The sequence below is a fragment of the Gorilla gorilla genome, chromosome X, assembly GCF_029281585.2.
Source record: "Gorilla gorilla gorilla isolate KB3781 chromosome X, NHGRI_mGorGor1-v2.1_pri, whole genome shotgun sequence".
Taxonomy (NCBI): Eukaryota; Metazoa; Chordata; class Mammalia; order Primates; family Hominidae; genus Gorilla; species Gorilla gorilla.
In genome coordinates this window covers 161,062,559-161,123,506 of record NC_073247.2, presented here as the reverse complement: position 1 = coordinate 161,123,506, position 60,948 = coordinate 161,062,559, and the positions used below count along the sequence as shown (strand labels likewise).

At 43.7% G+C, this 60,948-nt stretch overlaps 1 protein-coding gene across 3 annotated transcripts; it reads left to right on the top strand.

Moving 5' to 3' along the window:
- Nucleotides 1-1,066: 1,066 nt before the first annotated feature.
- IDS (iduronate 2-sulfatase) lies at nucleotides 1,067-27,819 on the top strand. Of its 3 annotated transcripts, XM_031005854.3 has the most exons (9): nucleotides 1,067-1,393; nucleotides 2,114-2,250; nucleotides 2,918-3,095; nucleotides 5,373-5,461; nucleotides 8,103-8,303; nucleotides 9,893-10,063; nucleotides 16,149-16,275; nucleotides 19,480-19,653; nucleotides 23,363-27,819. In XM_031005854.3, the coding sequence occupies exons 1-9, from the start codon at nucleotides 1,291-1,293 to the stop codon at nucleotides 23,833-23,835; spliced, it is 1,653 nt and encodes a 550-aa protein (XP_030861714.1). In that variant the 5' UTR covers nucleotides 1,067-1,290; the 3' UTR covers nucleotides 23,836-27,819. The 3 variants fall into 3 exon arrangements, with proteins under 3 accessions (XP_030861714.1, XP_030861715.1, XP_030861716.1); XM_031005855.3 differs by lacking the exon at nucleotides 19,480-19,653 and having other exon boundaries at nucleotides 1,082-1,393; XM_031005856.3 differs by lacking the exons at nucleotides 19,480-19,653; nucleotides 23,363-27,819 and adding an exon at nucleotides 19,265-19,447 and having other exon boundaries at nucleotides 1,082-1,393.
- Nucleotides 27,820-60,948: the final 33,129 nt, after the last annotated feature.

Here is a 60,948-nt window from a genome sequence, read left to right as displayed (position 1 = left end):
CCCCACAGGGAGCTCTGAAGCTGAAATGGCCTTTCAGAGATGTCCCAAGTTGGGGTAAGGGGCTGGACCTTTATACCTTCAAGTTGAATCATTGATGTGGGCTTCCTGAGAACAGGGGTGACCTTGGCTGAGGTACCTATCTTTTTCTAAGACAATTTCTGATGAGGGCTAACGACAGCTAACAGCTCTCAAGCCAGCTAGGGAAATAAAATTTTTGGTGTTGAAGGGAGATCTGAGCAGTGCACCACAGCACCATCACAGCTGTATTTGTACCTTCCCATTGTCCATTGTTGTTTAGTCATAATTAAGTCATCTGGGCTTTGTTATAGATTGATTCTCAAAGTTGAAAATCAAACTGTGTTTGCAGTATTAGGACGGTATAATAGTATTCAGTACAGTACAGTGTAGGGCTAGGATTCCATCTCCCCACAATTGCTGCTCTCTCTGCTTGGCGCACCCTTCTTGCAGACCTCAATGCGGCTTGCTCCCTCACTTGCTTCAAAATTTTGTTCAAATGCCACTTCACTAGTGAGGCCCTGCCTGGCCACCCCATAGAAAATAACAAGCATGCCCCGCACCCACGCTTTATTTTTCTCCAGACCGGGTATGCCCACCGACACTCTCTCTATATTTTTTTATTGTTTTAAGCTCCACCAAAGCAGGGACATAGAGCCCCAGTGCCACCAACAGCGCCTGGTATACATATTTGCGATACTTAATAAGAATTAGTTGAAGAAATGAATAGGAAAGGGAGTCCCTTTAGATGGAGGAAGGGACTTTCTCAAAAGGCCTCATGGAAGGAGAATGGCATTGAGGCTGGCTTACAAGAAGTGTGTCTTATAAAAAGAAGGAAGGGCAAGGCTTCCAGGTGAAAGGCATAGCACAAGCAAAGGCAAAAAGACGGGTAACTGCTAGTTGTTAAGGGCAGTGGCTGAATCGCTATACCCCTAGCAGTTCTACACCTAGGGGCCTGCGGGCCGCTGGGTCTGCGAAGCTTGCAAGGCACCTGGCCCGCCCCCGCTCTGCGCCTGTCTCTCGGCCACGCCTATTGCCGCAGGATGACGCGCACCTCTAGAACCCGCCCCCGAGGGGAGGGACGCAGGGAAGAGTCGCACAGACGCACTCGCGCTGCGGCCAGCGCCCGGGCCTGCGGGCCCGGGCGGCGGTTGTGTTGCGCAGTGTTCATGGGTTCCCGACGAGGAGGTCTCTGTGGCTGCGGCGGCGGCTGCTAACTGCGCCACCTGCTGCAGCCTGTCCCCGCCGCTCCGGAGCGGCCGCGTCGAAGCCGAAATGCCGCCACCCCGGACCGGCCGAGGCCTTCTCTGGCTGGGTCTGGTTCTGAGCTCCGTCTGCGTCGCCCTCGGATCCGAAACGCAGGCCAACTCGACCACAGGTGCCGCCCACGCCCTCCCTGCCATCTCCTCTCCCTTCCTCCCTCCCTTCCTTCCTCCTTCCTTGTTTATATCCATTCTTTTTACCCTTCCTCTCTCCTACCATTCCTTCTTTCATCCATCCATCATTCGTTCCCTCCCTCCATTTTTCACTCCTTCCTACCGTCCCTTCATCCCTCCGTTCCCTCTTTCCATCTATTCATCCATCCTCCTCCTATCCCTCCGTGCTTCCCTTCCTCTTTCCCCCCATCTTTCCCATCTCTATCCATCCATCTTTCCCCCTCCTTTCCTCCCTCCATTGGTCCATCTGTTCCTTTTACCTTCTATCCATTCATATTTCTTCTCCCCTCCTCTCCATCCTTTCTTCCCTTCAGCTATTCATCTTTTCCTCCTTATCTTCCTCCATCCAACCATCTGTCCTTTCCTGCATACATCATTCTCTTTTTTTCCTAAATTCATCTTTCCTTTTCACCATCTTTCATTCACTATCTCGCTTCCTCACCCAGGTTGGAGGCCATGACCAAAGCCTAACCCTGCCACCCAGGACTCAGGCTTCCTCCTCGAGTCCCACTCCCACCCTTGCTGAGGCACAGCGCCCTCCCTGGCTAGGCTGTTAAGGTGCAGGGTCCAGCCTTGGGCCTCTTAGTAACCTAGCACCTACCATGAGGGAGGGTTCAGTGTCAGTGCAGGTTACCTCACCAAAGCCCCTCCCTCCTGTGTAGATGCTCTGAACGTTCTTCTCATCATCGTGGATGACCTGCGCCCCTCCCTGGGCTGTTATGGGGATAAGCTGGTGAGGTCCCCAAATATTGACCAACTGGCATCCCACAGCCTCCTCTTCCAGAATGCCTTTGCGCAGGTATGTCTGGGAACCTCTAGCTGTGGGTGTGTGCTGCTTCGTGCACTGAGGGTTGGGGGCGGGGAGCTTCAGCTATTGTCAGATGGCACAGATTGCGCGGGACATCTTGTTAGAGGGAAGCATAGTCTGGAAAACGGTAGTGGAGAAAATCTGGTTTTCCACTCACGGGAAAGCTTGACCTTCAAGGGTGGCCTTCTCCTTGGGTGCAAGGTGCGCCCTGGCCCTGATGAGTTCATGGCAGCCCTGGCCAGCTTTCTCCCAGAACGGGCGCTTGCCTGGTGCTCAGAAGGAAGGGGTGCTGCAGAAGGGCACCCACAGGTCTGCAGACTGGGCCTCAGGTGAGAGCTAGCCAGGGTGGCTCTGCTCCCTGAACCCCCTCATGGCTCTGCCCCCAGCAACACTGGCCGCTCTGTGTGCTTGGGGAGGCCATTGCGTAGGAGGAGATAAGCATCTGCTGGTTTCAGGAGCTGATTGCTTCCCTTTTCTCTCCCGGAAGCAGTCTGTTGCCTAGGTGACACCCAAATCCCAGTGTCTGGTTTGAGCTCTGCATGACTCAGCTACCAAGCTGTTTGCTAGGGGCCTCAGGAGGGCGGTTGCTTGTTTACCTAAGAGATGGCAGCCATGTTTTGCTGTGGCGATGCTTACCTCTGCTTCTGCTCCCTAACAGCAAGCAGTGTGCGCCCCGAGCCGCGTTTCTTTCCTCACTGGCAGGAGACCTGACACCACCCGCCTGTACGACTTCAATTCCTACTGGAGGGTGCACGCTGGAAACTTCTCCACCATCCCCCAGTACTTCAAGGAGAATGGCTATGTGACCATGTCGGTGGGAAAAGTCTTTCACCCTGGTACTGCTCCATGTCCAGAGTCTGGGTTCTCTTGGTTTGTGGTGTCTGAATCCAGCATTCCCATCCCGGGGATGGGGCTGTCTTTGCAGAGCCCTCTTCTGGCTGGGCGAGTCCCTCGCTAGTCAGTGCTTCCTTTCTAAAAAACCGACTTGTCAACCCAGCCACATGTTTTCACCCAAAGTGAAAAAGGGTAGAAAGAGCTTTGCTTCCTTTCAGAAACCACTGAGGGTGTGCTGTTGGGTCCTTCAGCTCCTCGGGTGGTAGGGAGGACACAGGCTGGGGAGGTGGCAGTGTTGGGTGGAGTCCAGCTCAGGGCCCCACCCTCTCCCCTGCAGGGTACCTGTCAGTAAACCTAGGGGTGGGGTGAGGACACCTGAGGGCCTCCCGTGTGGCCACCATTGCTGTTGCTGACTTATTGCCCAGTGAGGGGGCTGTGCTTAGGTGGGGGCTGCTATCCACTGGAAATTAAGTCAGAAAGATGAGTGTAATCTGGTACCCAGGATCTATAGGGTCCCAGAGACGGACGTTCCTTACCTCAAATGCTACCTGATAAACTGGCTCTCTTTAATGCCAATATGGGGATAGTGAAAAGCAAACAAACTTTAAAACTTTTTATTTATAGAAGTAATGCATGAGTATTTGAGAAAAAAAAATGGAGAAAAAAGTATTGGAAGACAAGAGCACCATAGGGACAATAATGCTTATCATTTGGGAATGACGAATGTTTTCAGTCTCTTTCCCTTTGCTCAGTGGTTACACCGGCAGGCTTGGCAGCCTTCTGCAGGAACTCAGCTGGCCAGCCCAGGTTGAGAGTGACATTCAGCTCTACTAAGTCAGGCCAGTTTCAGAGGTGAACCTGTCAGGAATCATACTGCACAGCCAAAAGTCCAGTGTCAGGAGAACTTTCTGCAGTTTGGTGTTCTCATTACCATACCCCTTGCCCAAATGCAGCTGGAGGGAAGTGATGATTTTGGAGAGAGGAGGAAACACAGCAGAGGGAGGAGATTGTGCTTTGGGAGGGGAAACCAGGCAAGGACTGAGTGATGTTGCTTGACCTCCTCCCTCCTGATGATTCGATTTTGGCATCAGGCTCTAAGCACCATGTCCTTCTCAGAGAATAAACCTTTCCCTGCAGCCCTTGTGGGAACACATTTTTCAGCTGAGTCTTTGTTCTCAAGACCTTTTTCTGTTAGCATTGGGCCTGCTTGAAGATGACAGTAGCCACCACTGTGTGCCAGGTATGTACCGTTTACCATGCTGGCCACTCCTTTAATCCTCCCAACAGCAAGCAAGGTGGGTTTTTATCATCATCATCATTTCCCAAGGAAGACATGGAGGCTCATGGGAGTCAAGTAGCTTGCCAGAGGTTGCAAGGATGCTAAGAGGCAGCATCAGGATTTGGACCTGTGGTTGTTGGCTTCCTGTGTGCTCTTTCCACACAGTGCTTGCTGTCTTCATAGGCCCTCCACCCGCTGCCCTCTTTCTCTCCATTCCTGTCTCTTCTGGTACTCCCTATGGGAGTCCCACTGTGTGACTGCTGCTGATGCTTTCTCGCGAGGTTCTGCCTGTGATCCCCTCCACTCCCAGCTAACCACTATAGGCAGCACTTCCCTTCAGATCCCTCACAGGCCTCACTCGCTCCTAGAAGTCCTCCCTGCCAGTCCTCACCTGACTCACAATAACCTCTGTGCTTGGAGGATCCCCCACTTGGCACTTCGATGCTTTTGAAAGCTGGCAGTGCTTCCTTGGTTTCCAGTACTGTTATATTGTCTTCACAAATAAACTATAAACTACTAAGCTTAAGGGTGGGTTTCTGCTTCATGAATGAGCACTTGAACTTGGAATTCTAAAACAAGGTTTTGAGTCCTGGCTCCCTCATCTAATATCTGGTTAGCATAGGCAAGTCACATACCTTCCCTGAGCCTCCCTCTCCTGCCCCCATCGGCTCCCTGGTGGTGCTGATGCCTCTGCTGCCTCCTTCATAGGGTGAGAGATAGGCTTCAGCATGGGCTCTAAGGAGCTGACTGATCTTGTCCTTGTGGGTCCCTTCCACAGAGCCTAGCACAAATCATCAGGGCTTAGGGACCAGGAAGTCAGATGCTTAGTTCTCAAATAGAAACTAGAGAGTTTGGCTTTAGAGGGGACTTTTGTAGATGAGGAAACTGAGCCCCAAAGAAGGGAGGTTCCACTTGCCCATTTGTTTACAGAGTTTTAATTATGGGGAGTGGGGTGTTGAAAGACTCATCATGTTTTAACAACCTTTTTTTTTTTTCCAAGGGATATCTTCTAACCATACCGATGATTCTCCATATAGCTGGTCTTTTCCACCTTATCATCCTTCCTCTGAGAAGTATGAAAACACTAAGGTAAGGCTGTGAAAGGGACATTTCTGAAGAGGAACCACTTTTTCCTTTGTCACATAAGCTACTGGGTATACTGCATGTTCTGTGAAGCTGGTTATATACCACGAAGTTGTGGGTTTCATCTGTGATAATGTTTTGACAGAAGTAAGTGTTGGGATCTTCAGCATTAGGCCCGACAGGAGCAGTGGCTTCATTCTAGAAGCTGGTGGGTGCTACTTGTTCTAAAACCTTGGGCTCTAACGTATCAGACTCATTGAATAGCTCCCCAGTGCTCACGCTGGATGAGACTGAGAGTTGTAGGAGATGCTGAGACATGGGAGGGAGAAAAGAGGCTGAGCTCCAGGAGCCTCAGCCCAGAATGGGAGAAAGGCATGCCGTGTATCTGTCTCTGACCTAATGTGTATGTTCAGTAGCTGAGACCTCTGATAGGGGTTTTGAATTTTTAGAGCATTATGAAAAAAAGTAACCTACAAAGAAAATCTTGGTTTAGAGGAATCCCAAATGTATAAATGAAACTAAAACCCACATTTAAGAAACTCAGAAAACCAGCTGGGGAACTGAGACATGAAATGTACCTCTGAGGTTTTAGTAAACATCATGTTGGGAAGGGTGAGGATTTGGAAGTGAGGTGGAAGGTATTGTTGTAAATTCTTGACAGCTTTCCATTTCAGAATACAGTGAAAACTGAGCTCTGGCCTTTGGCTTGTGGCTTGAATAGGGAAGATCCCATCTTAATTCCCTGAAGCCATCTTGCTTCTTTTTAGTGGCCTCACTTAGGAATGCCAGGTCCCTGCCCTAACTGCCCCCTACCCATTTCTTCTCAAAGTGGTGGGTCTGACAATACTAAATCTCCCTCGAGTGCTGCAAATCGTGTATATATAGATGATGAACAAGTGGTCTGAGGCGGGTGCTGGGCTGTCCTGCCCAAGGGTGGGGTGAGCAAGGCAGGGCTGTGAAAAGGCAACACTCTTTGAGATGGAACAGCAGCTGACACAGCCCCTCGGTCTTTGTGGTATACAAATCATGGTCAAAACTAACTTTGGTCTCACGGCCAGCATGTCTACTTTAGGAAGCAAAGCAGGAGGTTTCATTCTGTGCCTAGTGTAGCTGAAGATCTGGAAATTCCATGGACTGTCACCTTATCAAGTTGATTGGGACCCTGTCACTTACAAGCCTTAGCCTGTCTTTGAAATTTGAAACGGGTTTTTTTTTCTTTTTAATTTTTTAATTAAAATAGAGTTCATATACCATAAAACTCTCCCTTTTGAAGTATATAATTTAATGGTTTTTAGTATACTCACGGAGTTATGCAGCCATCACCCAAATCGATCTTAGACCATTTTTATCGCTCTCAAAAGAAACCCTGTACCCATTACCAGTCGTTCCTCATTTTGTCTCAGCACCCAGCGTGGGACAACAACTGAACTATTTTTGGTCTCCATGGATTTGCCTATTTTGTCCATTTGGTATAAATAGAGTCATACACTATGTAGCCATTTGTTTCTGGCTTCTTTCACTTAGAATAATGTTTTTGAGGTTCAGCCACATAACAGTATAAATTGGTACTTCATTCCTTTTTTTTTTTTTTTTTTTTTGAGATGGAGTTTCACTCTTGTCACCCAGGCTGGAGTGCAATGGCGCAATCTCAGCTCACTGCAGCCTCCACCTCCCAGGTGCAAGCGATGATTCTCCTGCCTCAGCCTTCCGAGTAGCTGGGATTACAGGTGCCCACCACCACACCCAGCTAATGTTTGTATTTTTAGTAGAGACGGGGTTTCACCATGTTGGCCAGGCTGGTCTCAAACTCCTCACCTCAGGCAATCCACTCACCTCCCAGAGTGCTGGGATTAGAGGTGTGAGCCACCGCACCCAGCCTTTCATTCCTTTTTATGGCTGCATAATTGTCTATTGTACCACATTTTGTTTATCAGTTCATCACTTGATGGATATTTGGGTTGTTTCTACTTTTGACTATTAGGAATAATGCTGCCTTCGACATTTTTGTACAAGTGTTTTTATGGGCATATGTTTTTTATTTTTTTGGGTATAATAACTATGTTTAACTGTTTGAGGAATTGCCAGACTGGCTTTCAAAGTGGCTGCACTATTTTACATTCCCACCAGCAATGTGAGAGGGTTCTAATTTTTCTGCATCCTCGTCAACACTTGTTATTTTCCATCTTAAAAAATTATAACCATCCTATTGGGTGTGAAGTGGTTTTGATTTGCATTTCCCTAATGACTAATGATGTTAGCCACATTTCCATGTTCAGTTGGCCATTTGTATATCATCTTTGGAGAAATGTCTATCCAAATCCTTTGCCCATTTTTAATTGGCTTTTTTTATTGTTGAATTAGAGATGGATTTTTTTTTATAATTAGTCTATCGGGGTTTCTTTTAATTAGTTATGATCTGGAGAAAGAGTATTATTAGCAAGAAACCAAGTGCTAGTGGATTTCTGGCCCCTGCCTGGAAAACAAGAAACGCTTTTCTGTCTTAGTTCTACTTCTGATGTCTCTGTTCAGTCTGAGTGACTAACACGTGAAGGGCTGATTATGTGAACATTAAATCTGTGTGTGTAGCCTTCATGGCTTCCATTTCTTGCACTTAAAAAGCTGATGTTATATTATTTTGTTTTGAAAGACATGTCGAGGGCCAGATGGAGAACTCCATGCCAACCTGCTTTGCCCCGTGGATGTGCTGGATGTTCCCGAGGGCACCTTGCCTGACAAACAGAGCACTGAGCAAGCCATACAGTTGTTGGAAAAGATGAAAACGTCAGCCAGTCCTTTCTTCCTGGCCGTTGGGTATCATAAGCCACACATCCCCTTCAGATACCCCAAGGTGAAGAGCTGGTTGAGGGCTGATCCAGCACAGCTGCCACAGCTGTGTTGTTTGTTGAGGGAGGGATTTGCACAGGGAAGGTGGCTACATCCTGCCATCGCCAGGCACCATGGTTGCCTGATGGGCACTAGTGTCCTCAGTGGAGTAAAGATGGGATTTAGAGGTCAAGGCCAAGAACATGTAAGAATCTTGTAAGAAATGCTTGGCTTTCCGCTTCACTCCACTGGAGGGTTTGGTTTCCTTTCCTTGAACTTATTGAGCAGATGTTGGGTTGGATGGCGAGATCACCACAGAGAAGTGAATCAGAGCTGGCTGCCAAAGCCTGTAATAAGGGATGGCCCTTCCAAAACAGCCCCAGGGAATGTGAAACTCTCTTTAAAAACTGCCTGTTCCCCCTGAGCCTGTCAGGTTAGATCATCTAAACACAAAGCACTGCATTGCTTCTTGGAACCTCAAATCCTGTACTTGCTTGTATATCATTTAGAGCATGTAGTCTTTTCTGTTTTAGAATCCTTTTCCATTTTTCCCTATCATGTTTTATGAGGGCCTGAGCATCCCATCCTTTTGACTTTGCAGAGAATGCCCCTCACATGTAATGAGAGTAGAGACCAGCAGTATGCTCTTTGATGTTGCAGGTATCTTGCTTTGATTGGCCCAGGGGATCTTGCTTTCCTAGTAGGAGCTGTCAGCCCCCTTGATAGCAGAAGGCTGTGAGGTTCACCTCTCCTGCCTCTTTGCAGAAAACAGTTAACAAAGCTGGCCTGGCTGTGATTCTTTGAAAGGCCTGCTTGTAAGTCTAGCCCTTGGCTGGCATCTGGGAACTTTGATTTCCGAAGTGTTCCCACTATTTCCAGAATTGGCTTACTATGCTTAAACCATTTAGACAAACATTATGGTTGATGATAAACCCCTGGGTTTTTTTTTTTTTTCTGGGAGCATGGAATTTTGATATGTTCCAGACAGATAGTACCTACCTGACCAGCCCCAAATAAAAACTGGATAATGAGGCTTTAATGAGCTTCCCTAGTTAGCAGCATTTCACATGTATTGTCACACAACTCGTTGCTGGGAGAAGTAAGTATCCTATGTGACTTCCCTGGAAGAGGACTTGAAGCTTGTGCCTAGTTTCCTCTAGACTTTGCCTCATGTGCCTTTTTTCTTTGCTGAGTGTGTTTCACTGTAATAAGTCATAGCTGTGAGTGAGACTAAATGCTGAATCCTATGAGTTCCCCTAGTGAATTGCTGAACCTGAGGGTGGTTTTGGGAACCCAACACCTCACCACACTTTTCTAGCCAGGCAGGAGGTGGGGACAGGAACAGAAGGGCGTCTGTTTGTATGAAGGAAGAGAGTTGTTGCTGCTCAGTTTGTAGGAAACAGAAGTCGTATGATTTCATTGCCATTGGCATCTCATGAGAGTAACTTAAGGCTGGACTTCCAGGTCAGGGCCGAGCACGTGGGGAATGCTAGTGAGCCACCACTCAAATGCATCCCAGGCTTAGAGAAAAGGCAGTATAGACAGTAATAGAGCCACAAGCTTGTGCTTTTGCTAAAAGAGTGACAACTTTGTGGCTTTGTGTTTTTCCCCAAGGAATTTCAGAAGTTGTATCCCTTGGAGAACATCACCCTGGCCCCCGATCCCGAGGTCCCTGATGGCCTACCCCCTGTGGCCTACAACCCCTGGATGGACATCAGGCAACGGGAAGACGTCCAAGCCTTAAACATCAGTGTGCCGTATGGCCCAATTCCTGTGGACTTTCAGGTATCAAGGACATAGTTTGGGGATGTATTGGACACTGATGACATAGTGTCGTAGGTGAAACCACTCTTCTCAGTAGACACAACTCCACCTATAATGTCTTATTAAGAGCTTTCTTTGTGTGAGTTATCGGGCGAAGTGCTGGGGTGGAGGTGTCCTATAGGTATTTAGGACACAGGCAGTGTTGCCTGGATCAGGACTCTCCCAACCAGTGTCTTACTTTCTAAAGAAGGGAATGTCCAGAGAGTTGGTGACTTGTTATGTGTGGACACAGAGGTGGGGAACCAGCCTGGGTGACCGTTCCTAACCCAGGGGATACTGTTCAGGTGACAGCTCATTAATTGTAGAGTGACGGGCAACTCCCGAGCAGCCCAGAATGCTTGGTTTGCTGGTACTTGCAGGTTCCCGCTGTGGGAAAGCCCATCCTGGCTAGCTGTCACTCTCAGGGGGGTGGCTTGGTGAGCAGGCCCTTGGTGCAGAGGGAACTGGGACACCATCATGGCCAGTGCCACCCAGCTGTGATGTCCGGCATTCCTTTGCCATGATTTAGGGGCGGAGCAACCACACAATTAGAATCCTCACACTGACTCATCAGTCACCCTTTCTCCCTGGAGAGCAGAATACACATTGACTAATGCTTTTTCTGGAATATTCCACACAGAACCCTGCCCTTCTCTTACCACATGAATGCTGTGGCAGGCAAGCTATAGCGGATGGAAGATGGCAGTGTTTTCAAAGTGCGCATCCTGGACTACCTGCCTTAGAATTTCTGGGAGGGCTTGTTGGAAATGCAAAGTCTTGGCCCACTCAGATTTACACAGTTGGAAGCTGGAGGTGGAACTTGACCTGACAACTGACATTTCTTAAAAAAAAAAAAAAGAAAAAAAGCACACCAGGTGATTCTGATTCATCAGAAGTTTGAGAGCCTCTGCTGTAGAGTATTGTTTAAAGCAAACACAGAACAAAACCACTGCATACAGATATCCCTTGCTATCCAAACTTACTTGGCCCCTGAGTTTGCACAACAAGAGTTTGGTTGGTGAGAGGTGTACATTCCTCAAATCTATTTGATTCCTGTTTCACTGAGAGTTTGGAAAGCAATGCATCCATCTGTTTGTTTTCTAATTTTGTGTTTCTGGGCTCCTGATGGTGAAGTGGCTTGAACTGGCTCTGAGGCTGCACCTGGATGCTTTATTAGTGATGGTCACTTAAAATGACCCTTCAAAATGGACTGTGTGCCAGGAAGGGCGCTGATTCATGTGTGGTATCACCTTTAGTCCTCATGGGGACTTAGTGAGGTACCTGCTCTCTGTTGTCTAGGTGAGGAAACTCAAGGCATGAGAGGTGTGCTGACTTGTCTGACAGCACAAAATTAGTGCTGGGTGGAGCCGATTCATCCCCAGGGACTGTAAGTCCAAAGCCCCATGGTTGGATCTGTTGGTTCCCAGCAGTGTGGGTTCAAATTCATGTTCTACCTCATACCAGCTGCCAAACCTCTGTCAAGTCATGTTACCTCCCTGAGCCTCCCTGAGTTTTCTTCTCTATAAAACTGAAACAAGGTAGGTAAAGTTTTTCCATGATAACACCTACTTTAGAGATTTTCAGCAAGAACCAAAGAGAGCATGTAGAAGTATCTAGGACCGTGTCGGCTGCACAGAGCTATCTCCTTCAAGTTCTCTTAGTCCCCTCCTTACACACAGTGGACAGCATGACTCAGAGGGCCTCCCTGATGCATGCATGTGCTGGTCTCAGCCCTGTGTTCCCCTTGAACTCTGGCCTGCTCACTGTCCTCTTGTAGCTTTGGATGTCCGCATCCAAGCCCATCTCACTGCACCCTTGAGACTCAGCTCTGGGATCTCTTCAGCTCCAGCCCTCTAACACAGCTCTACATGAGCCAGTGACCTCAGGGGCCACACTCAGGAGTTTGTTGCCTGCTCCTTCCGAGTCACCACACTGACCACAACCTCTTCTCCTAGCACTTCCCTTGCTCTACCTCACGGGGATTGCTAGAGTATGGATTTCTATCTCCCCCTTGTGTCCAGGTCGTGTTGGCTTTGTTGCTTCCCTAAATAGCTAAGGCCTGGTGGCAGGTGACTTACTGTTCTTCCCAGCCGCTCAGCTCACCATACTTGTCCATTTATCCTTGCCCCTCCTGCAGTACCTTTATCGTCAGACACTCCAGCCATACCCTCTGCTCTGTAGTCCAAGTCCTGAAAGCTGCTGGAAAAAATCCATGCCACGAAGCACGGAGGCCCTCAGATGCCCTGCCTCCAGCCCCAGCAGCCCAGGCAAGCTCTCTGCTCAGCTCACCTCACTTGTCCTCTGCAGCTGCTCCGTTTGCATGACCTCTTCTCTACTCCCTTTCACTGCTCCCCTCCAGGCCTTTGCCACCCCTGTGCCCCATTTCTCAGTGGATAGCACCTTTCCTCTTGTAGAAATGGAAGCTGGTGGACAGCCAGAGGTAGGGGATCGGACAGGGTGGATGTGGGTACGAATCCTGGCTGTGCCCCTTATCAGCTGTGTGACTCTGGGCAAGTTAACCTTTCTGAGTCTTGGAGTCCTTAATGTGCCGTTCAGAGGATCAGATGCCACCTAGTGTGTACTTGCTGAATGGGCTCTATTAATAATCTCTGTCACTGAGACCTGGAATTTTGTGTGTGCATGTTCTGGGCTCGAGGCCTCTTCCCTCAACTCCCCACCACTGTCCCTGCTTCCCACGTCTGCAAGCAGAATGAGCAAGATCTTCCTTCTCACCTACCTTCCCTGCAGCCTCTCCATCCACTCTCATCCCTCCCAGCTGCAAAAGTGCCAGCCCCCTTGCCCCTGCCTGTTTCTGCTTTCCACTCCTTCACCTGACCTCCAAGGCAGAGCTAGTGCACACTGGGCTGTTCTGGCTGTGTCTGTGGCCTCATTGTCCATTTGTTCTTCACCATCCTCTACACAGGCTTCCACTTCCCCAATCCACTAAACTCTCACCTCAGCACTGACCTTGGTGGCCAATAAAATCTATCTGTGTAGGTCCTGACCTTCCTTGAGCTCTGTGTCACTTCCTCACTGTTGGCCAGCTCCACCCCTTCTGGGACTATTGGCCTCCCAGTCCTTTCTGTGTCTGCCACTTAGGTGCCACTTCCCAGGCCCCCCACTATATCCTTTCCACTTCTTCTTCCCCTGCTCGGCTCAGTTGAGCCTTGGCAGATGACTCCAGAACTACCCCTTCAGTCCAGGTCTCTCTCTTGATTTTCAGATATGTGTGTTGACCTGCCTGTGAGAGCCATTCCTAGGCAGATGACCCTGGAGACCTCAGCTCCATAGGCTTCCGCGTGGTCAGGCCACCACCCCTGCCCTGCCTTTTCTCCTTCCTCCTCCTCCTCTTGCGCCCCCTGCCCCCAAATGCCAGCGAATTATGCCACCAGCTGAATGTGAAACCTGGAGTCACCCTTGGGTTCCTCAACACCTCCTCCTCCTCTGCTCCCTGCCCCCATGTCTGCTTGATGCCCCTGAATTCCTCTCACATCCACACAGTCCTCTGGATCCTTCAGCACATTGTTCTGGACCACCTCAGTGGGCCTTGCTTTGTTTTGTTCATTCAGCAAGTGTGGTGAGCACCTCTTATGTACCCAGCAGTGGCCTAGTACCATTTTGTCTAAAGCCTCTGGAATCTGCGTCTGTGTCCTGTTGCAACAGGACTCTTAATAACTTGAAGCCCAGATCATGTCAATTTCTTGCCTTGAAAGACCTCAGTGACGCCATTGGCCTAGAACTCGGAGTCTCCACTCCCTGGATAGACCCACCAGGTCCATATTATCTGGCCCGGACCTAACTTTCTAGTCACCCCTCTGCCCTCCCATTTGATTCTCCAGTCACATGGGCCTTTCATTGGCCCCAAATGCAACCTGCTCTGTCACAACTCCACACTGTTCCGTGCCCTGCAGCCCCTGCTTGGAGCATCTGAGCCCCATTTGTCTGACTGCAGGCACTTCTTGTCAAATTCTAACTCCTCTGTGAAGCCTTCCCTGAATCTCCCAGGCAGATTTGAGGGCTTATTCCCCTGTGTCACCCCTGGGCCTCTGTGGGGGATCGGTCAGAGTGGTGGGAAAAACTATAGGGAAAGGATGCAAACCTTCTGAAAGGTCAGAAGGTTCTGCAGAGCCCCAGGGGAGAATAGCTGTTCTATAACCCTGAGGCAGAGGGCAAGGAGTAGGTACAAGGGAGTGTGGGAGAATTTATCTTAAACAGGCTTGTTTACTTATGTTGACCAGGAACTGACCTTTGATCGTCTGTGCTTGTGAGGTTCCCTGAAAGGGGAACAATAAATGTTAATTACCTGCAGGTTGGCTCTAGGTTTTTGGCATTATGCCTGCACTGAATAAAAGCCAGCAGCTCCAGCTTCTCGGGGCTGCTCTCTGGCCACTAGAGCCAGGCAGTCACCTAGCTGCTCTTATGCTGCATACCTGTGTCTGAGTACTCATTTCATCCATAGGCCAGGGTCTGCAAGACAGACCCAGCAGGCCTCACTGATAATTAAGCATTTTCTTGTCTCCATGATTGTGTCCTCACTGGATGGGGTGGCTCATCAAGGGTGAGGACCTTGTCTGCTTATTGCCTTACGTCCAGGGGCTAGCATAGGAAGGAGGGAATACCTTTGTGTAGGACATAGCCATCCTGACAGGAGTCTTTCGTCCCCAGGAGGACCAAAGTTCCACAGGTTTCAGACTGAAGACTTCATCTACCAGAAAGTATAAGTAGGCCAGGGTTCAGCATAATCCTGCTGGAAGGCTAGATGTATATCTTTTCTCTTGACTGCAAGTGAGAACGGGTGAGTCTCATGATTGTCCTCACCCTGGCAGTGATGAGAAGAAGCTGGTGGGTCCAGCTGATAAGTCAGGGACTGGTCTGAGAAGTCACGGCTCTCTTCTCACCCCTCTTTGGGGTGGAAGATTAATTTTTGTCCTTAGCATTTGTGAACCAGGTTGAGAATGAGAGTCAGCCCAGGAGGGGCCGGTGGCTCATTTACTTCAGGGCATGATCTGGCTGTTCCCAAAGTGCCTCTTGGGTTCAGGGACTGTGAAGGACGTGCTGCTCTCTGGTATCTCCTTTGCTCTTCTCCTGCCTGCTGACAGTTTGTTAGAAATGAGCTCCACGTAACGGCCATAGTCCATGAAGATATGCAGTTGTAATCTGCTGTTGGGTTAGAAAGTGATCAGAGGGAAAGGCTCAGTCAGGGTTGCTGTTATATGTTAAATTATGAATTTTTTTTCCCCTGAAAAGGGCTGTTGACATCCTAACCCCCCAGTACTGCTGAATGTAACCATATTTGGAAATAGGTTTATTGCAGATGTAATTAGTTAAGATCAAGTCATACTGGAGTAAGGTGGGCTCCTAATCCAATATGATCGGTGTCCTTTAAGAAGAGGGGAGAGAGACACGGGAAGAACACATGAAGATGGAGACACAGTGATACAGCTGCAAGCTGAGGAATGCCAGGGACTGACAGCCACCACCACCAGCTAGGGAGAGGCAAGATTCTTCTACTTAGAGCCTTCAGGGAGAGAATGGCCCTCCCAGCACCTTGATCTTGGGCTTCTAGCCTCCAGAGCTAGGAGACAATACATTTCTGTTGTTTTAAGCCACCCAGTTTGTGATATTTTGTTATGGCAGCCACAGGAAATTAACAGAGCTGAATTGTATTTTTGTGGCCCTTGTCAGAGCATGTGTGGGCCTGTGTTTCAAGGGACTGAAGGATCAGTTTCTGTGTACATGTTCATTTCTTGGAACCCATCAGCATATGTGAGGGAGACAGAAAGGAGCAGTAGGTGACACATTCATCCACTGTGATCTGTGCCCTAAAGTGAAATCTGATTTGCTTAGAAATGTATCTTATTTGTAGACCTACAGATTTTGCTGTGACTCTGTGGGTGAAGTGATGCTGATGGTAGGGAAAGGAGTGTTACATTTTGGCTGAGAAAATCATTAAGGGCATCAACTAAGGGGTAGGGATTGGGAGAGATGCACAGGCAAGCATTATCTCTGTATGCCATGGCAATTTAAATTGCAGTCACTCTCATTTTTATTTTTTTTTAATTTGCAGCGGAAAATCCGCCAGAGCTACTTTGCCTCTGTGTCATATTTGGATACACAGGTCGGCCGCCTCTTGAGTGCTTTGGACGATCTTCAGCTGGCCAACAGCACCATCATTGCATTTACCTCGGATCATGGTAAGCATTTTGAAATTCCCTGGTGAGTCAAAACATCTGAACTTTCCTGTGAAACATGCTTTGCAAAATTGCCATTGACATAAACATGGGTGTGTTCTCTTTTGTGAACCAGTGGTTCACAAACAAAGTGGGATCCTGGGGCATTTTTATGATCAGCTTGTTAGTCCTGAGACCTCTATCTTAGATGCTTGACGCATAGGTGTGGGTGGGTGGGGGAGGGTCTTGTAGCAACTTTTTTTTTTTTCTTGATGAATGCAGCAGGAACCCTCCATTTGTGTGGCAGAGCTCTTGTAACCCCCATTTTTAACCTGGAGGGTTGGAGGACTTTTAGTTTGGGTGGAGAGGATCCAGAACAATCCTGGCAGAGCCCAGCAAGCTCTTCACGCCTGGCTCCAGCCCTCCCACCCCTATCCCCGCTGTCTTCTCTGCCGAGAGCCTGGGCTTTTCAAGTCTTTATCTCCTCCTAAGGCTGTTTCCTACTTTTCCAAAAATGAAACTATCTTTTTAAAAGCATTTTTAAAATTCTTCAACATTCCAAGAGCAGGGAATAAAACAGCAGCTCCCCCCGTTTCCCACTCACATAGTCTTGTTCCTCTCATCCTCACCCACTCCCCCATCTCTGAATTGTTTCGAAGCAAATCCCAGATGGTTCCATTTTCCGATCACTGTCTCTGAAAAATATTGCCTCTTTTGAAGTATAACCATAATACTGTTATACTTAGAGAAAGGAAAATAATTTTCATATCATCAAATATGAAATAGGATAATAGTAAATCATAACATGTGCTTATCATGAAAAGAAAAAAGGATACAGAGCATATAATTCAGGGCCAGAACATCCTGCCCTTTTCTCCCACCTGCTCAGGGCTAACAGATGCCAACAGATTAGGGATCCATCTGCCAGCCATCAGTTGTGCACATATGCACACAGGGATATATGTTATACATGTGTATGTTTGTAACATGTATGTCACAAGATGTGATTGCTTGTTCTGTGTGTACTGTTAACGTTCCCTGGTTTTGTACACTTAATGTCATAGGCAATCTCTGTCATTTCTCAGAAGCCTACCTTTTCCCTTAGAAATGTCTGTAATATTTTATTATATATGGAGGTGCCATAATTTTTCACATATTCCTGATTATCTGCCATCTGCTTCTGAGCCCTCAGTGCCCAGTTTCCTCCACGAACACACTCTGTTGTGAGGCAGTTGCCGTAGATTACAAATAGCCCATCTCAGAGTCCCCTCCTGGGACATCCTCCATCAGAACCGCCTGGGAGCCAGTAAAACATGCTGGTTTCTGCAACTGGTCTCAGGAGCTCGCAGTTCCGGGTGTGGGAAAGTGCACTTTAACAGGTGTCTCAGGTGATCTGGCCACCTCTCCCTGAGCTCATCATTCCCTGGGCCTCCTGTGTTGCCACGTCCTCATCTTGGGCCTCTGGGGCAGGAGCCAGAAACCTCCTGAGCTGCCTGTCAAGGTCATCGGGCTTGTTCCTCCTGATCTGGAGATGGATCCTTGGGGCCCACACAGGCATGCGTTCTCCTTAGCCAGACTTCCCCGTATTTGCTCCTGGCTGCAGCAGCACAGGCTGAGGCCCGGCACCAGATGTTCAATACGATCTTGCAGTCAGGCGGTCCACAGCTATTTCTGTAGCATGTGCCATGTGTCAGACCCTGTGCCAGGCCTGGGGTCCACCTCTGCCTGGTGCAGGGCAGCTCCCAATGGCTCTCAGAGGCCAAAGGCTGTGTGCCGGTATTCAGAATGCCACAGAGCGCCTGGCTGCTGTACCTTCAGAGCCTCCTCAGGCACCCCAGTCAGAGTTCCGGGAGTGGATTCCTGAGGTCGCACTGCCGGGATCCCTCACTTTGCCATCCTGCAGGCTTCTCGATCCTCGACCTTTTAGATTCCCGCCACACTGAATCTAAAAGGGACCATGTGACCTCTGAGCTGGTGGCCTAGTAGCCTGCCGATAACCTACCCATTCATCAGCCCTCGTGGGTCAAGGCTGCCTCGTCCTCCCCGAGAGAGTGGAGAGGTCAAGCAGTGCGGATGCCCCTCAGGCCCCGGGGCTTACTGACTGGGGCGGGTGTCAGGGGGAACTCCCTCTCTTTCTGAGCTCCACTGAGCTATCTCAAAGTCCCCACCATACTCCCCAGTACTGACAGCCAGAGGGAGGAACGGCTCACCAGAATCATTGGGATTCTCTGATGGGCATCAAGTCTTTGATTATTGATGGGTGGGTAAGAGGGTCCTCTCAACTTGGGGTCTTCTTAGGAAAGCACTGTCAACTCAGAACAGGTTTCAGCCCTGTTCTGGAGACCACAGGCCCTGGAAGGCTGGGACACCATTTGCAGCCCCAGCGTCATCTATTAGACGGAGCCAGCAAGGTCTCATGCTGTGCGGTATATTTCAACACTTTCTCAAATTTACCCGTGGCAGCTTTTGGTGTGTTTGGTTATTTTTATAACACTACTCACTGTACAATTTCTGTCATGCACATTTTTTGTATCAAAAAGGGTGCTGTAACTTTAAAAGACTGGGTATTTCCAACTTGGAATATTCAAACCATGTTTTGCAAGGGATGTTTTAAATCAACATGAAGGGTTGTTTTTAATTGAGGTTAAGGATCTGAAATGAGAGGTTTTGGTTTACCCTATCTATGGTATGTCTTAAAAATCAACGAAGATGTCCTTGTCTTTTTTGAATTTGATGATTGTGCTGCAGTTCCACAGCTCAGTGTTAGGTGGCACATACCCCAAACTGAAAACCTGACCTCATAGGGCATGAGTCAAAAGATAGGTAGGCACAGGACAGGGCAGTGGTGACACTACAGCTTTCAGGGTTCCCAGCCTGTCAAGAATGAGCATGTCTTAGCAGGGGAGGAACGCATGTGTGGGAACCACCACAGAGTCCTACGTTAGGTATATGTTGCTAGTAGTTTGTTAAGATATTTGAGTTTGGGGATTTAATTATTTTTTCTTTTTTAAAGGTTTCCTCATGAGGACAAATACCTGATTTTGAATAAAGCAGCATTCAGTTGAAATAACCCTTTCTGTGGTAATTCCAAGTGAATATTTTTCTTCTAGGTGATGAGTTTCTACTTCCTCTGGTTTTTACAACAGGAAATGAAATGGTATCTAAAATAAACAAGCTGTGGTATGATGATTATTCATTTTCTGTCATTCTGTGCTTTTTATGAACTAGGGTGGGCTCTAGGTGAACATGGAGAATGGGCCAAATACAGCAATTTTGATGTTGCTACCCATGTTCCCCTGATGTTCTATGTTCCTGGAAGGACGGCCTCACTTCCGGAGGCAGGCGAGAAGCTTTTCCCTTACCTCGACCCTTTTGATTCCGCCTCACAGTTGATGGAGCCAGGTATAAAATATGCTGACATGATATTGCTTGATAGTAAGATCACCTTTAGTTTATATGTGAACCACTTTATTGAATCATAGGTTTTGGGGGTTACACAGACCCCCCCCTTCCTGCCTTGTGTTGGAATTTCTTCTCAACATTTTGTGGTCAGCACACGCTTTCTGAGCATCTCCCATACTCTGGGCAGGGAAAGAGTGACAGAACCAGAATTGACAAGTATGGCCCCTGTCCACAAGGAGCCTTGTGGGATGACGATGGACAAAGGAACAGGTGCATCCCCAAGATGGGGAGGGCTGTGGTACAGTCTACAAGAGCCTGCTCCAGAGCTTAGAGTAAGGGGCTGCCCCCGTAACAGACGAGGAGAATCCTTTCCCTCGATGCGCACTTTTGGTAGGGACTCAGCCTTCTTTGTGGGGGGCACATTTTCCATTTTGACAGCTCATCAATCTAGTGAACCACTAGATCTGTAAAATCTACCAGGTGATTCTACTCTGCCCTCCCCAGCAGTGAAGGGCAAGTTTACTTTGACTTCCATGTGCCAGTCCTTCAAAGCTTTGAAAACAGCACTGATGCCCCCGACCCTGTCCATCCACCAATATCTTCTCTTCTCTAGGCTGAAATCCCCAGCCCTTCAACCATTCGTCACAAGGTAGTGTTTAGACCCGTGGTTGTCCTGGTCTCTGTCTTCCAAAAAGTTTCAGTTTGAGAAAGCACTTCCAGAATACCAGTTGGACCAGATACCCCTCCTGGATGTGTGGGCAACCTGTGTGGGTTCTTGTGAGTTCTATCCTGACTTGATCTGCCCAGTGCATTTCAGAGACAGGTTATACACTGTCTCTGAAATGACGTATGACGTTTGCTCTTTTTGGAGTGCCTCTTCTATGAACTATGCTAAACCAGATTGCCCCCTTTCTGGACTTAAGCATTTAATCCATCCTTAACATCTAAATCTTGTACTGTATATTGATTCCTGTTTAAATTTGTCTTGGTTCTGGACCGTCATTCGGGCCTTTCTGGATCTTTCTGAGCTTGCTTTATACTACCCAATTTTATTTTTTGCACATTTGATTTTTGTGCACTGCATGTCCTGTCTTCTTTCATGTCATTGATAGAAAGGTTAAACAGTTTCAAGGCATGATTTTAGCCCTTTGTTTGCTGGGAAAGATCTTCTGATTGGTTGAGAATCTTTTCTGAAACTTTTGTTGGGAAGTGTTCAGCAATTTAGAAATTGATGTAACTGCACTGCCTTTCAGTTTATTTCCAAATTTTATCTCTAGCTGTGTCTTTTCCCTGAACTTCAGACTTTTGTTTCCAATAGTCTTTCCCACTTAGCCAGCCTAACATATCCAAAGCTGGACTTCACATCTTTCATCTTCAGCTTTTCCTTCAACACTCTTCTTGTCCTCAAGAAATGAGAATAGTCACTCATGCCAAAAAATCATGGAATAATCTCAACCCCTGTTCTTCTCTTACTCCATATGCAATATTCAGTCTATGAGAAAGCCTGTCACACTCCATTCAGACTCTGTGTACCACTTCCCACCACTTCGCCTGCCACTGTCTTGGACCGGACTGCCACTATCTTGTGCTGAAGTACTGCAACAGCTTGCTAAATGGTCTCCTTGCTTGTGCCCTGGATCCCTTGGAGGTTTTCCTCCTCAGAGCAGCCACAGTGATTCCATTAAAACCCAAGTCAAGTCATGTCACAGCCCGGCACAGGAGCCTCTTATGTACCCTTCTTGATCTGAGTAAAAGTCGTCACAGTGGCCTTACATGTTCTGGCCCCATTATCTCCCTGACCTCATCTTTTTATAAGTATCCAGGCCAGTTGTCCTATACAGTGTCCCACAGCCTGGATTTATCTGATTGCTTCCACATGACTACATTCAGGGCAACACTTTTGACACGTGTGCTACATGGGCTGTTGTATTCTCCCATTGTGTCACATGGTGGGGGCACTTCATGGCCAGCGTTACTAGTATTGTAAGTTTGAACACTCGGTTAAAAGAGCTAGCTAGCATCAGCCAGATCTTGCCATTGTAAAGGTACCTTTTTCAACTTTCTTTACTTGTTTTCTTTTTATTTTACTTAAAAATTAAGTGTCTAGAAAATGAAATCAAGCATGATAAAGCACTGTCTTAAAGATCCAGAAGGGCCAGAATGATAGTGCAAATCCAATTTCAATTTTAACAGGAATCAATATAAAGTACAGTATTTAGACTTTAAATATGGATGAACCACAATGAAATACTACTTCATACCCACTAGGATGGCTATTAATAAAAAACAACAACAACAAAAGCTGTGAAAGGCTGGGCGTGGTGGCTCACGCCAGTAATCCCAGCACTTTGGGAGGCCAAGGTGGGCGGATCACGAGGTCAGGAGATCAAGACCATCCTGGCCAACAAGGAGAAACCCCATCTCTACTAAAAATACAAAAATTAGCTGGGCGTGGCGGTGCATGCCTGTAATCCCAGCTACTCAGGAGGCTGAGGCAGGAGAATCACTTGAACCTGGGAGACGGAGGTTGCAGTGAGCTGAGCCGAGATTGCGCCACTGAACTCCATCCTGGAGACAGGGCTAGACCCCGTCTAAAAAAAAAGAATGAAACAAGTGTTAAGAGTGTTAGTGATTATATGGAAGAATTGGAACACTTGTGCATTGCTGGTAAGAATGTAAAATGGTGCAGCCACTGTGGAAAATAATTTGGTGGATCCTCAGAGTTAAACATAGAATTACTCTATGGCCCAGAAGTTCCACTCCTAGGTATATATCCACAGAGCTGAAAACAGGTATTCAATCAAAGGTTGTACATTAATGTTCATAGCAGCACTATTCACAGTAACCAGAAAGTGGAAGCAATTCAGATGTCTATTGACAGAAGAATAGACAAAATGTGGTCCGTCCATGCAATGGAATATTATTCAGTCTTAAAAAGGAAGGAAACTGACACATGCTACATCATGGATGAACCTTGAGGACATTATGCTAAGTGAAAAAAGTCAGTCACAAAAGGACAAATACTGTATGATCCCACTCCTATGAGGTATCTAGAGTAGTCCAGTTCATAGACATAGAAGGTAGAATGGTGGTCTCCAGTTGCTGGGTGAAGACGGAGAAAGGGGAGTTGTTACTTAATGGGGACAGAGTTTCAGTTGTGTAAATTAAGAGGAGTTCTGGAGATAGATGGTGGTAATGATGGCACAACAGTGTAAGTGTACTTAATTCCACTGAACTGTATACTAAAAAGTGGTTACAATGGTAAATGTTAGTGTGTGTATTTGACCGTAATAAAATGCAAAGATAACTCTAATGCAGACATCCAGAAGGGAGTAATGTGTGGGGTGATCCTGTGGGACTCAGAATATCCTGTTCCTCAACAGACTCTTTTACCTAGTGGTTGTAGCCTTAATTGATGATCCTTGTCTGAGTCAGTTATTAAATCGGTGGTTCCAAAATTCAGGTTGTTTTAAAAAGCGCCAACAGCCTCGTGGGGCCCTAATTTTGCATCCTGCTATTTGATTGGATGAGTAATTAATGCAGGGTGAGGTGCCGAGGTGGTGTTTCTAAACGTCTGTTGCTAAAGATAAATGTTGTAAATTAAAAAAAGAAAACATATGGAGCCCAGACAGGTTCCTTTACTGCTCCTGCCTGGCCATGGCAGGCTTTTATAATGTAACCCATTCTGCTCTGTCGCTTCCTGTTTCAGGCAGGCAATCCATGGACCTTGTGGAACTTGTGTCTCTTTTTCCCACGCTGGCTGGACTTGCAGGACTGCAGGTTCCACCTCGCTGCCCCGTTCCTTCATTTCACGTTGAGCTGTGCAGAGAAGGCAAGAACCTTCTGAAGCATTTTCGATTCCGTGACTTGGAAGAGGATCCGTACCTCCCTGGTAATCCCCGTGAACTGATTGCCTATAGCCAGTATCCCCGGCCTGCAGACATCCCTCAGTGGAATTCTGACAAGCCGAGTTTAAAAGATATAAAGATCATGGGCTATTCCATACGCACCATAGACTATAGGTATACTGTGTGGGTTGGCTTCAATCCTGATGAATTTCTAGCTAACTTTTCTGACATCCATGCAGGGGAACTGTATTTTGTGGATTCTGACCCATTGCAGGATCACAATATGTATAATGATTCCCAAGGTGGAGATCTTTTCCAGTTGTTGATGCCTTGAGTTTTGCCAACCATGGATGGCAAATGTGATGTGCTCCCTTCCAGCTGGTGAGAGGAGGAGTTAGAGCTGGTCGTTTTGTGATTACCCATAATATTGGAAGCAGCCTGAGGGCTAGTTAATCCAAACATGCATCAACAATTTGGCCTGAGAATATGTAACAGCCAAACCTTTTCGTTTAGTCTTTATTAATTTATAATTGGTAATTGGACCAGTTTTTTTTTTTAAATTTCCCTCTTTTTAAAACAGTTACGGCTTATTTACTGAATAAATACAAAGCAAACAAACTCAAGTTATGTCATACCTTTGGATACGAAGACCATACATAATAACCAAACATAACATTACACACAAAGAATACTTTCATTATTTGTGGAATTTAGTGCATTTCAAAAAGTAATCATATATCAAACTAGGCACCACACTAAGTTCCTGATTATTTTGTTTATAATTTAATAATATATCTTATGAGCCCTATATATTCAAAATATTATGTTAACATGTAATCCATGTTTCTTTTTCAAATCTAAAGTTAAAAAAAATAGCAGAAGCCAGTGTCTTAAAGTCTGTCTTTCGTTTCTAAGGCCATGGGATTTCAAAATCTCAAGATAAAATATGTATGAAGTAATTAATGTAGAATTTTTACATCAAATAATAAATAATGCTTAATAAACTAGAGATATGAGATGTGTAGGAAATTTGGTTAAACTTTTTTCAGATACTTTCTGGCCCAAATAATAATTTGTTAGCAAATAATATGACCCTTGAACTCAATGGCCATCTATTAAAAGACTGTTGTTCACACTGGAAAACATTTAAAGATGTGACTATATCCATGGGTGGATTGAATCACTCAAAATATATTAGTATCCTTCTTTAGGGATGGTTGGTTGCAGACATGTGTTTATTCAGGAGGCAGAAAATATTCCATTTTAATTGCTTATTAAAGAAAACGTTAAATTCTAAATTATTTTGAGGACTGTGAAGACTTTTCATTAGTGTAATATTAGGTCATTGTCAATCTCCCAGAATGTAGTTCTATATTCTCTAAATATGAAAGTATCCAGAAAGGCCAGTGGTAGTAAAAAGCTTAGTGTATATAATCTCAAAAGGGATGGAATATTGACAACTCATATTTATAACATGTTGAATCTTCTCAGTTATCAGTAGTCATCAGAAGTGTCAATAGCTTTCTGAATAAATATTAAATATCTACTGTCCTGTGGTGAAGGAGTAATTTTTAGTAATTTTCTCTTTACAAAGTCTCCAGTGTTTCCAGGTAAATATTTGTGAAACAAAATACAGCAAACTACATTAAGTTACTTCAGTGTATTGTTGCCAAAAATGACAAGATATTATATTAAAATCAGTAAATTTTAGACAGATTTTTAAAATTAATTAGCCTACAATAGAGGTTATATGGTAACACAGTGATCTTCTAAGCAGTTAAGTGACTGACTGTTCTGGCAACAACGACTTCTCCGTGACTGAAGGGCCCTGTTCATTTCCTGATCCTGAAGCTCGTCTCTCTTTTGAGCCTCCGCTTGCTTTGGTCGATGGTTTCCCTCAGCTTTTTCTTTGCTGTTCTTCATCCTCGTTGTTGCTGTCATCATGTTCACTGTGGCTTTTACAATACAGCCTGTAAATTCCTTATGACATAGTTCAGTGCATTTGGCTTTATCGCCTGATCCACAGTTCTTTACCTTTACTTGGCTTAGAGAAACCGTATCTTTGTTGCTTCATATAACCTTTCCCCAGCCCCACTAAGCTGGACATAACTTATTAGTGGTCCTCCCGTCACTTTATTTGTAGAAATCTCTCTTTCACTTGAGCAGGGGTTCTTTCATGTGGTTTAGCTGACAGCAGAACTAGTGATTCTAGACATTTTGCATGGCCCTCATTCAGTGGCTCACAAACATGAGGGAGCATCAGAACTACTTGAGGGGCTTGTTAAAACCCAGTGCATTAGAAGTCGGATGCGGTGGCTCACACCTGTAATCCCAGCACTTTGGGAGGCCGAGGCAGGCAGATCACTTGAGGTTAGGAGTTCAAGACCAGCCTGGCCAACATGGTGAAACCCCGTCTCTACTAAAAATACAAAAGTTAGCCAGGTGTGGTGGTGCATGCCTGTAATCCCAGCTTCTCGGGAGGCCAAGGCACAAGAATCGCTTGAACCAGGAGACGGAGGTTTCAGTGAACGAAGATCGTGCCATTGTATTCCAGCCTCGGTGACACAGCAAGACTGTGATTTTCTTTGGAGACTCCTAGATTTTCTGTGGTTTTGAACTGAATTTGTTGGATGTTGGCAAGTGCCTCTTATGAGCTGTTTCTTTATCCTGCATTTGCCCCACAAAGACTTATCTGGAGGTGAGCAAAGTATGTTTGGTAGTGAGGTCACAAAGGCAATCAGCCCTTTCCTCCCCACTCCCATTGCCATCTTCTCAGTCCTTCTCCCTTTCTTTCCAAGTAGTTTACCCACCCCTCCTCTTTCCTCCCCTGTCCCTAAAATAATCCACGTGTCTTCCTAAAATCTCTCTTTGATCCTGTCCTTTGATAACACCGTCAGTGCCTACTACTGGGTCTAGACAGACCTCTGTTGAGCAGTCAGAGTCTTCCCTGACTCCACAATGCCCCTTTCCTTGGCTGACCAGTATGACTACTGGTCCCCACCTTTCCCTTGCCTGTCCCTACCTCCCTCCTACTAGGTTGTCCCGTCCCTCTCTTCACCCATTCATTCATGACCATTTTTCACTACCAAGCTCCCCCCCTCCCGAAGGAGGCTGAGGTTTTTGTGACTCTCTAGACTCTATTGTGGGATGGAATGAACATTGCTAAAGAATCTTGTGTTCGCTTTACTTTAAAAAGGTATTTTTTTCCTAATTATAAAACTGATGTGTCAGTTACGGAAAAATTAGAAATGCAGCACAAATACATGAATATTTTACCACAAAATTGCCATATAATATCTTGTCTTTTTTGGGGGTGTGAATTTTTGGCATTGTTCTGATCATATTCTTTATCATGTAATTTATGTTCTTTTTTACTAACTATTATGTGTGGTTATTATAGATTTTCACAAAGATGCTTTATATTGCTGGTAATATATTTTATTGGGTAGTCTTATAATTTACTTAACCTTCTTTCAATTGTTAGAAATTTAGGGTATTTCCAGATTTGCAGTATTGTAAATAATGCTGTGATGACCAATTTTGTGAATAAAATGTTTTTATGTATTTCAGATTATTCCCTTAGGATAGTCTCTCAGTGCCAAGTTGTCAAAAACATCTCTATTTTGCTTATCTTCCTGCTCTCTTGCTGCCTTACGGGGTAGTAAACTGAAACATAAAGTAAACATGCATACAAATAAAAAACATAAAACAAAAATAAGCAACCTGATGGTAATAGGTGAAAGTGGTAACCTGTTTTAACTTTGAATTCTTGCCGGGTGCGGTGGCTCACGCCTGTAATCCCAGCACTTTGGGAGGCTGAGGCGGGTGGATCACGAGGTCAGGAGTTCAAGACCAGCCTGGCCAAGATGGTGAAATCCCGTCTCTACTAAAAATACAAAAATTAGCCGGGCGTGGTGGCGGGCGCCTGTAATCCCAGCTACTTGGGAGGCTGAGGCAGAGAATTGCTTGAACCCAGGAGGCGGAGGTTGCAGTGAGCCAAGATCGCGCCACTGCACTCCAGCCTGGGTGACAGAGCGAGACTCCATCTCAAATAAAAAACAAAAAAAAAAAAACAAAAACTTAAAATTCTTTGCTTGTTAGTGACCTTGATCATGGTTCTCTTTGTATGATAGTTGGGCATCTGTATTTCCACTTGTGTGAATTTGCCTTTAAATTTTGGTTATGGGTTTCACCTTTTAAAATAATCAAACATATTTATCTTTTCCTGTGTGATAGGTTTTTTTCTGTATCTTTTCCTGTTAAACACACAGACCCCTCCCCAATCTGGAGATTGAATAAATATTCATTTTCCTTTGCATTGTTTGGGGTTTGGTTTTATGCTTACTGTGTCTCTCCACCCCATTATCAGAGTAATATATGCTGATTGCATAAAATCTGGAACATGTGAAAACTGGAGATGAAAAGAAGCCCAGCATTTGAGACATACCCACTGCTGACATTTGTATATTTCCCTTCATTCTTTTACCTGCCTAAAGACATATATGCAGATATGGATGTATTTAGCTTTACATACATGCAGACTACCACATATAATCTATATCTTGTTTTTTTGATCTAACACAATGTTAGCTTGGTTTTTTATGTCATTGACAGTTCTTGATTAACAGCTGTAATGGCTGCACAGCCCTGCTTCATTAATTTTTTTTTTTGGACTGAAATGTATGTACCACGTTCTGCTTATCCATTCATCCACCAATGACCACTTGGGTCATTTCTACCTTTTGGCCATTGCAATAATGTTGCTATCAACAAGGATGTACAAATATCTGTTCGAGTCACTGCTCTTAATTGTTTTGGGTATACACCCAACCTACATTAATCTTTAATCACTTAAGATGTTGGGGTTTGTGCTGGGAGGTAACCAAGTGACTCTGGAGCAGCCTCACCCTAGCTACAGAGGGAAACTGACTCTTCCCTCTCTGCCCAATCTTTTGCCGCCTGTCAGGTTCCCAAGCTGTCCATACCTTACTGTGTGAAGCGCTTTGGGTATAAACTCCCAAATAGAGGCTCAGCACCTTTTCCTTTCCCAAGTCCATCCTGCAGGTTATAGCTCTTCAGAGGAATCTCTTGAATTCTGGCCTGGGATCTGGGATTAAAGTAGAACCCAGGGTGTCCCTTGGGGCCTTAGGCATAGCCCGTTGTGGTGGAACCTGCCATCAGCCCCACTGCACTCAGTGGTCCCCTGGTACTTCAGGACAGTTTCTCTCTTCTGCACATGAGAACTTCAAGCAGAGAGGACTGTCAGTTGTTGCCTTCACATCACCAATCGTTTGGCCATAATGGCCAAGAGCCCTCACTGCTCTTGGGTCTTGCCTTTCCACATGTTACTGAAAGCTCCCGTTGGTGTCCCTGTCCACTAACTCACCTGATGGGACAGATGCCACTTTCCTCTGAGTGCCTGATAAAACACAGTCTGTTGTGGGGAGCCCACACTCAAGGGTTTTCTTTGGGATCAGAGTTTCCCGGCTATTACTCCATGCCCTGCCTGACATCACTGTCATGTATGGTGCTAATCACCAAAGGATGCCCTTGTTTGATTCTGGATTCTATGTGATAGTCCTTATCCTCTGATGGGGGAAGAGTATGGGTGGGAGAGAACAAACCTGACAAGTTGGTTCCAGATGAGGTGGCTGGGAGCCAACCCTCAGGTACTTGGCTCTGAGTAATGTGACGGCCCAGGCAAGAGGGCTCCCACTGCCAATGAGGAACAAAAGCTCAAGGTCTAGTAGTGTATTCAGCACATGCTAGGAAACAAGAGTTGGGACGTGGACAAGGAGAGGAGCAAAGGCCAGGGGTTAACCGCTTTTGGTTTTTCCTCTATAAAAGTCAGGGACTATGATTTATATGGGTAAGAAGGTTTGGAGTAGGACTGAAGCTGCCATTGACAAAACCCTTGCCCTAATTTATTGTAGTTTTGGGTGTGTTTCTGAAAGAACCTTTTGTGGGTGATTTTTATTCAGTACTCATTAACTTACAGGTTTTATGAATTCACATCTTCTACACTATTGAAAAACATACTTTTGTATTGTGTTAAGTGCAGCATGAGTTATTATATGAATAAATGACATTAAATTTGCCATTATCGTGTGTGCAATTCTTGCTGCTGGTTTGGGACCGCTTGGTGCTGCCTTAAAATAAAAGGAGCCATTTAACAGATCTTGATACCGTGGTACAGGTGTGCCCCCTTAAAGTATCCAACCTGTTCCTCCCCATGTGAGGGCCAAGGCAGCTGTGGCGTGGGTTTTGTTAGGGAGTTGAATTCTTGAGGGTAGATGGTGAGTTGCACTTGACCATAGACACACTTTTCTGGGCAGTGGTATGTCTCTCAGCTTGCCCTGCAGTTACAGTACAGAGACTCCCCAGAAAGAAAGAGGAAGTGGGCTGACCAATTAGGTAGGCTTAGGGAAACCATATATGCAATAGCAACAAGGTAAAGGAAGCAAATTAGTGGGTTCTTGGGGTTCCAACTGGAAATTTGCCTGTTTAGTGGTCTTGGCTTAGTGTCTTCATGAGTCTTAGTTTATCTTTTTCTACCTATCCTACTGGTTTCGACTAAAAATTCGGAAGGCAGTGCTTCTTATATTGGTGAGGACATTGGAAGACATACATTTCCAAATAGATAAAGGCAGGCTGGAAGGCTTGAGTAAATCTCAGCAGGTGAAGTAACTTCAATGTATTCATTTACTGGCTTGTTTATTATGTATGGTGCGAAGTTTAAAAGGCACAAACATGAGGGAGGATTGCTTGAGGCCAGAAGCTCAAGACTAGCCAGGGCAACATAACAAGACACCCATCTTTACACAGATTTTTAAAGAAATTAGCTGGGTGTGGTGGCATGGCACCTCTAGTCCCAGCTACTCGGGAGGCACAGGCAGGAGGATCACTTAAGCCTGGGAGTTCAAGACTGCAGTGAGCTCTGATCATGTCACTGCACTCTGGCCTGAGTGACAGAGTGGGACCTTGTCTCAAACAAAGGCACAAACATGTATACAATGAAGAGTCATTTCCTCTTCCATCCTGTTCCCAGCTACCCTATTATCCTCAGAGGCAAACATGCCTACCAGTTCTTGGAAACTGCTGAAGTTTGAAAAGGATAAATGGAGACCTAACAGGAAGGCCCCAGAACCAAGGTGCTAGTGAGGGGTGACCCAAGGGAGCAGTATTGCACATGCAACCCTTTTACATTGTGGCCAACAGCTCAGAATGGGGATGTGGTGTGATGTGGCTGCCAGGAAGTGAAAGGCATCTCAGGCTACATAAATGGATATCCAGGAGGAAGGAGGAGGTAAGCTGCTCTGCCTATGTGTCACGGTCAGCCAGCACCTGGAGAATTGTGTTTAGTTGCGAACATGGAGCTGTCATGGAAATGTGGACAAACTGGAGCCTGTTCAGAGGATAGCCCTAAGATGGGTGAGACCCAGCATGTCATGTGAGGAACAGTTGAAGAAGTGTTCAGATGGGGAGAGAAAAGACTCGGGTGGGTAAAAGTAGGGGGTTGGGGGGAGAGCATGGCACTATCTTGAAATTTCTGAAGAACCATCAGAGGCAAGAGAGATTAAACACATGATATCTAGAGCCCCAAGGGAAGATCCAGCACTGGACCCTGCAGGGAGACAGATGGCCATCCAGAGGTTGAACTTTCGGCCGGGTGTGGTGGCTCATGCCTGTAATCCTAGCACTTTGGGAGGCCAAGGCGGGTGGATTGCCTGAGCTCAGGAGTTCGAGACCAGCCTGGGCAGCTTGGTGAAACCCTGTCTCTACTAAAATACAAATAAAAAACAAAAAAAATTAGCCAGGCTTGGTGGCATGCACCTGTAGTCTCAGCTACTTGGGTGGCTGAGGCAGGAGAATTGCTTGAACCTGGGGGGCGGAGGGTGCGGTGAGCTGAGATCGTGCCACTGCACTCCAGCCTGGTGACAGAGTGAGACTCCACCAAAAAAAAAAAAAAAAAAAAATTAAAAAACAGAGGCTGAACTTTCTAACATAGCAGCTTACCATTGAAGGAGCCTGCTCCTAAGTGTGGTGAGCTGTCATCTGAGGTATGTAAGCATCATGTAGGCAAGAGGTTCTCAATAGAGAGCAGTTCTCCTCTTGGGACATTTGTCAGTGTCTAGGGTCATATTTGGTTATCACAACTGGGGAAAGGCTGCTACTAGCATCTAGTGTGTAGAGGCCAGGGATGATAGGAATCACACACAGACAGCACCCCCTCCCCCAGAACAATAAAGAACTATCTGGCCTAAATGGCAATAGTTCCAAGGCCGAGAAACTCTAACATAGGCAAACATTTGCTACAGAAAGAAACACTACTAAAATCCCCTCTTTCTCTGAGACTTCTATGATTGAAGAATGCATGCTCAATTATTAAAATAGCATGCTGACTATATCAGGTGATTGGCCCTTTGCATATAGCCTTGAAAACATTTTTAAAGATTGCAAGGAGCTTTCAAATCAAGATGAAGATTTAATAACAAACCATTTCATGTAGTAGTAGTAGATTAGATTTCTCTTTCTTCCTGTTCAGTGGAGAGACCCTCCCATCTGAGTTTCCTCACCCATAGAAAAGATGTTAAATAGGTGATTTCTTTTAAAAAATAATATTGCATTTTTTCTCAGTTGAAAAAGTATTACATATTCATCACAGAAAAATTAGAAAAATATACAAAAGCAAAGAAAATAATCTAACACCACTGTTTACTTGGCATAGTCCTTCCCCTGAATAATATATATATAAAAAAATGGTTCATACTCTATCTCCTATTGGTTTTTCTACATCCTGTTTTACAACCTGGGTGTGTGGTGGCATGGCACCTCTAGTCTGCTTTTCACACTGTGTGATTTCTAAGGGCTTCCCCAATTCCTAATTTCTGTGACACACAAATTGGAAGAATTTCCATATAAACGTGAGGCCATTTCCTGGAGGACAAAACTAGAAACCTCTGAGTTTCCTTCCTCTCCCATGACGTCTAATAAGTGTTAGTGTTTCCACAAAAGATAATACTGAGGATGCTGCTTTTCCTAGCCTTGAGTTTCATCACTCTGTTTGCTCACAGAGTGCCCTGGGTAGCCCAGAAACTCTATGGAATAGAGACATCCATCACCAGGCCTTGTGGATTTTACCTCTTTGTGTATCCATGTATCCATCTGATACATGCATCCACTGATACTTTGTGTATCATTGTATCCATCCAGGTTTCTACCTCCACCGGGTACCATTCTGAAGCGATCTCCTATCACTTGGACATGCAACCACTTCCTAACTGATCTCCTACTCTTGCTACACTGCAAACAAGTTCACACAGTTCTGAATATGATCTTTGCAAAATGCAAACCTGATTGTGTCTCTGCCTACCGCTTGTACCTCCCTGCTCTCCCTCCCTCCCAAAGGCTTCCCATCACTATGAGGACAAGCAGAAAACACCTGAACCTGCCCTTTGTGTAGACCATTCATGGTTTGCCCCCTGCTGACCTGCCACACCTCCTTGTTTTAACTCCTACTCCATCTTCATGGCCAACTTAACCCTTCCTTTCCAAGGGCATCCTTCCCTGATGCCTTTGACTAGGTTGCATAGCAGCTTGCATCACACACATACCACTTCTTCATAGTCCTCAGCTTGGTTGTACTTTTTCACTGGTTTGTGTAATTATTTCATTTGTATCTGTTTCCCCAGAAAGCTCCATGGGGGTAGAGAGTGTCTATTTTTGCATCATTGCCTCCTAGTGCCCAGTACACAGTAACGCCCACAACAAATGTTTGTGGAATGAATGAATACAGTGTTCATAATGGCCGCATTGTTTTCTGTCATTTCCCTAAGCTCCTATTGCTGACTTTTTAGGTTGTTTCCAGTGTCATTTCTATTACAAACTATGATGCAGAGAACATCACCATGCAGCCATCTTTGTGCACTTGTGTATTAATGTATCTCTAAAGGATAAAATTGTAGAAATAGAATTCTTGGGTCAAAAGCATGTGTAGAGGACATTTGACATGATGTTGGACACCAGCATCCTAAGTGCCTTTCTCTACTTGGGAAATTCTGCACTCAATTATTTTGAGTGGCAGGCAGGGAGAGCCCTCTTGCCACTGCAGAGGTGCAAAGTGCCAGGAGCTCATTTTCCCATGACTTCCTTGTGGCTAGAGAGCAGGCATATGACTTTGACTCAACTCAGCAAGATGCTTTCCTCCTTGAGTTGGTAAAGCAGGAACCAGTGTGAATTCATCTTCCCCCAGAGGAAGGCTCTGCGGTGATGTTAACCACCAGTGTCCAGCACTGGTAGTGTCACTATGGTTACCAAACTGTTTTTGTGTGGTTATGGCAGCTTGCCTGGTCACCTTTGTCCTTACCTGTTTTTTAGGTTTGAGACTTTGGCCTTCTCTGGGATTCTATGAGCTACTCAAGCCTTTCAAAAACAAACAGACAAAAAAGAAAAAACCTTTTTTCTGCTTAAATGAACTAGTCAGTAAAACAACCAGGGCTCCTGATTGATGAAGTGTCTGCATTTGAAAATCTGGAAGCTAGTGCCAAATTTCCTCCAGAGAGGTAGCACAAATTCACACTCCCATCAGCAGAGTGCACAGAACCTGATTTCCTATCTTCCCTCTAGTACTTCTTACGTTGCTTTGCAATGACCTATTTCTAAGGAAGGGGACATTTCTTATTCATTTTTCTAGACTAAGCCTCTAACCTAGGGCCTGGCAAATTTAGGCACTTACATGTTTGCTAAATGAATGAATGAAAATAATTGTCTTTAAAGAGTTTGAGAAAGACCAAAGGTACCGTAGCTTGAATCAGAGACTGGGAGTTGGAAGGACACTCATCCACCTCCTTATTTGTTTATTTTCCTTTTGCTTTTTTAGAGACGGGATCTCCCTGTGTTGCCCAGGCTAGCCTCGATTTCCTGGGCTCAAGCGATTCTCCTACCTCAGCCTCCCAAGTCGCTGGGACTACAGGCATGCACCACTGCAGCTCCTTAGTCTGAGGTGGGAGCTTAAAGCCCAGAGGAGGCAAGCAGCTCCACCAAGGAGACACAGCTAGCCAAGTGGAAGCAGCCTCAGATCCAAGTCCACCAAGTCTATTTTCAGCCCACCTCCAAGTCCAGTCTTCTGCAAGGACTGCTGCTTCCACAAGGTTTCTCTTCTTGGGTCTCCCGATCCAGGGAGTAGATTTCAGCTGAAATGATGTGCAAAGGAGCCACCTCAAAGCTATGAAACCGCCAGAAAATCACTTTGTGAAAGGAAGAAGGTTGGCGACCACCCGTTTGGAAAATTGCCTTTGTAGTAACTGGGGGGCACACATGCGTGTGGAAGGATCAAGCGTCAGCCTTGCTATGGCCACAGTTTTGATTTTCCTTTATTCTTTGTATTGCTTTCAAATCAAAGGGAAGCCGTAGCAGAGAACCTCTTGCCCTGAGCTACACATATGAAAATGAACAAGGTTATGGGAGTCGCGTGTTTTCAATAATGGATCGCTGGTGCCGCCCTTTCTAGGAAATGAAGTGAGGCTGTTGCTAGGTTGGCGGTAAGAGGCACTGGGCAGGGGTAGGGGGTCCTAATTCCAGTGGTTTTACCTTTCCCATTATTCATTCCAGTCCAACCAATTGATAGAATAAGAATCAATTCTGAGCAGAACAGTGTCTCATTCTATTTCAAGCCCCCCCCCCAACCCGCTTTTTGACATTTCTATAACCACAGCTTGATAGAGAAAAATATTCACAAAGCCGAGTCCGTTTTGAAGAGAACATCTGTAAAATTGGGTCAGCAGATACGTTACACGTTGGCGTGGAAGATGAAATAGAACCCTGTCTGGTCTGAGCTTCACAGCAACAGGGAAGGGCTTTGTTTCCACGGCGGCGCGCACTTGGATTTGTGCCTTACAGCTCTGATCCGGCCACACAGCCCAGGCCCCTGGGCAGCCACAGGGCGCCGCCGCCTTCCGCCCTGGCTTTAGGGACAAGCTGGAGCCTAGCGGTGGAGACAGCGTGTGGTTCCTCAGAGAACCACTGGAGGCCGCTGTGGCACCAAGAACGCACGAAGGGCGCCCGGCTGGCGGAGTGGGTGTCTCCAAGGAGTAATGACTGTCGCACACACTGACTGTTCTCAAATTCTAGTCCAGGATTTTAAAGACACTGTTATGAATTAACGAGAATAAAATACTCGGCAGATGAAGCTCGGGTCTCAGATCCCCTGGGGTTGTTTTCTAACTGCTTTCTCATTCCCACCCCCCTCTGGAACTGGGTCTCATTTGCAATCCACGAGGCACAGGCTTTATATATGATGGAAACGTCTTCCAAAAATGACACAAATGCACAAATGTTACCCTTGCAGCCTATAGTATTCATCCCCAAATACTACTGCAAAATATTATGCTATTTTCTCCATCAAGCAGTATTGGCGGCAGGTGCCAACCACCACGTGGGCCGCAGGAATACAGCTGCTGGATAAAATGCAGGATGCCCAGTTAAATATGAATTTCAGATGAACAATAAATAATTGCTTAATATAAGTATGTCCCACGTAGTACATGGATCATATTTATACGACATAATTATTCATTGTTTATCTCAAATTCAAATTTAATTGGGAGTCCTGTGTTTTTATCCGTAAAATCTGGCCTCCCTTCACAGAAAGCGTGACTCCTGTGAGGTAGCAAGGAGGTACCCTGGTGCCCTGAGGGCACTCAGAGCTGGGAAGTGGTCAGAACTGAAGCTGAGCACAGAGTTCTATTCCAATGGGGTGGTAATATGTGTCACATGTTCTCACAGAGAACAAATAGGCTCTTAGACCTGCCTGTTGGGAAGGGGTCTCAGAGGAAGAGATCTGTACAGTAACTGGAGGTAATGTTCCATTTTTCACTTTTTGGTTATTGCCTTCACCCTAATACCTGCATAGGCATACGAGCTTCGAGTAGCATTAGTCCAAGCTTCACTGAAAGGCAGAGTTCAGTTCTATTGAGTTCAACCAAGCGCCATCATGCCCTGGTTCTGGAAGGTCCAGCACACACACACTGCGCTGATGTAGGCCTTGCCCCTGGTGTGATCACCCCAGGTCCCAGAGTGAACCTGGGTCTGCAGGTAGACTTCCTAGACTACTGGGCCAGCAGTAGACTTCATTCTGGGCAGCCAGAGAAGGAAGTGGAGGGCAGCAGAGGGGGATTTTCATTGTATCATAGGTGGCACAACAAGCATTTCAGACCTGGGGCTCCTTAAGTTCCCGAGGTCCCAACATATTAATGTTCACCTCCCCCAACTCCTTACAAGGCTCTCCACTCTGGGTGGAGCTCTGCATGAGTCAGTGGTGACCTGCATCCCTGGAATTTCTATTTTATGGCTTGGTGGATAAACAAGAGCAACTGAAGAGCCTCCAATCTCTGGCTCCCTTTTGGGGGTCTGCTTGGTAATTCAGGCAGCCCAGAAAAAAATGCCGGGGGATCTCAAGAGCAACAGCAAGGGAAGAGCCCTCGTGGCCCCAGATTGATCCTGTTCTGCCACTTGAGAGCTGGACAACATTGTGCAAGCCACTTCCCTTCTCTGGGCCTGTTTGTTCAGTGGATTGAGGAAAGTAGCTGCTCCTCTTGAGTGGGTTTTTGAGCCCTCAGTGAGCGGGTATTGGGAACATATGATGCCTGAGCAGTGTCCGGCATCTGTTCCATAAGTGTGCCTTCTCCTCTTTTTCCTTGTTCATGAGCCATGGAGAAGGGTGTGATCCACCTGAAAGTGACCCTGATCCTGACCCTGCCATGTGGGTGACCCTAGATAAGTCTCCTTTCTGGGCTTGGGTCTTCCCATCTAGGGGCCATCCTTCCCAGCTGTCATACTCTACAGTCCTGTAAGAAGCCAGCTGTTCTGGACATAGGAGCTGTGTTCATTGTGAGCGGCAATATATATCTTATGCATTTACTTTCCTTCTTTTTGTAGACACTAGGCTTTGAAGGATCTTCCACCTCCAACCTCATAGACATATACATTTCCTGACATCCTCAGGGGCAGAGAATCCCAGACTTATGTGGTACCAGGGCAGCCTGTAGCTTGACAGCCACTTCCAGGGTGATGAGGACCAGGCCTGGGGAACACTTCCTGGCAGAAGGTATGGAGATGTGGGATCACCCCACAGATTATCACCTTCAGCGGCCAGACCTTGATCTGGACAGCTGGACCTGCCCTTACACTCACACAAATACAGCCTAGGGGAGGAGGATTTCCTCCAAAGATGCTGGGTTGTGGAAAGCACCATCTGCCTCATTCCCTGGCCATCAAGTCTTTAGACCTGCCACATCTCCCTCTGATTACCTTGCTTCATTTCCTTCATAGCATCCATCGTTTTCTGAACTTGAGTTCTGTTCTTGTTAATGGGTCATTGTACACTTCCCTGCTAGAATGTCAAGTCCAGAGAGCAAGGACCTTGTGGCATCTTGCTTACCACTGCATTCTCAACACTTAGAATAGGTCCTGACAAATATGTGAAAAATATGTATTTCATCACTTTTTAATGTTTATTTGAAAGCTCGTGAGAGAAACGGTGGCATATGAGAATGTGCCCTGAATTTGGAGTGTGAATTCTGACTCCAACCCTGACTGGCCGTGTGGCTTTGGGTAAGTGCATGAACCTCTCTGAGCCTTAATTAGTTTCCTCATGTGTAAAAGGGCATGATAGTACTATCTATCTCACTGAGTTGTTGTTAGGATATGATCAGACTATGTGAACTGTTCAGACTAAACTCAAGGTATTAGAACGGTTATACTACTGCAATATTGTCATGCATTTGGACAGCCCTTGACCTTGGGTGAGGCACTTAGGGGTTAGTGGTGATGTTGACACTAGGAATCCGGTCCCCTCATCCCTGGCCCAGACGACTTTTGATTCACAGTTAATGACCCCATCTGAGTGACCTTGGCAAACTGTCCGTACTCATGTAGAAGAAAAACCGGACTCAGATTTCCTAGTTCCCAGCATCCTTGCTTCCCCAGCTGGCCCTGAGCCACTCTTCTCACGGGATGATGGGTCAAAGGTGGGGGTGAGGGAGCAGAGGCCAAGACTTGTTTGCTAAAACGTTTCCTCTGTTGAAGGCTCCACTGTCTCTGTCATCATTTCCCACTCAACATGCAGCCCAGGCCCCTTTGGTTTTCATCCTTCTTTTGATGGGCTGCAGCTGTGTATGCTGCCGAGCTGCAGCATTCATGGGGATAGGGGTACACTTTTGCTAAGGCTAAATGCAGACCCTGTCCAAGGCTCTCTCTTCTAGGAGCTGCCCAGACCAATGTAGACAGCTTTGTCCCAGGAGACAGTCCAAAGAAACCTGACTGGGCCAGAGGTCCCTGCACCAGCTAGTTTTGCTGCTACTAACCTGCTAGGGTTTGCCATCTTTGCCAAGTTTATCTTGCCAATCCACTTTCCTAAATCAATGGCTTTAGTTAGATTCTGTAACAAGAGAAGTTGCAGCATCTGTAAGCACTTTGGCAAATATTTGAATGAGCTCGGAGCTCACGTGTGAGGACTCAGGAATAACCAGTATTGTGATTTTTTTGTTCTTTTCTTGGCCAGTTCCCCTAAAGGCCACTGGAATAAGAGACTTCAAAATAATTCACTTTACCTAAAGATGTACATTCATTCATTTGCTCATTTTCTTAATCCATCAACACAGAGTACCACCTACTCTTGGCCATGCACACACTAGGCTGAAAGGCTTCAAAGGAGCCTGGGGCAAGATCCTCAGCTGTGAATGCATCATCAGATCTGGGCTCTAGGAGTGATACTTAATTTCAGGCTCCAGTCCCTTTGGTGTGTGTGGGTTTTATTTATTTATTTTTGATGGGGCTGGGGAGGGGACCTCTATCAGGAAATGGAATAGGCTTCAATCAGCATGTAAGTATGTGTGGGGTAGGATAAGGTGGAGCTGGCTTGGAAAGCGTAATTGAATTCAGTCTGGACTGGAATACAGTCCAGAAGAGGGATGGCAAGTAGATTTCTTCTTGCATGCCAAGCCCTGTTGACTGCAAAAGACTGCTGAGAGTGTATTCAGAGGATGCAACTGGGCCCAGAGGAAAAGGCCAATCCACAAAGGCTGTCATGGACCCGGGTGGGGGATCAGTAGGCAAGTGTTGGCCTGATCTTTATAGGTGGAAGCAGTGCAGGTCAAGAGATAGGGTTTCTAGTCTGAGGTTTACATCTAAGTAGTCTTGTGACCTCAGCAAGTCACCTACCTGTTCTCTGCTGTGGAATCTGAATCTTCATCTATAAGATGATGTCTTAGTTCAGCTCCCCTAGCCGCAGACCCTGACAAGGATTCAGATACAAGTAGTTTATTTGGGAGGTTTTATTAGTCAGGATTCTCCAGAGAAACAGAACCAATAGGAAAATATATGTATATATACATATATATATATATACATATATATATATATATATACATATATATATATATACACATATATATATACATATATATACACACACACACACACGTGCATATACACATATACACACATACACACATATATACATATATGTGTGTATACATGTATATATACACATCTGTATATATACACATATATGTATATATGTGTGTATGTGTGTATATATACATATATACACACATATATGCATATATACACACACATATGTATATATGTGTGTATATACACATATACACATATATGTGTGTATACACACATATGTGTGTATGTAGTTGACCTTTGAACAATGATGCAGTTAGGGGCACTGACCCTGCATATAGTGTCAGAAATCCATGTATAACTTTTGACTCCTCAACAACTTAACTACCAATAGCCTACTGTTGACTGGAAGCTTTATGGTTAACATTAACAGTCAATTAACACATACTTTATAGGTTATATGTATTATATACTGTATTCTTACAACAAAGTAAGCTAGAGAAAAGAAAATGTTATTAAGGAAATCATATGATGATAAAATTAATTTACTATTCATTAAGTGGAAGTGGATTGTCATAAAGATTTTCATCTTTATTGTCTTCATGTTGAGTAGGCTGAGAAGGAGGAGGAAGATGAGGAGTTGACTTTGCTGTCTCAGGGGTAAAAGAGGTAGAAAAGGTGGAGGAGGTGGAAAGGGAGGCAGGCACACTTGGTGTAAATTTTATTGGTGTCAATTTATCCTTATATAAGTGGACCTGTGCACTCGAAACCCATGTTATTCAAGGGTAAACTGTGTGTGTGCATCTATATATGCACACACAAACATACACACCACATGGTATATACACAACTATATATATACACACACATACGTATATGTGTGTATATATATGTGTGTGTGTAGATATATATATGTATATGTATATACATGTGTGTATATGTGAGAGAGAGAGAGAGATTTATTTTAAGGAATTAACTTATGCAAGGCCTTGGGGGCTGGAAAGTCAAAAATCTGAAGTGCAGGTCAGCTGGAAACCCAGAGAAGAAATGATGTTGCAGCTCAAGTCCAAAGGCAGCTAGGAGGCAGAATTCCTACTTTCTTGGGGGACCTCAGTCTTTTTCTCTTAAGGCCTTCGACTGATTGGATGAGGCTCACCCACATTATGGAGGGGAATCTGCTTTATTCAAGGAAAGCCTACTGATTTAAATGTTAATTGCATTCAAAATAAACTTTCACAGCAACATCTAGACTGGTGTTTGACCAAAACCATCTATACTGGTGTTTGCCTAGCCAAGTTGAAACATAAAAACAACCCTTACAGAGGTGACCTCAGGAAACATTGGTAGAAGAACGAAGAAGTGATAAAGGGAAGGGAAAGTAGACAATAAAGGGTGTGTTGTCAAGTGAGTTACTACTGTGGACAACTAGAGCTGAATCCTTGTGGAGACCTCTGGGTACCTGATACAGTTTGGCTGTTTCTCCACCCAAATCTCATCTTGAATTGTAATTCCCACAGTTCCCCACCACAAATCTCATCTTGAATTGTAATTCCCACATGTCATGGGAGGAACCCAGTGGGAGGTGATTTAATTACTTGGGAGGGTCTTTCCTGCACTGTTCTCATGATAGTGAATGAGTCTTATGAGATCTGATGGTTTTAAAAAGGGGAGTTTCCCTGCACAAGCTCTCTTTTCTTCTCTTGTCTGCCATCATGTGAGACATGCCTTTCACCTTCTGCCATGATTGTGAGACCTCCCCAGCCACATGGAACTGTAAGTCCAATAAACCTCTTTCTTTTGTAAGTTGTCCAGTCTTGGGTGTGTCTTTATCAGCAGCATGAAAATGGACGAATACAGTACCAGAGTAGAATACATCCCTCAGAGTCACCCTGCCCACAGTAGGAAGGAATTGGGCCATTAATATACTAATTTCCATCAGTCAATGTTCCAGAGCTGCTTACAGTGTGGAGGTCAATTTCTCATCCTACAGGGATGCTATGTGGGCAGGTGAAACTGACACTAGTGGTCAGAGACAGTGTCTAGGCAGAGACTCACATACTGACAGTCAGAAATTGGGCCAATGTATATGGAAATGGCAAGGGCTAAGGGACATGGGTGGGACACAGAAAGTGTCTACAAAATAGAGAAAAACATGCATTCTCAAACTTTATTATTTCATTTCTAACGGTAAGATGAGAAAAATAGACATGAAAATACTGGAATTTTAGTTTTTATAAATGAGATATTAACCATTTAAATAAAAAAGACTATTTCAAAAGCTATAATTTCAAATTAACATAAATACCCTAATTCATGAATATTCCATTTAATCAAGATTTTGCTGACAAATGCCATGTGAGGCTAATTTCTATTCATCTTTCCAATCTTAGTGAGGATGTCATATTTTCCAGGAAGCTTTCTCTGTCACCTCTAGCCATGTCAGGTTCTATGTTATACACTCTCAAAGCCCCATGTTCTTTTATTTTCCTTTGGAACGTTTCCCAGCTCCCTGAAGGAAAGGACCATATATTTCTTGTTTATTAATAATTCCCCAACATCTAGCAGAGTACCTAGAACATATAGAACACCTAGTAGGTGCTCAATAAATATTTGATTAAAAAATTAAAGAGATATGGCAGAAATCCTTTCTTGAAATCCATAATGAATTACTGAATACTGTAAACTAAATTCATACTATGACTCATACTACATTGAGAAAGTAGGAACCTAAGTGCCTTAATGAAAAGAATGATTTTTTATCAATATGGCAATTATTCATAAGTAAATAGGTGCTTTTAAAGCACTTGAGGAAAAGTACTTTCTTAAGTAGATTGTCTGACCCCTGAAATTATGTTTACACTACTAATTTCAGTGGGAAACTCTTTCATCATAGTCTATTAGTCGGTATCAGTTACATTATGCTGTGGTAACAAACAACCCCACACATCTTAGTGGTGTAACATGACAAAGTTCTACTTCTTATTCACATGATTTCTCCAAAGCAGATCAGCAGGGGGCTTCATTCCTCACACTCATTCAGGAATTCAAGCTGGTAGAGGCCCTCTTGTCAAAATTTGCTTTCACAATCACCATGGTGGGAACAAGGAACATGGAGAATTATGTGCTGCCTTTTCAATTTTCTGCCAGAGAGTGACATGGTCATGCGGTTATCCATACTTAACTTCTGGAGATCAGGTTCCCAGAAGGAGTACCAGAAATATTTAGTGAATAGCCTTAATGGCATAGACTCCAAAGGTAAATTCCAGGCTAGGCTGTATCTTATATCACAAGTTCCAAAATCATAGAATATACATAAATGAGGTTTGGCTGATTTCATCAGTATATCAGAGTCTCCCAATCAGAGATAAGATCTCTTTCTGTAAGTAGAGCTCATAAGAATCAACACATGTTGGAGGAACTGAGCCATCTGCAGAAGTGTCCCATCCTCTCACAGGACCTGTAAATGTGCTGCTGATAAAGGCTTCAGAAAGCACTGGGTGTAATGAGGGCGACAAGAGTTTTTCCTCAGTGCCGCATTATATTAAAAAAAAGCTATTTTATAAATGGAACAAGTGAAACAACTTCTGCATTTCATCCCCTTACAGGTAATTAAGAAGAGAGAATAATACACTCTACCACACTTCTGGTAGAGTGTATTATTTATTCTCTCTTCTTAATTATCTCTAAAGGGATGAAACATCATCTATGATTGTCATGTTACCTGCAGTAAACTCCTCCCCATATGGAAGGACCATAAACTCCTGTCCCATGGAGGTTTAACCTGCCATGTCCATTCCTTTAGCTAAAGAATGTGAGTGGATATAACCGACTACATCCCAGTAGAAGCTTTAAGAGCCATTGCGGATTTCTGCCAGCATTCTTTCTCTTTCCCTCTGCCAGAAATAAGAACATCATCTCCCAAAGGGAGATTGCATCATTCAGGCTGGGTTCTGGAATGAGAAGACACATGGAGCAGAATTGACCCAAACCAGTGACCTATACTGAATATGAGAAATAAATGTTTCCTTTGTAAGCCACTGAGATTTTGGGGTTGTTTGTTACTGCAGAAAAGCTGACCAACACACTAAGGAATGAAGGTGCCTCAACAAAAAATAAAAGGAGCTTTGGTCTAGGAAAGCTTTTTATACTCCCCTGTAGTACGCACAGGGAGGCCCCAGAAGGAAGAACGTAATGAGAGGAGTTGAGATAAAGAAGAGTTCAATCACCATGTGTAATAAAGGAACTGAAGAACTTGAGGAGAATTTTCAATTTTCAATTTTCTGCTGGAGCACGGGATGGTAAACTATGGCCCAAGGGCCAAATGTAGCCCACCACTTGCTTTTGTAAATGAGGCTTTATTGGAACACAGCCATGTCGATTCATTTATGTATTATCTTTGGCTGCTTTTGCTCCATAGAAGCAGAGTTCAGCAGTGATGACAAAGATCTTATGGTGTGCAAAACATAAAATATTTACTGTTTTGCCGTTTACAGAAAAATTTGCTGACAAATGTCATAGAGAGTGGATGAGATGGGGCTCTGAAATTTGTACAAGAGGAGAGGTAGGAAAATGATTTCTATAGAGAGAGCAGACACAAGCAACAAGAGAGGAGATTGGAGTCTAAGAAGAAAGATACCCGAAGACAAACATTGTGGTAGGGAAACCAAGGAACTTTGAGATGTCTAATCTTCAATTCTGCATTGTTCCCTTTTCTGTTCTGTGCAGTAATTCCCCTCCACTATCCCCAAGCCTTAAGTAAGTCTGTTACATAGAGTATTCCAGTGCATGGGGTGTCTGGAGGAAGGAAGGAGAGAGAGACTGTTACAGACATTGCAAAGCAGGAGAAACTAGGATAATAACTGCCCCTTCTCACCTCTTGACAATTCCTTAACCCTTAGTTTCATCTCCTTGACAGACTGAGTTACTTGTCGCCGTTTCTTACTCCTTCTTATTCCCTGTTAATCCTTCCTGGCTTTTGCTCTCTTAACAAGTTTGTGTTATTGTTGAGGTCATCTGAGGTGCAGCTGTCCTCCTCAGTCAGGAAGGGCAGATTAGTAGTCTCTCAGCAGTCCTGAACTCACACTCCCCCAATACCAACCATTGGTCCTTTGAGTAACCTCCTAGGATTCTTGGGGAGCAATGTAGATTTTTGCTTTCAGAAGGCTCTAGAATGGGTCAGAACAATAGGCAAATTAACTTCACTTCAAGACTGCTGGATAGTCAAGGATGAAAATGAACTGCCTATTTTCCATTACAAATTATGTTCATTCATCTTATCTAGGAGAGCTCTTTAGAGATTCTTTATTGGTGTCAAATGGCAAAGTAAAGATTCTCTAACAATGAAGTGCTGGCAACATTGAGATGTCCTGAATTTGGATGTAATCCTCCTCCCCCATGATCTAATTCATGGAGGGAAATTAAAGCTCACAATTAAATCTTCTTATTTTTTAGAGTTAAGACCTAAAGAAGTTAAGGTTCAAAACTGAAATGTCTTCTCCTTGTAAGTGAAAGTCAAAAGCTTAGAATTTCTATGTCCAGAGAAATTAAAGTCCAAAATGTATTATAATGCTGTATTCTGCTCTGTCTTAGCCACAGGGATTCTCAATGTCTGGGTACAGTGTGGCCTTCTTCAGCAGCAACTGCCTGGGTTGTCTTATTCCTCAGGAGCCGAATGAGTCTCTCATGTGGCTATGCTGGTCTTCTACTTCCCCACAGCTGAGACTCAGCCTTCGGACCACTGCCATCAACTCCCATCACTGCACTCTGCTCCACTCCAAATGACCTTGTCACAACATACAATGGACACTTCTCAGCCCTTATTTAAGTAAATGACATCAGCATCGCACAGATGAAGAGGATGGTTCCCTGCCCTGTCAACAACTGTTCACCCCTCAGACCCACCTCCACCCCACATACAGATATCAGATTCCAGAACAACCACAGAAACAGAGCCTGAAAAACAGACCCCAAATTGTATTACACATTTGGAAACATTAGTCGGTTTACTTCTTGTGAGAGGGGAGACTTGGCACTGACGACTCAGGTATTCCAAGTCTTCACTAAAATCACATAGATAGAAGGGATATCGGTGCTCATCCAGTGAGGGCCTGCCTTCAGGTGGCTGACTCTCTAGAAGAGATGGCCAGTGATTCCCTTTTTAAGGACGAAGGAATAATAACATTCCTAGATGATCCATTCCTCCCCTTCAATATGTTTTATTATCCTGTTTCTGCTAAATACACCTTTGCCTTCTCTTGTTCAGCCAGACTTCCATTTTAAATGACTAAAGTGGTAACTTAATGCTATTGTTTCTATGTTAGTGCAATGGGAAGAAAGCCACTGGATTGGCAGCCACTGACTTGTGCAATGATCCTGAACAAGTCATTCCACCTCTTTGGCCCTCATTTGCCATATGTAAAATGGAGAAGGGGTTGCACTGGCTGATCTTGGAAAGTCTCTGTAGTCCTAGTGTTCTAGGGGTTGGCCTGATATTTACAAAAACAAGCAAACCAACCAACAAACAAAGAAAACCCTTGCTAGCCAGACTTTGCTCATGGAGACACTACAAATTCTGCCTGGTCTAGAGAACTTTTAGTATAGGTGAATCTTCAAAGTCCATTTTACTTAGGATTCAAATACAAGAAAGACTTCAGCCTTAGATGATATGCCTTTGTACAGATCCCATTATGGAGAGCTATCTGCTGGAGTTTTTCAATTATGGATGGAGTTTATCAATTTTTTCCATCCTGAAGAATAGGTAGAAGATTCTAAGATTATGCTCATCTTTTTGGTTCAGGTGACTAGGTACGTGGTGGGGCCAATGTCTGAGACAGAGGAGAAAGAAGGAGGAGGTTTAGTGGGAAGATGATGTTTTGGATACATTGAGTTTGAGGTGCCTATGGGATATATTTGTGGAGATATTCCACATCCATTAGAAAATATTGTATTTTTAAAGAAAATCATGTTCATTTTCATAATCTTACTTCATTTTCATAACAATTCTATAATATTCCTCCCATATGACAGATAATTTGTAAGTATTATTTCCATTTGAGAGATAAACAGGCCAAAGAGGCTAACTTAAAGGAAATGAAATGATGGATGGAATAGTGACTTACAAACATTAAAGTGCTGTGCACATGAGGAGGCTGATAATTTCCTCCAGGTCCACCAGAAAGGGATCACTGAGCTCAGATTAGATCCTGGCATTTTCTGACATTTGTTCCTCTGTTTCTCCAGGAATTACATCATGCATCTATACATTAATTCATTCCTCAAATCAGCTAACTAATCAACATTTGTAGAGCAGCTATGTGTATTAAGCAGTATGCTCAATGCTGGGTTAATGAAGAAGACAATTTTTGTTCTTGAAGAACTTTCATCTGAGAGAGGAAGGCAGACCTATAAATGATGACAAGATAGTGTGGCAAGTGCTATTATGGGAGTAGAACAGTGAGACCCAACATAGTCTTGGGGTTTAGGGAGGGCTTCCTTGAAATAATATTAAGACCTGGAAGAAAAAGTCAGACAAATGGTGGAGGACAACGGTGGTTATGTGGCAGTGAGACATTGTGTGTGCAAAGCCTTGAGACAGAAGATATCACAGATAACCAGTATGGGTGGATGTGGAGTGAGGGAATAATGGCATGCAACAAGTCTGGGGATAAAGAACAGGGGCTGGGTCATGTGTGATCTTTTAAGACATTCGTTCTAGTTATCTATCACTGCATAACAAACTACCCCCAAACTTAGTGGCTTAAAGCAGCCATTTTATTTTGCTCATAATTTTATGAGTCAGAAATCTCGGAAGGATGGCTGGTTGGTTTGCCTGTGATCCACATGGCATCATCTTGTGGGGGATAGGGCTGGAGAATCCACTTTTCAGTTGGCTTCTTTGCTTACATATCTGAAATTTCAGGATTCTTTGACCTCTGTCTCCACACTGCATTTTACCCTGTGGTATGGCCATCTCAGGACATTTGGCCTTTTTATATGACAGCTGGCTTTCTCCAGAGTGAGCTCTCTAAGAAAGCTGGGCACATGGTGACATAGCTTCAGAAGTCCCAGAACATCACTTCTGACACATTCTATTAATTCAGCAAGTCAATAAGTCCAGGCCAGATAAAAGGGGAGGGAAAGTAGATTCCACCTCTCAATGAGGTTGGGTGGGGGTGAGGTTGCAAAGAATTTGCATCCATCTTTATTCTGTCACACCATGATAAAGAGTTTTGTATTTGTCCCAAGTGCAATGAACTTATTGTGGTGTTTTTAGAATGAGGGTGACAGGATGATCAGATAAATTTTAAATATATCTCTTTAGCTTCAGAGTGGAGCATAAATTGGAAGGAGAATTGAGATAGGTGGAAGAGAGACCAGTTAAGAAATTTTTGAAGAGGCCAGGCTTGACTTGATGATAGGATGGTGGCAGTGATGTTAAAGAAAAGTGGAAGAATGTCTTTTAAAATTTCAGGAGGTAAAATCAACAGCATTGATTCAATAAGGGGGATGAATGTTCTTTTCATGTTATGCTGATGCAGTGTTTTTTCTTTTATTCATTTATTTATTCTTTCTTTTCAATCCATGTATTCACTGAAATACATTCACTGAACACTGACTATATTAATGCGATCTTTCAGGAACTGTGCTCTGTACTGTAGGAGATACCAAGAGGTTTCTGCTCTCAGAGAGCTCAGTGCAGTGTTAGAACTTGTTCACAGTTTCAATCGATTATTCAATAATAGCAATATCAATCAACCATGTGTTGACTGTTTATACCGTGCCAGCCACTTTACATATTCAGTAGCCCTTTGTTCTTTGCATATGTATTTATTTAATATGTGGTTTCAGCGACTGTTTAATAACACGTAGCCATTTGTAACTGATGGAGGCACTGGAGGTTGGTGTGTGGGAAAAAGTCTATAGCCCAATACCCAGTATCTGCAGATTCACATGGTTTTGATCTTCTCCATCCATCACTGCCACAGAAGAAGTTCTAATTTGGGATCCAAAAGTGCCCATGAAATTTTCCAGAAATACTTCCTTTCATGGGGAGATCTGTATTATGTATAGCCTTCTTTAATCCCTAACTCTATCATTACGAATGGGTTCCCAACATTACCTCTAACTCTCCACTCTCCACTCTGCTCCCAGAGACCAGACCTCTGAATACACTCTTGCGCAGGGCATGACTGTGATTCACTGGGGAGGAGGAGGTGACTCTTTCTCCTTCTTTATCCCAAGAACACGCTGCAGATATTTCACAGCTTAAAAAAAGAATAAAGAGTGTTAATTCCCACAAGCTTCTAGTGGATTTGGGACAATAATTCTGGGCATCCCAGCAATAATGGACCTCTTTCTTTGGAATCTAGAACCCAATTGGCCTAGCTGCTGAGAGTTCTGGTCAACCCATCTCCCCTCTGTCTCCATTCAGTGCCTCAGTACCACTTTCTCCCCTCTTCTCTCGATGCCCTGAAACTTTGGTATTTAGAAATTAAACCTTAGTAATGCGGTTTGGTAACAACCAGACTGAGGTGGATTCAACCCAGTGACCTCAAGAGGAAAGAATTTCTGAAATGATTTTTTTTTTCAGGTTTTCAAAGAAGTTAGTACTGTACTTTTCATTTCACACATCACAAATTTACGTCTTCAAAAGCTAGAAAATATCAACACCTCAGAAAAATATGGTGTAAAATACGTGGACATCTGCTCACCTGAAGCAGCAGTAATCACAGAGAAAATTGTAATCCCCTGGACTAGACCAGCATTAGGCTTTAGTGCCTAGGACCTGACTTAGGGCCATCCTCAACCTTTTTAGTTCTATACAACATAAAAGTCCAGCCAGCACATTCCCCGAACTAGGCTGCTGGTAAAACCAGAGACTTGTTTCAACAGAAAGTCAACAATGAAGCCGTTGTGTTTCATTGGAGTGAGACAGGATTGGAGGAGCTAAGCTTCCCACTGTGGTTTAACACCTTCAATGGGGCCTTCCTCTCCAGCCCAGCCCTGTTGGGGTAGGAGTCAGCATTCGACAGGTATTTCCTGAGGGCCCTTTTCACTCTTCCCTCTCAACGTGTGCATTCACGGCCAGGTCGTTTATCCTGCCTGCCACCTTGGGCTGATGAAAATGTTGCTTTGACTTATGACATGAGCACTTCCTCAGAAAGTTGGGGACCCCAAGTGAGTTCTATCCCTAACTTTTCTCTATGGAAAGTTTTTTTTTTTTTTAAATTGTTTATAGTCTGTGAATTTTGGATGGCAGCCAATGCTGAAGCCAAAAGGAAGGCTGTCTCTGTGGGATGTTGCTTGCATCCACCACCGTGGTAAGCACGTGATGTTGTCGTCAGTGTATTTGGCTCTAATGAAATGCTTTCTTTGTCTAAGAGGACATCTGTTTGCATGTTTATACATTATCCTACGCTGTTAATTGGCAATCATGTTTTTATTTAATTTTATGAGATTAATGTAACCTGTTTTTGAGCCCTAATACATCACATGGCAAATAAAACTCAGACATTTTTGGGTTGAACAGAACTAGCCTGCCACCAGACCGCTCTTCTAATTCCTGAGATATCAGCCAATTATACCAAGACTTAGCAGTACAAAAACCACAAACTCATCTGTAAGGCGAGGAATTGGTAGCACATAAAATGATAATTATTTGAGTTTGAGGAAGAATAACTGAGGAAAGTCATAAAATCTTTTATGACAATGTTTAGACATAATCAAAATTATCATGACTGGCTTGGTTTAAGTATTGCATTGTTGCAATTTGGGGGATGCAATGATGATGCCATTTAGGCACATAGGTGCCATCTAAGGGTTATGGTTGGTGGTAAGAAAGGTTTCTTAAGAGCAGCTTCTTGGTTAGATCACCACATTCTAGAGAATGTGGGTTTAACCTTTCTTGAGTAACGTTCTTGGTTAGGTCACCACATTCTAGAGAAGTGGGTTTAATCTTTCTTGAGTCTTGGACCAATTTGGAAATCTGAGAGAACCTATGGTTTGCCCCACACTCCCACATGCTTATATGCTCATCTACACACATTTATACATATAGTTTAAGGGGGGCGTCCACTGAGCTTCCAAAGACTTGTCCTAAAGGACCATGGATTCCAGGTTAAAAACTCCAGTTCTCAGGCCTGGTTCTTAGTTTTAGACCATCTTGGGGTGCCAGAAATGAGGATAGACTCATGCTAACTGAAATACCAGACAGTGATGAATAAGGCAAAATAATTTAAAACAGGGCTTCCCTCTTTCCAATAACCAGAATGCTTTTGTGTTCACTTCTCAATATCCAGAGATATGGGAAATAGAATCGTTTAGCCAAATATTACTTGGAGAGGTGAGTGGCCTGAGGGTGAACTTTTTACTCCATCAATGAGGGAACTCAGTGATCTGTCCCTGTCCTAGAGTAAAGATCCTCTTCTCAGTGGCCTCCAGATCCAGGATCTCTCTCCCTTAGACAGTGCTGGATATACACATGACAACTTGTGCTTCTTTGAATTCAGTTTTCCATGCTGGTTAGCCTGCTCAATTGATACGTTCTTTCTTTAGACAGTACCTGTTCCCTTAAGCCCTGGAGCCACGTGTGTTTCTTCTAATTTTAAGATGCTGCAATCTTAGCTCCACAGGTATGGAGGATTCATGAGAGCAGAGATGGACCCAATCTGTGCTTTTCATTGACTCCAGTTGTTCCGGGAACTCACAAGAAAAGTTGAAGGAGTTCATGTAAATTTGATGTGGTTTGTGGCAGTCATGTTTTGTTTGTGTCTACCCCAGCCCCGAGCTAGAACTTGGACAGGAGAAGACAGCAGTGGTCCAGGCTGAAAAATTCCCAGGTTTAACTCCCGGTTAAAGTTTTGTGTAGTCAGGGAGGCTGTGATTCACATTTCCCAAAAGATCGGTTCGGAGTATATATGCATATTTTAATGTTGTGTATTCGTGCATTGGACCATATTTCCAGCCACTTTGCCAAAAACCTACGTTTACAATGTGCCCCCACTGGTGTAAATGTCTGAAGATCCAAGGGGGTTTGAATGGAATAGTTGAATGTCAACTTTGTCCCCAGAGTTGGTTCATAATCCTCTTAAAATGTTTATATTTAGGAGTTGTCTGATGGCCAAAACATCCTCATTGACTCATATAATCTAATATGGCAGAAGGACACATCTCTACCCTAACATGAAAACTGTTGGCCTCTCTTAAACCCTAATGGGACAACATTATTTCAGAATGCAAAGGCATCTGGTAGAATTTGTACTGTACCAATGCCTGGGAAGGGAACCACACCCAGTCCAGGCTTTTATTCATCAGTGGGTGAGTTGGACTTCTGGAAGGATGATAAGTATCTTAAAACAGTTATTACTTCCCTGTCAAAAGTTTGACAGTTGAGCTGAAATCTAATATTTCTAACAATAATACCAAAATGTTGCAAACTAATGACTGATCCTGGAGAGAAAGGAGTGTCCACAGCATAGAGCACTCATCCCTGGGGCACTGCCTTGCATTCTCATTCTTTAGACTAGCCTTACACCTCATAAATCTGTCAGTCATTTCAAATAAAATTTCTGTTTATGTTGTGAAAACTATTTCCAGTGTTTCATGTGAACTGTCTGCAAACTGATAAGACAATGAAGGCTGGATTCCACATTGAAATAAGGCAAGAAAATGAGTTTCTATTTTAACTGATAATTTCTTTGCTACCTCTAATGCTGCACACCTATTAAAAAAGCTAGTGTCACATTTCCTTCAGTTTGGAGAATTTAAGTTGAATCTTCTCATTTGGGTTGCCATCTGGTGTGCTACTAACAGTCTCCGAGAGTAAGAGGCCATCTGTTAATACTTTTTCCAGGAAGCTTTTTATAGAGCAGTGAAGTGGCAACTCTCAAAAACACATTGTAATGACTTACATGAACTTGAGTATATGTACAAATTGAGACTGATACTTTGTTTCTACCAACACTATTTTCTTCCATTGAGGAGGGACAGAGGAATCAAGAAATGTATATTTGTATGCAAAAGTGTGCATCCCTACCATGTGGAGAGCCATAAAGTTAACAAGTTATTGGCTTTATGGTATTTTTAAAAGTAAGGTTATAAATACATACTGAGAAGTAATAATAATAATAATGATATTGATAGTCATGTATTGACCACTCGCTATCTTCCAACTAATGTGTCAAATGTTTTACACACATTGTCTTATTTTATTTTTACAACGACCCTGATAAATACTTGCCAATATTATACTGTTTACAGATGAAAAAGAATTGGTGCTCAGAGCGGTTAATGACATGTCCCTGTGCTGAGGTAGTAGTAGCCAGCACCTGAACACAGTTTTCTTTTCTTTTTAAAATTTTTTTCTGACTTCAAAGCCTGTGCTATTCTTTATGAGCTATTCTTTCTCACTGTCCTGTGAAGCTTGGAACAGTCTGTCTTTTGTAACTAGCTGGATACCAGCTACTAAACTTCCTATCACTAGAAATAAAGGTTTAAGTAAATTTGATCAAGGACAGGTGGTGGTTTGCATTAATAACAGTATGGGTTAGGTTTTGCTGTAGTTACAAATAACCCCTAAATCTCAATGGCTTGCCAAAAAAGAAAAAAACAAAAAACAAAACACAAAACATATTTACTGGCCATGCAGCATGCGTGACTCAGGTCACGGGAACTCTGCTCATTGTGATGACTCATTGCTGGAGCCTCCATCCCTACCCAGGCTTCCATGATCACAATGACACTGGCCACTTCTCACTTCCTCACACATTTCACTGGCTGAAGCAAGGACTTGATCAATCCAAATTGGAAGATTAAAGTTAATTTTTCTAAATGGGCTAGGAAATTTCAATTCTATATGTGCGTCCAGCAGGAGAACCACAATATTTGGGCCTACCCCTAGTTACTGCAGCAACTAGATCAGTTGATTAAAAGCCTTCTGATTTCTGGTCCTTTTTTCACTGTGGATTTTTCAATTTGAGATTATGATAAATGGTCCTACACCATACTTTTGCATTGCCCGGGCTACAATATATTTTTGTCTGGTGGCATTAACTGATCTTTAAGAATCACACCTTATTTGAACCAGACTCCTTTCTATCTAGCATCTGTCACATTTCTCTTTTGAATCTATGTTCTATAAACATAGGAAGACACCGGTGTACACAAATCATCCCAGTATCTTTTTCATCCAATTGGAGGTTACTCCAAAGATGATTTCAGATAGTATAATATAACTGAATTTTCCTTTTGGTCTATGTCATAGTATTTCAATTTCAATTATGTTTAAAATTTTTGTTTTTAACAGGTCCCTATTATATTCAAAATAGACTTCATTTTTGCATTTGAGGTAAATAAATGATGAAGGTATTTATGTCCTGACATCAACTTTACAAGAGAACTTGAAGAGTAGTTTGGACAAAGCTATTGTTTAGGTGTTCCCTCATGTTGGCGGCCACTTCATCAGGCCACTAGGGTGAGTGTACTCAAGGACCCAAAGGTCAGCTTGCCCTTGTTAGACAGTATGACTTTTGGGGCCTTGGCAAACTATTCAGCAATATTTAAAATATCTAGTTTATTTTTGTTATGTTTTCTTTTACATTTACTGTTTATTTCTAAGATTATAAAAGTAATACATGTTGTATTAATCTGTTTGTGCCAGAGTACCACAGACTGCGTAATTTATAAAGAATAGAAACGTATTTTCTCACAGTTCTGGAGGCTAGAAAGTCCAAGATCAAGGTGCTGGCATCTTTTGAGGGTCTCCCTACTGTATGCTCCATAACACTGTGTACTCACGTGGTGGAAGGGCAAAGAGGCCAAAGGGAGCCAAACTTTCTCTTTAATAATGGCATTGATCTGTTCATGAGGGCAGAGCCCTCATGACTTAAATATCTTCCATTAGGTCCTATCTTCTGACACTGTTGGATTGAGGGCTAAGTTTCTAACACATAAATTTTGGGGGACACATTTAAACCATAGCATATGTTAATTGCTAAAATTTTGGAAAATATAGCAAAAATGATAAAAAGGAAGAATTGCTAATAATCATTAATGATTATATTAAAATAACAACCACTTTTACAATTTTGGAAAATAACTTTTAATACTTTCTGTATGTTCTGCCTATCACTCTCACCCTCCCAACAAATCAGTAGCCCATTTTGTACTGTAGTAGTAAACCTGTAATATTTCTTCAAAGTACTTAAGTCTGTAATTTTAAACAGTATTTATTTTTGTATTTATATGTTTAATATATCTGCTGCACCAGAATGTAAATACCATGAAGAGAATTTTGTGTTCTTGTGCCAGATGCTGGCACCTTGATCTTGGACTTCCTGGCCTGTGAGAAAATAAAATTCCTGTTCTGTATAAATTACTGTCTGTGGTGCTCTGTTATAGCAGCACAAACAGACTGAGATAACATGTATCCCTAGAGCCTATCAGAGTGCTTACCACACAATAGGCATCTGATAAATATTTATTAAATAGATGGAACGGACTGCCCGGGGAAGGGGAGGGCTGCCACCTGGGCTGGTTGTACAACTCAGCTGTTCCAGCCTTCAGGCTATGGAGAGTCCGAGCCAACAGGGGCAGAGGTGGTTCCCCACCACGACGCAGCTGTTTCGTGGAGGCATGGCCAGACTGCTTCTTTAAGCGGGATCCCGATCCCACTCCTCCTTGCGGGGGGGGGTGGGGGAGCGAGAAGGGGGGTCCTCCCAGTGGGGGCCACCGGCTACCTCGGCTAGTGTTCTCCCTGGGACGGAGTGGCTGAGGGCAGAGCAGGCCACTACCTTGACCATTTGAGCTTCTCAGCTGCTCCAACCTGTGGGCCTTGGAAAGCCCAATTCAAGGGCTGAAGGGATCTCCAACACACCAGAGCTGCTCTACCAAAAAGCAGCCAGACTGCTTCTTTAAGCAGATGCCTGATCCCATTTCTCCTGAATGGCTGAGACCTGTCAACCAGGGTCTCCAGCCACCTCCTTCATCCCCCCTGGCATGAAGCTTCCAGAGGAAGGGGCAGGCTGCTGTCTTTGTTGTTTCATAACCTTCATTGGTGATACCTCCAGGCACGGGAAAAATTAAGGCAACCAGCATCTGGAGCAGACCCCCAGCAAACTACAGCAGCCCTATGGAAGAGTGGCCTGACTGTTCAAACAAACAAAGAAACAAATAGAAAACAAGAAAACAAAACAAAACAAAACAAAACAAACCCCATCCAAAGGTCAGCGACCTCAAAGATTGAAGTTAGATAAGCCCACAAAAATGAGAAAAAAACCATGAAAACGCTGAAAACTCAAAAAACCAGAATGCCCCTTTTCCTCTAAATGACTGCAACACCTCTCCAGCAAGGGCTCAGGACTGGGTTGAGGCTGAGATGGCTGAAATGACAGAAGTAGGCTTCAAAAGGGGGGTAATAATGAACTTTGCTGAGGCTAAATGAACATGTGGTAACACAATGCAAAGAAGCTAAGAATTACGATAAAACAATACAGGAGCTGACAGCCAAAAATAGCCCGTTTAGAGAGGAACACAACTGACCTATTAGAGCTTAAAAACACAGTACAAGAACATCACAATGCAATCACAAGTATTAATAGCAGAATAAACCAAGTGGAGGAAAGAGTCTCAGATCTTGAAGACTATCTTTCTGAAATAAGACAGGCAGACAAGAATAGAGAAAAAAGAATGAAAAGGAATGAACAAAACCTCTGAGAAAGGGTTCAATTCAACAAGAAGAGCTAACTATCCTAAATATATGTGCACCCAATACAGGAGCACCCAGATTTAGAAAGCAAGTTCTTAGAGACTTTCAAAGAGACTTAGACTCCCACACAATAATAATCAGAGACTTTAACACCACACTGACAATATTAGACAGGTCATCAAGATAGAAAATTAACAAAGACATTTAAGGCCTGAACTCAGCTCTGGGTCAAGAAGACCTGATAGATATCTATAGAACTCTCCACCCAAAAACAACAGACTACACATTTTTCTCATCACCATATGGCACTTTAAAATTGATCACATAATTGGAAATAAAACACTCCTCAGCAAATGCAAAATAACTGAAGTCATAACAAACAGCCTCTCAGACCACAACATAATCAAATTAGAACTCAAGAATAAGCAACTCACTAAGAACCACACAACTACATGGAAACTGAACAACCTGCTTCTAAATGACTCTTGGGTAAATAATCAAATTAAGGCAGAAATTAAGAAGTTCTTTGAAACTAAGGAGAAAAAAGAAATGACATATCAGAATCTCTGGAATGCAGCTAAAGCAGTGTCAAGAGGGAAATTTATAGCACTAAAGGCCTACATTCAAAAGCTTGAAAGATCTCAAGTTAACAACCTAACATCACAAGTAAAAGAACTAGAGAACCAAGAGCAAACAAACCCTAAAGCTAGCAGAAGATAAGGAATAACCAAGATTAGAGTTGAACTGAAGGAGATAGGGACATGAAATACCCTTCAAAAATCAGCAAATCCAGGAGCTGGTTTTTTGAAAAAATTAACAAAATAGACTGCTAGCTAGATAGCTAGACTAATAAAGAAGAAAAAATAGAAGATCCAAATAAACACAATCAGAAATGATAAGGGGGATATCACTACTGACTCCACAGAAATATAAACAATAATCAGAGAATGCTATAAATACCTCTATGCACATAAACTAGAAAATCTAGAAGAAATGGATAAATTCCTGGATACATACACCCTCCCCAGACTGAACCAGGAAGAAATTGAATCCGTGAATAGATCAATAACAAGTTCTGAAATTGAGACAGAAATACATAACCTACTGGCCAAAAAAAGCCCAGGACCAGACAGATTCACAGCTGAATGCTACCAGAGGTACAAAGAAAAGCTGGTATTATTTCTACTGAAACTATTCCAAACAACTGAAAAGGAGAGACTCCTCCCTAACTCGTTCTATGAGACCAGCATCATCCTCATACCAAAACCTGGCAGATAACAACAAAAAAGGAAAACTTCAGGCCAATATTCTTGATGAACATCACTGCAAAATTCTCGACAAAATATTGGCAAACCGAATCCACCAGCATATCAAAAAGCTTATCCATCATGATCAAGTAGGCTTCATTCCCAGGATGCAAGGTTGGTTCAAAATAAGCAAATCAATAAATGTGACTCATCACATAAACAGGACTAAAGACAAAAACACATGATTATCTCAATAGATGCAGGAAAGGCCTTTGATAAAATTTAACATCCCTTCATGTTAAAAACTCTCAATAAATTAGATATTGAAGGAACATGCCTCAAAATAATAAGAGCCATATCTGACAAACCCGCAGACAATATCATACTGAATGGACAAAAGCCCGTTCTCCTTGAAAACTGGCACAAGACAAGGATGCCCTCTCTCACCACTCCTATTCAATGTAGCATTGGAAGTTCTAGCCAGGGCAATCAGGCAAGAGAAAGAAATTAAGGGTATTTAAATAGGAAGAGAGAAATTCAAACTATCTTTGTTTGCAGATGACATGATCCAATATATAGAAAACCCCATTGTCTCAGCCCAAAAGCTTCTTAAGCTGATAAGCACTTCAGCAAAGTATCAGGATACAAAATCAATGTGCAAAAAATCGGTAGCATTCCAATACACCACAGCAGACAAGCAGAGAGCCAAATCATGAATGAGCTCCCATTCACAATTGCCACAAAAAGAATAAATACCTAGGAATACAGCTAACAAGGGAAGTGAAGGACTTCTTTAAGGAGAACTGTAAACCACTGATCAGAGAGGACACAAACAAATGGAAAAACATTCCATGCTCATGGACAGGAGAAATCAATATTGTGAAAATGGTCCTACTGAGGCCAGGCATGGTGGCTCATGCCTGTAATCCCAGAACTTTGGGAGGCCGAGGCGGGTGGATCACCTGAGGTCAGGAGTTCGAGACCAGCCTGACTAACATGGAGAAACCCTGTCTCTACTAAAAATACAAAATTAGCTGGGCGTGGTGGTGCATGCCTGTAATCCCAGCTACTTGGAAGCCTGAGGCAGGAGAATCGCTTGAACCCGGGAGGCAGAGGTTGCAGTGAGCTGGGATCATGCCATTGTACTCCAGCCTGGGCAACAAGAGCGAAACTCCGTCTCAAACAAACAAACAAAAAAAAGAAAGAAAGAAAGAAAGAAACAAAAAAAGATAATGGTTTTACTGCCCAAAGTAGTTTATAGATTCAATGCTATTTCCATTAAACTACCACTGATATTCTTCATAGAATTAAAAGAAACTATTTAAAAATTCATTTGGAACCAATAAAAGAGCCCAAATTGCCAAGACAATCTTAAGCAAAAAGAACAAAGCTGGAGGCATCACATGACATGACTTCAAACTATACTAGAAAGCTACAGTAACCAAAACATCATGGTACTGGTACAAGAACAGGCACACAGACCAACAGAACAGAATAGAGAACCCAGAAATAAGATCACACACCTTCTACCATCTGATCTTCAACAAAGCTGACAAAAACAAACAGTGAGGAAATGATTTCCTATTTAATAAATGGTGCTGGGAGAACTGGCTAGCCATATGCAGAAAATTTAAACTGGACCCCTTCCTTACACCATATACAAAAATTAACTCAAAATGTATTAAATACTTAAATGTAAAACCCAAAACTATAAAAACTCTAGAAGAAAATCTAGGCAATACCAGTCAGGACATAGACATGGGCAAAGATTTCATGATGAAGATGCCAAAAGCAATTGCAACGAAAGCAAAAATTGACAAATGGGTTCTAATTAAAGAGTTTCTCCACCTCAGAAGAAACTATCATCAGAGTGAACAGATAACATACAGAATGGGAGAAAATTTTTGCAATCTGTCCATCTGACAAAGGTCTAATATCCAGCTTCTACAAGGAACTTAAATTTACGAGAAAAAAACACCCATTAAAAGGTGGGCAAAGGACATGAACAGACACTTCTCAAAAGAAGACATACATGTGGCCAACAAACCTATGAAAAGAGCTCAACATCTCTAATCATTAGAGAAATGCAAGTCAAAACCTCAATGAGATACTATCTTACACCAGTCAGAATGGCTATGATTAAAAAGTCAAAAAGCAACTGATGCTGGTGAGATTGTGGAGAAAAAGGAACCCTTTTACACTGTTGCTGGGAGGGTAAATTAGTTCAACCATTGTGGAAGATAGTGTGGTGATTCCCCCTTACTGGGTATATAGCCACAGGAATATAAATCTGTATATCATTCTATTATAAAAATACATGCACACGTATATTCATTGCAGCACTATTCACAATAGCAAAGACATGGAATCAACTTAAATGCCCATCAATGATAGATTGGATAAAAAAATATGGTACATATGAACCATGGATTACTATGAAGCCATAAAAAGGAACAAGATCGTGTCCTTTTGCAGGGACATGGATGATGCCATTATCCTCAGCAAACTAATGCAGGAACAGAAAATCAAATACTGCATGTTCTCACTTACAAGTGGGAGCTGAACAATGAGAACACGTGGACACATGGAGGGGAACCATACACACTGATGCCTGTTGGAGGGTGGGTGGGGAGGAGGGAGAACATCAGAAAGAATAGCTAGTGGATGCTGTGCTTAATACTTAAGTGACGGAATGATCTGTGCAGCAAACCACCATGGCATGCATTTGCCTATGTAACAAACTTACATATCTTGCACATGTACCCCAGAACTTAAAATTTAAAAATCAGAAAACATATATTTATTGAATAAATGAATTAATCATACACACACAGACACACACGCACACATGCACAGAACATGATTCCAAGTCATATAATTGAATTTTCTTTTGTTAAAATATCACAGCATTTCAATTTAAATTATGTTTACATTTCTTTTCTTCTTAGCAGGTTCCCAGTATATTCAAAATAGACTTTGTTGTTACATTCAAAGTAGGCCAAATGTTAGGGGTATTTATATATTGTAAATATATATTTTTAAAAAGTTGAGATCATACTTTATTACTATTTTACAGCATGATTTTTAT

Coding starts and splice junctions, on each gene's coding strand:
- IDS (XM_031005854.3), top strand. CDS start 1,291: ATGCCGCCACCCCGGACCGGCCGAGGCCTTCTCTGGCTGGGTCTGGTT. Junction 1,394..2,113: donor GCAGGCCAACTCGACCACAG/GTGCCGCCCACG, acceptor CCTCCTGTGTAG/ATGCTCTGAACGTTCTTCTC. Junction 16,276..19,479: donor TGCATTTACCTCGGATCATG/GTAAGCATTTTG, acceptor TTTATGAACTAG/GGTGGGCTCTAGGTGAACAT.